At 37.4% G+C, this 71,128-nt stretch overlaps 3 protein-coding genes across 4 annotated transcripts; 2 read left to right on the plus strand and 1 right to left on the minus strand.

Annotated features, from left to right (window-relative positions):
- The first annotated feature begins 30,377 nt into the window (after positions 1-30,377).
- On the plus strand, positions 30,378-40,428 carry LOC111920950 (probable serine/threonine protein kinase IREH1). The gene is made up of 18 exons (XM_023916514.3): positions 30,378-31,281; positions 31,820-31,887; positions 31,987-32,169; positions 32,250-33,620; positions 33,699-33,871; positions 33,975-34,224; positions 34,327-34,419; positions 34,516-34,656; positions 34,804-34,896; positions 35,001-35,238; positions 35,340-35,425; positions 35,505-35,593; positions 35,668-35,719; positions 35,783-35,839; positions 35,930-36,100; positions 36,197-36,274; positions 39,584-39,816; positions 40,081-40,428. Exons 1-17 carry the CDS (start codon positions 30,519-30,521, stop codon positions 39,671-39,673), a joined length of 3,996 nt encoding a protein of 1,331 aa, XP_023772282.2. The 5' UTR covers positions 30,378-30,518; the 3' UTR covers positions 39,674-39,816; positions 40,081-40,428.
- A 1,354-nt stretch (positions 40,429-41,782) lies between these two features.
- LOC111920951 (histone-lysine N-methyltransferase ASHH1) lies at positions 41,783-47,380 on the minus strand. Of its 2 annotated transcripts, XR_002860024.2 has the most exons (12): positions 47,201-47,380; positions 47,019-47,099; positions 44,730-44,788; positions 43,808-43,967; positions 43,611-43,697; positions 43,408-43,492; positions 43,216-43,309; positions 42,925-43,123; positions 42,817-42,851; positions 42,323-42,686; positions 41,917-42,257; positions 41,783-41,842 (listed from the first exon to the last, which is right to left on the minus strand). XR_002860024.2 is itself a non-coding variant. In XM_023916515.2 (11 exons), exons 2-11 carry the CDS (start codon positions 47,043-47,045, stop codon positions 42,009-42,011), a joined length of 1,359 nt encoding a protein of 452 aa, XP_023772283.1. In that variant the 5' UTR covers positions 47,046-47,099; positions 47,201-47,380; the 3' UTR covers positions 41,783-42,008. The 2 variants fall into 2 exon arrangements, 1 of the variants encoding a protein (XP_023772283.1); XM_023916515.2 differs by having other exon boundaries at positions 41,783-42,257.
- Positions 47,381-53,475: 6,095 nt separating this feature from the next.
- Positions 53,476-56,645, plus strand: LOC111920952 (uncharacterized). Its single transcript, XM_023916516.3, has 5 exons — positions 53,476-53,734; positions 54,485-54,635; positions 55,340-55,667; positions 55,769-55,941; positions 56,308-56,645. The coding sequence occupies exons 1-5, from the start codon at positions 53,677-53,679 to the stop codon at positions 56,423-56,425; spliced, it is 828 nt and encodes a 275-aa protein (XP_023772284.1). The 5' UTR covers positions 53,476-53,676; the 3' UTR covers positions 56,426-56,645.
- The last annotated feature ends 14,483 nt before the right edge of the window (positions 56,646-71,128 follow it).

Genomic DNA, 71,128 nt, shown 5'->3' on the forward strand with positions numbered 1-71,128 from the left:
AAAAACCCATGGATTTAGGGTTTCTTCTAGACTGGCGGACTCGTCGAGTCCCGAATATGGACTCGTCGAGTCGCCTACTTACACGTGCTCGAAATCCCATCCCTACTCGACGATTCGGGCTATAGACTCGTCGATTCTCTCTTGAAAACTCGAAAATATAAACATTTATACAACATACCGAAATTGGGGCGTTACAACTCTCCCCCACTTATCTCAGACTTCGTCCTCGAAGTCTATTGCTACTGCATCTGGAAACAACTCTGGGTAGTGCTCCCTCATCTCCTCCTCTGCCTCCCACGTCCACTTAGACCCCTTCCAGTGCTGCCACTGCCCCTTTACCAACTGAACCACCTTGTTCCTCAAGGTCTTCGTCTTTCGATCCAAGATTGCAACCGGTCTCTCAATATAATTCAGGCTGCTATGAACCTGAATATCCTCCAAGGGCACAACTGCTGGCTCGTCCACCAAACACTTCCTCAACTGGGAAACATGGAAAGTGTTGTGGATCTGGCCAAGCTCTGCTGGAAGATCCAACCGATAAGCAACACGACCCACCCGCGCCAAAACCCTAAAGGACCTATGAACCTGGGGCCCAGCTTGCCCCTCTTTCGGAATCTGATGACACCCATCCAGGGTGATACTTTCAGGAGGACCATGTCGCCCACCTGAAACTCCAAGTCTGAACGCTTCCTGTCGGCGTAACTCTTTTGCCGAATCTGCGCAGTCTGCAATCTACTACGAACCTGTTGGATTAACTCTGTCATCTTGAGCACCACTTCAATGCTCCCAATGACATGCTGACCGACCTCGCCCCAACAAATCGGGGTCCTACACTTCCTCCCATAGAGCATCTCGAAAGGAGGATGGTCAATACTCGCATGGTAATTGTTGTTATACGAAAATTCCGCTAATGGAAGATACGTATCCCAACTGCCACATAAGTCTAGGACACATACCCAGAGCATGTCCTCGAGATTCTGAATCGTCCTCTCACTCTGCCCGTCCGTCTGAGGGTGGAAAGCGGTGCTGAAATCGAGACGAGTACCCATCTCGTCGTGAAACCGCTTCCAGAATCTTGAAGTTAAACGAACGTCTCGGTCTGACACCACCAAAACAGGCACTCCATGCCGTGCCACAACCTCTCGCACATAAATGTCGGCTAGCTTCTCCGCCGATATGCTGTAACGCCCGTAGATTCAGGCTAGTCAGTTTAGAGATAATAGGGGTCGAAAATGACTTTTCGACAAAAGATTATTTAGAATAAATAATATTAACCAAGTTGTATAATATGTCTCAAGGGTTCCGTGTATATAAGGAACGCCGAAATCCGAGTTATAACGAAGAAGTTATGGCCCATCGAAGTTTTTCGGCAAAAACCGGCACGGCACCGGGAGACGTAAATAGTGAATTTAAGATAGAGGACTTTTTAGCCTTAGTGGTCTAAACAAAAGTTGTAGTATACATTAAACCGAAAACATACAAAACAAGAACGCCCAAATCTGACTTCGTATGAGGAAGTTATGATTTTTCTAAGATTTGACATAACAGTGCACAACCCGAAACTCGAATTTTAGTTCGAGCAGTTTTTGGCTTACGCAACCTTAATGAGAGTTGAATATCTCATTAATAAGAACTCAATGGTAAAAAGATATACGAAAACGGATTCCGTATGAAGGATTACAAATTCTTCGCGGTCATTTAGCAGTCTAATCTCCTCATACTGTTAAATTTAAGATCGGTCAAGAATTAGCCGACAGAGTCTAAATGAAAGTTGTAGATCGTGTTTTTACCTACGCGTGGATATAAAGAACGTCGAAAACAGAGTTCGTATGCGAAAGTTATAAATTTTTGAAAATCGGCTGATTTCCACCCTATGTGCGATGCCACGTGTCCACGACGTGAATATTAAAAATTCACGACGTGAACCTTCCTCCAGCCCCTATAAATAAGTGGTGAGGCCTCCATTCACTCCTCACACCTCCCATAACTTCCCTCTCTCTCTATAACCTTTCTCTAGCCCTCGAAAAGCCTAGGGAACCTCCCTAGCACGAGGCGGAAACCCCGGAGCGCCCGACGGCTTAGAGAAGAAGAGCCTTTCGGCTCAGGAATGTTGCTCCAGCAGAGCCCGGTTTTGAGAAAAACCCGTTGTAAGTGAGCTACGCCTAACCTATCTTTAGTATAACTTATGTTTTAATATAGTAATGTTATTAGGACCTTAAAATAATTATTTGGGCTATTATTATGAGTTATATAAGAGTGTTGCTTAATGCTTATATAATAGTAATAATAGCTAGACTATTAATTAGTCGATGTTAACATTAGACTAAACCCTAGTGGTATTGATACTAGGTTTTGTCAAGGGAAAATTATTTTGAGATAACAAAGCGTTGTTCAAGTGCAGAGTCACCACCTTTCAGGTGAGTGCATAGTTACTTTCATCTTACACATAGATATGAAGTATTTTATATAAATTAAGTGCTATGTGTGCATATTATCTGAATACTTGCTGTCTATGTTGGATGAACCATTTTATACATGTTTTAAATGATTTAAACTGTATATTTATTTTATATCTACGATAATGTTGGGGTAAAACGTTGGTAGATGTAATATGAGTTGGATGATGAGTTGAGAGGTGTTATAGAACACGGGGTGAGGGTGAGGGGTGGACGATGTGAGAAGCTTTTTCCCAAACGATGGCCCCGTCATTCAGCATAGTATGGATGACAACCACAGACTATTCTAGACAGTCAAGTGGAACACTAGCAGGCCCGCAACCTATAAGTGTTGTGAACGATATGTTCACCCGGTGTACTCTAAACCTTGGTGATCATGCAGACTTGATCCCTAAACCCTGGTGATCATGCAGACTTGATGCCTAAACCCTGGTGATCATGCAGACTTGATAACTAAACCTTGGTGATCATGCAGACTTGATGCCTAAACCTTGGTGATTATGCACACTTGATGCCTAAACCCCAACGAATATGCAAACTTAGTGCCCGTTGTGTAAACCGTGGCAACGATGGACTTTGTGTCGATTCCTTAGGATGATCCTTAGGAATAAGTGAACGAGAAATAGCTGATTCTTAGGGTAGATCCTTAAGAATAAAGAAGATAATGGGGATGGGTAATTCGGTTGATTGCTTAATTATTTAAACATAATAATTATATTATTGTGGGTTGAAAACTCTATGTACTCACCAAGTTTCCCAACCTGACCCACTCAGTTAATTTATTTATATCACAGGTGTTGTTATGAAGTCACATTACACTAAGATATTAAGGAGATATAAATCACTAGTGATAATGAATGTAAGTTCTGTTTATGCTTATGTTTTTGTATTGACGATGACATCCCAAATGTTTTTAAATGAACAAAAATACTTTTCTTCGAAAATGCTTTGATAACGTATTTATCATGTTTTACTGGGAACAAATTTCGCAACATTTTTATTAAAAGAGGTACTCTGATTTTTATAAAGCATAAACAAAATCGGTCTTTTATGGCCGTGAAAATGGGGATGTCACAGTTGGTATCAGAGCATTAGTTTAAGCGAACTAGGAATATGGATTTATTTCTAGAGTTAAACTTAGAATGTCAAGCAATGATTGTGAGGAGTGTGTCTAAAAGATTTAGGTAATACACCTGAATAGACACAAACACTAGTTTATTATAGGAATGATGCCTAAATTGCTTTTACTTGCTAAATGATTTGCTATCGTTTGATCGAATCTGTGGTCTGTTGTCGACCGGATTTGGAAACCTTATGTGTTTGGTATTCTAAGCGTTTAACTACGATATTAGAACTAGCATATAAACGTTTCGGAGTGATGAGGATGATTTAAGACGTCAATCTTAAATTAAGATCTAGATTCACCTTATTCAGTGTATAGATCAAAATGGCAAGAACCCGCAGTGGAGCTAGGAATGCAAATGGGAATAGGAATCAACCCCCGGTGATTCAGCAAATACCTGTTGTAGTAGAAGATGTACCCGAGCCAATCACCATGGCTGGAGTACAAGGCACGATTCGGATTATGTTAGCTTAACAAAGGGAAGAAATGAGGCGGATGTTGAATAAGTACGAACCTACTATTCCCATTGAGCAGCCCGAGCTGATTCCCGAGCAATCGGAGGAAGGGAACTACAGCCGCCAAGTGAGTCAAGTGGGGACTCAAGGTGAACGAAGGTATGACCCGGAGAGGAGAAACGACAAGGATTGGCGAATGTACAAGAATTTCTTAGGTGCGAAACCACCGAGTCTCTCAGGAAGCCCGAAGCCGGTTGAGATTATGGATTGGATCTCCGAGATGGAGATGGTGTTTGAGAGCTGCACCTATAGCGAGAAACAGAAGACTGTCTTCGCAGTAAGACAACTGAAAACTGGAGTCTTAAGCTTGTAACAACGCAATTTTTCAAATAAATTTTTCATTTTATAAATAAAGTGTTCCCATTCAAAACAAGGCATAAATAATTTAAGTGTCATATCAAATACAAATTGTCTAAACCCCAAGATCATAAAAACATTCTCCAGTGTGTACCGATCACGCCGGCGCCTTCCCACGGTCCTCGCTAGTACCTGAAACATATACATAACAACTGTAAGCATAAATGCTTAGTGAGTTCCCCAATATACAACTTACGCACATACGCCTTTCCAGGCCCTGACCTTCCGGTCCATGTGTCTCAGGGGACTTCCGTCCCTGCTGGGTAAACCTTCCGGTCCTACCCACGCCGACCTTCCGGTCCATCACACAACATATTGCCTTCCGGCCCATAATATAATCGCCTTCCGGCCCATAACATACGTAGCACATATAACAAACAGCTTACCACATATAGCATACATATCACATATCATATCTGACCTTCCGGTCACACAGTCAAACCCTTCCAGGTACAGTATAGTGAGAAGACTCACCTCGTGAATGCTGAAAGCTAGCAAATCCTGAAATCACTCGTGCACAATCCGACGAGCTACAACCTCCCTATAACATCACAAATCTCTCATTAACACTTATATCTTCTAAGTGTGACTATCCCTAAGAAGTCAGACTTAGGTCAACTCTGGTCAACGGTCAACGGTCAACGGTCAACTCGTCCGGACTCGGCGAGTACCATGTCGACTCGGCGAGTCTAGACGTCCTCCAACTCTCTGAGATTCCCTATCTACTCGTCGAGTATCCTCCTTGACTCGACGAGTTACTCCTGGAAGAATCGCGGGGCCACCCCGACTCAACTCGCCGAGTCTGAAGAACAACTCGACGAGTCCCAGTTAATCTTCAAGCTACTCGCCGAGTCTGTTCATCGAACTCGGCGAGTCCATGCCATGCAACCGCTCAAACTGCATCCTAAGGTCAGAACTGCTTCGACCATTCCTAGGTCTGGCCTTCCTAGGCTGATCCATCACGTAAAGTCCTCATTTCAGTGCTCATGATACACCATATGATTCATAATTTGCATTTTGACCTAAGGCATAAGGATTCCAATCCAAAACCTTCATCAATTCCCGAAATGCACAGACATGGGACATTTTGGACCTCCAAAGGTCCCAATACAGGGTTACAATCGACATGGGGGCTAGGGTAACATTCAATCTATTCACAAAAGGGTTCCATAAACCCTAATTCCATAATCACATCAACATAGCAGAGTATACTCGAATTCTTACCTGGATGATGTATCCTCTGTGTCCCCAATCCTCAGAATGTGACTCCCTTGCTGCTCCTTTAGCCAATCCCTTCTCTTCTTTGTACAACCACTCTTCTATAATCAACAATGGCCTATAATCCTTGCTCCAGATGCACACAATCGATTTAGGGTTCTTCTCAGAAGGCTAAAATGAACAATGACGGCCAATAAGTCTCCTTTATACGTCCCAAACCTGAACGGTTAGGGTTTTCGCTAAACAGCGTAGACTCGCCGAGTCCATATCTGGACTCGTCGAGTCCAGTCGCGAACCCGCGACCAAGTCTGCGATCCTACTCGGCGAGTCTAGGCTCCAACTCGCCGAGTCCCCTCTTAAATCAACCCAAAAACATAATTTAACAATACCTGAGATTTCAGGCTGTTACAAAGCTGGTGGAAGCTACTGGCAGATACGATGCCACGAGGAGAAGCCCTAAGGATGTCATGGGAAGAGTTCTTGGAACAGTTGAAAATGCAGTACTGCTTAGAGATAGATCTGATAGACCTAAACAACGAGTTTCAAAACCTGAAGAAAGGGAAGATGAGTGTTGATGAGTATGCCACCGCATTCACCGAGAATATTAAGCTATTTCCCTACTTGGTTCCTACTGAACTCTCAAAGATTGATAGGTTTGCTAACGGACTGCCCACAGACTTCAGCCCAATGGTCAAAATGGCAACTACCTTGAAAACAACTGTTAGAGCAACTAAGAATGTAGAGACCCATATAAGAGAAAGGGGTCTAGAAAAAGACAAGGCAGGAGAAAAAAGGAAGCATGAAGGATCTTCAAAATCCAACAAAAAAAGGAAATTATCAAAGACTGAAGAAGGAGGATAAGGTGAAGCCAAGTGGTGCGAGAAGTATAAAAAGAGGCACTTCGGGAAATGTAGCGAGGAGGTGACTTGCTACAAATGTGGAAAGACAGGGCATTACGCCAGCAAGTGTGCGTCCAACAAGAAGGTGTGTTATGGATGTAACAAAGAAGGGCATATTTCTAGGGACTGCCCAAAGAAAAATGAGGCATCAAGGCCAAATACGCCACCAAGGCCAAGGGAATTCCACATGATCCTAGACGAAGCAGAAAACCATGCGAGGAATCAAGGATGAGGACTTCATATCCGAAGATCAAGTTACGTAGTAGCCATAGTATCGTATGATGTAGCCTATTAGAGGCATAGTCTATGGTGAACTTGAACACCTATGTAATAGTTTCAAGGAATAATGAAGCCTTCATTTTGTTATCTAATGTGTTAAAGTGTTATGTGATTTTCCTGTATGGTGACATGGAAAACTGCGAGACAATACTTGGGACGAGTATGAGTAGGTGTGAAAGGTAGTAGATGCATATACTACCGGAAGCACAGGACCCACGCTTGGATCAGGGAAAGTCAAAAGGTTACCAAGAAGCTAGTAATTGATTACATTTTATTCAAGTATGTCGTTACCATCGTTTCGGTAATGACTAAGAAGATTGTTGATATTCCGACTCTAGTGGTAACATCAAATTGAGTCCGACTATGCTAAGTATGCTATGTGGAAGTTCGATGTAGCATCTGACTTAAGACAGAAGATTAGAATAAAAAGCGATCAGTAGAGGTATCACGAAAAGTTGCTTGTAGCTAGAAATGCTACCTTTTAAAATGTGATTATATCACATTAGAACATGAAGGAAGGTATAGTCTGTTTTGGAATTTAACTCTAAGATACCTGAGTCTAAACGTGCATCACATGATGGTAGGTCATAATTTAGAGTCTAACCTGAGATAGAGAGTGGGTGCACGATCGAGTACTACTTACAGTCAATAAGTCTAAGAGATAGACTTGAAAGAATATAGAAGATATAATTACTACCTAGGATGGAGAGATGACGTATGGAGTCATTATACGAGCCCTATTTCGTTGATGATTCCGAGACGTAATCATCCTAAGGGGGATATAATTATAACGCCCATAGTATACATTAAACCTAGAATATACAAAAAAAGAACGCCCAAAAGTTGTAGTATACATTAAACCAAGAATATACAAAAAAAAGAACGCCCAAATCTGACTTCGTATGAGGAAGTTATGATTTTTCTAAGATTTGACATAGCAGTGCACGACCCGAAACTCGAATTTTAGTTCGAGCGGTTTTTGGATTAAGCAACCTTAATGAGAGTTGAATATCTCATTAATAAGAACTCAAAGGTAAAAAGATAGACGAAAACGGATTCCGTATGAAGGAGTTACGAATTCTTCGCGGTCATTTAGCACTCTAATCTCCTCATACTATTAAATTTAAGATCAGTCAAGAATTAGCCGACGGAGTCTAAATGAAAGTTGTAGATCTTGTTTTTGCCTACGCGTGGATATAAAGAACGTCGAAAACGGAGTTCGTATGCGAAAGTTATGAAATTTTGAAAATCGGTTGATTTCCACCCTATGTGCGATGCCACGTGTCAACGACGTGAATATTAAAAATTCACGACGTGAACCTTCCTCCAGCCCCTATAAATAAGTGGTGAGGCCTCTATTCATTCCTCACACCTCCCATAACTTCCCCCTCTCTCTATAAACTCTCTCTAGCCCCCGAAACCCCCCGAAAAGCCTAGGGAACCTCCCTAGCATGAGGCAGAAGCCCCGGAGCGTCCGACGGCTCCGAGAAGAAGAGCCTTTCGGCTCGGGAACACTGCTCCAGTAGAGCCCGATTTTGAGAAAAACCCGTTGTAAGTGAGCTACGCCTAACCTATCTTTAGTATAACTTATGTTTTAATATAGTAATGTTATTAGGACCTTAAAATAATTATTTGGGCTATTATTATGAGTTATATAAGAGTGTTACTTAACGCTTATATAATAGTAATAATAGCTAGACTATTAATTAGTCACGGTTAACGTTAGACTAAACCCTAGTGGTATTGATACTAGGTTTTGTCAAGGGAAAATTATTTTGAGATAACGAAGCGTTGTTCAAGTGCAGAGTCACCACCTTTCAGGTGAGTGCATAGTTACTTTCATCTTACACATAGATATGAAATATTTTATATAAATTAAGTGCTATGTGTGCGTATTATCTGAATACTTGTTGTCTATGTTGGATGAACCATTTTATACATGTTTTAAATGATTTAAACTGTATATTTATTTTATATCTACGATAATGTTGGGGTAAAACATGGGTAGATGTAATATGAGTTGGATGATGAGTTGAGAGGTGTTATAGAACACGGGGTGAGGGTGAGGGGTGGACGATGTGAGAAGCTTTTTCCCAAACGATGTCCCCGTCATTCAGCAGAGTATGGATGACAACCACAGACTATTCTAGACAGTCAAGTGGAACACTAGCAGGCCCGCAACCTATAAGTGTTGTGAACGATGTGTTCACCCGGTGTACTCTAAACCTTGGTGATCATGTAGACTTGATGCCTAAACCCCGGTGATCATGCATACTTGATGCCTAAACCTTGGTGATCATGCAGACTTGATGCCTAAAACTTTGTGATCATGCAAAATTGATGCCTAAACCCTGGCGACTATGCAAACTTAGTGCCCGTTGTATAAACCGTGGCAACGATGGACTTTGTGCTGATTCCTTAGGATGATCCTTAGGAATAAGTGAACGAGAAATAGTTGATTCATAGGGTAGATCCTTCAGAATAAAGAAGATAATGGGGATGGGTAATTGGGTTGATTGTTTAATTGTTTAAACATAATAATTATATTATTGTGGGTTGAAAACCCTATGTACTCACCAGGTTTCCCAACCTGACTCACTCAGTTTATTTATATCACAGGTGTTGTTATGAAGTCACATTACACTGAGAGATTAAGGAGATATAAATCACTAGTGATAATGAATGTAAGTTCTTTTTACGCTTATGTTTTTGTATTGACGATGACATCCCAAATGTTTTAAAATGAATAAAAATACTTTTCTTTGGAAATGCTTTGGTAACGTATTTATCATGTTTTACTGGGAACAAATTCCGAAACATTTTTATTAAAAGAGGTACTCTGATTTTTATAAAGCATAAACAAAATCGGTATTTTCTGGCCGTGAAAATGGGGATGTCACAGATGCTCTCCTAGATCGGTATAAAATGAGCACTCTTCGTCAACCGATCCACAATAACCCAAATCAAATCCACTCCACGTGCCGTCCTGGGAAGCTTAGTGATGAAATCCATGGTGATATCTTCCTATTTCCACACTGGAATGTCCAACGGCTGCATCTTGTCGTGGGGCCTCTGGTGCTCTGCCTTGACCTTCCTGCACGTCAGGCACTTCTCCACATACCGGGCGAGATCTCGCTTCATGCAGGGCCACCAATAATAGGGTCGAAGATCTCTATACATCTTCGTCTCCCCCGGATGGATGGAAAATCGAGACTTATGAGCCTCGTCCATCAATACCTGCCGCACACCGCCCCAGTATGGTACCCAAACTCTCCCATTAAGGGTCAACAAACCTCGACCGTCATAGTCAAAGGAAGCTACTCGGCCCACGATCCTCTCACACTTCTGCCTCTCCTCCTTGAGGCCTTCGACCTGTGCCTCTTTGATCTGCTCCAACAATGGAGTAATCATTGTCATCCTCAGACATATATCCCTGATCGGGGCTGCTGCCGCCATGCGGCTCAGGGCGTCGGCCACCACGTTGGCCTTCCCTGGATGATAAAGGATCTCACAATCATAATCCTTCACCACATCTAACCACCGACGCTGTCTCATATTAAGATTCGGCTGATCCATGAGGTATCTCAAGCTCTTGTGATCCGTGTAGATGGTACAACGGACCCCATAAAGGTAATGTCTCAAAATCTTGAGGGCAAACACCACTGCCACCAGCTCAAAATCATGCGTAGGATAGTTAGCCTCACGAGGCTTCAACTGTCTTGAGGCGTAAGCTATCACACGACCTTGCTGCATCAACATTGCTCCCATACCTATGATCGAAGAATCACAGTAGACTACGAAATCCTCTACTCCCTCTGGTAGGGTAAGGATTGGTGCCTCGCACAATCTCTGTCTGAGGGTCTCGAATGCTGCCTACTGCTCAGGCCCCCAACGAAACACCACCGACTTCTTAGTCAGTCGGGTGAGCGGTACAACTATCTTGGAGAAATCTTGGATGAATCTCCGGTAATACCTTGCCAAACCTAGGAAGCTCTGAATCTCAAATGGAGACTTCGGGACTTCCCACTACATCACGGCCTCTATCCTAGCTGGATCTACCAGAATACCCTTCTAGTTGACAAGGTGCCCAAGGAACTGCACCTCACGCAACCAGAACTCGCACTTAGAGAACATGGCAAAAAGTCTCTCCCTCCTCAAAATCTCTATCACCTCTCTCAGGTGCTCCTCGTGTTGCTCCTGAGTCTTGGAATAAACCAAGATGTCATCAATAAATACTATCACCTACCGATCCAACAACGGCCTACAAACATGGTTCATGAGATCCATGAACGCAACTGGAGCGTTGGTGAGCCCAAACGGCATCACCACGAACTCATAACGACCATACCAGGTCCTGAAAGCAGTCTTCTGCACATCCTCATCTCTGACTCGCATCTGATGATACCCGGAGCGCAAATCGATCTTGGAAAACCAAGACGCTCCCTGAAGTTGATCAAGCAAATCATCTATCCTCGGGAGTGGGTAACGGTTCTTTACCGTTACCTTATTCAACTCCCGGTAATCTATACACATATGGTGCGACCCGTCCTTCTTTTTCACGAACAAAATCGGTGCTCCCCTGGCAAACTGCTCGGCCTGATAAAACCCTTGTCCAACAGCTCTTGCAGCTTCATAGACAACTCCTGCATCTCTGCGGGAGCTAACCGATACGGTGCCTTGGCTATTGGAGTCGCACCAGGGATCAGGTCAATCCTGAACTCGACCTATCTCTCAGGAGGTATTCCAGGCAAATCCTCTGGAAATACATCCGGGTAGTATCGCACTACTGGAACATCATCAACCGTCGCTTTGCCCTTCTCCCGAGCATCTAAAACATAGGCGATATAACCGGTGCAACCCTGCTGGAAATAGCGCCTCGATCTCGCCGTTGAACACAAAACTGGTCCGTGCTGTGGCTTCTCGCCCTGAATCACTAACTCTCCCCCACTGGGATTGCGGACCCTCACTAACTGTAGCTCACAATCTATCACCTCCCCATTGGGGCTCAGCCAATCCATGCCTATTATGACCTTATTCCCTCGCAGGGGAATAGGGACTAAGTCTACTGGAAACTGCTCATCGAACAACTAAAGGGAACATCCTCTCTGTACCCTCGCAACCCTAACGGTCTTGTCAGCTGCTATCTCAACCTCAAGTGGACAATCTAGCTCCCCTGGAGCTCTGGTAAACCTCTTTCTAAGTGCAAGAGAGACGAATGATCGGGTAGCCCCCGAATCAAACAATATTGTGGTTGATATGCCGTTCACTGAGAACGACCCTAAACAAAACATATAACCATAAGAAACAATCAATAATAAATGTAGAGATAAAGGAACAACAAAATACATACCCGTCACCACATCAGCAGTCGCTCACGCCTCCTCTGCTGTCAGCTGAAAAGCCCTACTCTTCGCCACTGGCGTCTCAGCTTGGCCCTGGCGGCCGTCTGTGATCCTCAAGGTAGCAGGGGCAGGCGCTGACACCTTCCCTACTGCAGCTAAACTCGGAAACTGAGACTTCTTATGTCCCCTCTGATTGCAATGGAAGCAAATCAAATCAGTCGCCGCGGTGGCGGTAGTAGTAGCTGTACAATCTCTGCTCATATGCCCAGTTCAACCGCACTTATAGCAACCGGCACTCCCTGTCATGCACACCCCATCGTGCAATCTCCTACACTTGCCACATCGACCATGGCTCTGCTAACTCCTGGATCTGTGATCTGAAACTTTGGGCTTTTTTCCCGAACTCCCTGTACCTGAAGCCGCATCCGGCTTCCTCTTCCTCTCCATCTCAAGGTCAATCTCTCTCTCTCTCTCTCTCTCGCCCTAGCAATCATATCATCCAGCGTTTTACAGCTGGACCGGCTCACAAATTGGCGGATATCACTCTGCAACATCTCGTGATAACGAGCCTTCTTCATTTCCTCATCAGCTGCGTAATGAGGAACGAAAAGTGCCCTCTCCCTGAATTTGGCGGTAATCTCCACCACTGTCTCGGTAGTCTGGGTGAGATCCTGAAACTCCCTAGCTAACTGTTGCACCTCAATAACCGGTGCGAACTCAGCTTTGAACCTGGCAGTAAAGTCAGCCCAGGTCATAGCATCCAAGGCTGCGTCATCTCCAATGACATGTCCACCCTCCTCCCACCAATCTCGGGCCCTATCCTTCAGGAGACAGGATGCTAATCTGACCTTGTCCCCCTCGGGACACCTGCTAGTGCGGAATGCATTAGCCACATCCGCCAACCATCTGATAGTCGCTTTGGGGTACCGCGCCCCGTGATAATCTAGAGCTCCACATGCCCGGAACACCCTGAAAGTAAGTGTGTGCGATCCCATCATGGCCGCCACCTCAGCACGAAATGTGACCAGCTTCTCCTCCATCAACTCTAGTATACCCTCCTTGATCGAACCAAAAATCACTGGTGTTTGCTCAAGAATGATACGGGTCACCTCTGAAGTGAAAAACTCCCTAGTCTGCTCATCCAACTGCACGGCCCCCGAGCCTGATCCTGATCCCTCCCCGAAACTTGAACTGTCGACTGCTGGTCTAGGGCGTAAAACCACCATTCTAGAAATACATAATGATAAATGTCAGAAACACTAATATATCTCGAGGGATCACTACTACTACAGGCTTTCCGGTCTCGTCTCAGCTTTCCTCGATTCAAGTACAGATCATCTGCTTCCAGTAGTATGGGCCCCTACTACCTTCCACATCTATCTGTACCTTCCTCAAGGACCGCCTCAATTCCACCAATCCACTACTACTACTGATCTCTACTACTCTCATCCTAGGCTTGCCCTAGGGAAACCTCTGACTCAACCAAAATCAGTCATCAACCACTGAAGGCCTCCTTGTAATTCCAATTAGTTATCACCTGAATACTATCACATATGATGAGGCTCGGATAATCCTTAGAGTAAAAGACTCGTCCCTACAACGATTAGACTCAAACGAGAGTTGCGCAGTAGGGCCAAATCCAACACTCTGAGATAATTCAACCCTGATCACATGTGATGTGACATATTCACCTAATGGCTAACTCCGATTACTCGGAGTCCCACAAAGAACATAGCAAGTAGCATTCGGACACAGGAAACTACTTAAGCAATTCTATCCTCATAACGAGAAACTACACTAGCATACAATGCTAAGCTCATACTACCAGGCATAACCTAAACAGGCTATCCTACTGCTGTCTACTCAATACTAGCATGCAATTCTCATAAAGCTGGAACACATATAGCAGGCACATAAGGAATCCTCCTAGATCCTCAGTCCTATGCTAACATGTTGTTCTACTGAAATTGAAACAGATAATCATAGTATAACTTGTATGGGTAATTTGGGAGTACTTACTTGAGCTCGGCTGATCGCATGCACCACACCCTTTTCTTGTTTTCCAAATTCTTTTATTTCTAAGTTCTTTTTTCAAAAATCCCTTTTTGAAAAATGTTTTTCTTTTGAAATTATTTTACCGTGTCCTTAGTTTGAGTTCAGACACACCCGAAAGTGTATCCGAATCCCTCAAACCAAGGCTCTGATACCAACTTGTAACGACCCAAAATATGACCCAAAAATTTTTGTTTAATAATTACTAAAATCTTTATATCCATATCATAAAATGAAAACCCATACATCAATATATCAAACCATAACAAAGTATCACGAGAAAACTGTATCAAGACTGTATCAAATCATATCTACGAAAAACTAATCAACTCCCAGGACAAACTGAAGTTGTAGTGTGTGCGATGCCATCATCCCAAGCTTTTTCCTTTAGTTGCGGAAGTACCTGAAACCAAAACTGAAACTGTAAGCACGAAGCTTAGTGAGCTCCCCCAAACTACCACATACCAAACAATAACATATAAAACACATATTGGGCCTTGCCCACTGCATCGGACCGGAGTCTGGAACTGACCAGGGCCTTGCCCTCTGCATCGGACCGAAGTCCGGAAACTGCATCGGACCGAAGTCCGGAACTGACTGGGACCTTGTCCCCTGCATCGACCGAAGTCCGGAACTGTCTGGGACCTTGTCCCCTGCATCGGACCAAAGTCCAGAATTGACTGAACATAGCATAGCATAAACACATATCAACTAGCATAAACACATATACTGCATACTGCATCGGACTTAAGTCCGGAAAACATAACACATAGACATGCTTGAATCACAAAGACATCAAGCACCCTGAACTACTGCATCGGACCGAAGTTCGGAACTGACTGCTAACTAAACGGGTCGACATTGTCGCTGATGTATGTAAAACGCACTAGTTTTAATCCTATTACCGTTGGGTTTTGAGCATTCTAACACTCCTAAGTGTACATGCAACCCTAAATACCTTGGATGTATGTTTTCTCTATTATACATGCAAATAAGAACTTCCAAGGTATTATCCTAATCTAGCATACAAAAACAATGAGTGTAACAAGATAGAATACATACCTCTTAGATGTAGAAAGTCTTCATGAAGCTTGAGTGCCTAGTGCCCCAAGTGTGACACCTCAAATGGTTCACACAACACCAAATACACTTGGAATAACTTGAGAGAAATCTACACTTCATGAAATCGGCTAGCCCTCTCTAGATATGATACTAGTCGCCGATTTTGTCAAGAATAAAATCTTTATATAGTGTTATAATAAGGGTAAACCCTAATTGTCATGACTTTCCATTTCCTTGGATCCATGGGTTCACATACACCATGGAGCATCCACGGACCATCCTATGGGTTTTAGCCCAACTTGATTATCCATGGAGCATTAGCCCACTATACAAGTATGGATGATTTACACAATCAACCCATATATTTAATTAGTCTTCTTTTGATCACTTAATTAATCCTATATTAATTCTTGATCAATACTAATTAAATAATCTTATTATTCTTATTATTAATATACTAGAACTTATAATATATTAATAACCATAAGTGTCTTATTTCTCTCATTATAGTCTATCCAAGTGCATGATGCCATGCAACCCAAATGGACCATGCCGGGTCGGATCAAGTCTTACCAATTATAGTTATGGACTTAGACATTACTCCAACAGTCTTCCACTTGGATAAGTCTAAAACTATTATTGCGTATGACTTCAAGAACCAACTGGCAATCGTAGCTCTCAAAAGCTTCTGTCGAACTCTGACCTTGTCGATGACCTCTGACCTTTGTCAATGACTTGTCCATTAGATAAGGGATCATATATTCCTCCATTCTAGATATCATATGGACTGAGACATGGATTATAATCATTCTCTATGTCCATTTGTTGTTTCCCGATTTCCGATTTATGACGACTGACTAATTGAACAAATCAAATCAGTCCTGGCCCGGCCGAGCACTTCCATTTGTCATCATCAAATCATCGAGGGGCCCACAGATATCGCTTTTATCCCGAAGGTAAAAGGAATGGATAAACTTCGACTCATATGGTTTTTTCTACTACTTATTGAATCATACACAAAGGCACGTTTTATAGCACCAAGTTACCAAATGCGTTTTCGTGCAATCAATGTACTATCAACTCATAGTAACAACTCATATCTCTAGTTTTGAAGAATATAAGATATTATCGTCTCATGATCACTCGTGATAAAATCCATGAAGTGATTCCAATGAATCCAATATGGTATCAAAACCTATGAACATAAATAAAACACCTTTTATTTATCACCATATGATTACACATTATTCATTGTATATTGTTTCAGCTATCAACTTTATTCTTGAATTTAAAACAATAGTTGTCCTATGCTCCAAGCATGTACACTATGTTTTCTAAACACTAGTCATGCCACACACCAAGTATGCATACTATGTTTGTCTATGATCTTTACTTTGTGAACTAGATCCATTGAACATAACTTCAATGATTCTCTTTTCACAGTCCCAAATCCTTACTGCAATTGCAAGAATTCCAAATTCATGCCATTTACTGAAATATTGTTAGATTCTAAACTTATATGCATTGATCCTCTTGTAATGATTATGCACAAAGTCATAAAGACTTGACAACAAACATTACAGAGCATCCCAAAGGAGATCAACTCCTTGGAAACATTCTTCTTGCATTAAGTTTCCTTAATCTTACACAGATTGAATAATTTCTAACCTTGAAACATTTCCATATTCCATTTTGACTATCACTTCTGAACAAGAGTTGCCTCCTTACAGATTATGTCAATATGGTCCTTCCAGAATTATCACTATACTTCCAATTGTCCTTGAGCAACCAATCTTTGGTAAACCATAGATTGTCCTCAACAATTGTTTAATCCTTTTAGTCATATCCAGTTCTAAACCGTTTCCCTTCTTAATGCCCCATGCATTTGGAAAATTTAGAAAGGATGAATATAGCACATGTAATCGATCCTATATTCGAAGCATATGGGACACGATTCATGATGTCTCACATAAAGACTAAACCAGTCTTTTGCTATAACATTTCCATTTTAATTTGCCAAGTTCTCATAATTCAGATTATGAAAAGGGATGCCGTAATCATAATAGAATTTTAGAACGCAAATAATGGACTCATATACAAAATTTCCTTATGTTGAGCCATTCCAACATGAAATTCATATATATTTCCTTGACTAAATGATTAAAACCTCACGATCTAAGCTTATAGATTTGAGATGAAGTATAATTTCTTCTCCCTTAATTATAGCAAAACAACTCTTTCCCAATTGAAACTTTTGTTTTCTATAATTAACATTGCTAACTTGCAATACTTATCATAATTATCATGCTCCCACTATCATGATGATTATTAGCATAACACTTATGCTCCCACTAGCTTTGACATGTACTTAGAAATCAACTGACTTTCTTACCAAAGTTCAGATTTCTGATACTAGATTGTTTTGATAAAACTTTATCAAAATCATACACCTTCCCTTAGATAGCACACTTGTATGTCTAAACAATTATGAAGAGGGATGTCGTAATCATAATGGTTAGACCTTTTTGCCACTTCTCACAAGTCCAGGTTAGTGTGCCGGTAAACCACACACGCTCCACTAACAACTTTGAGAATGCAAATATCACAATTGTTATCTAGCTAAAATCTACTTAGTGAAAGTGTTTCCTTACCATCATTTTCATGAATCGGAGAAAAACCTTATGACACTTAGATTTAATGGTGTATGTGTTCTTATCCATGTGAATTGTCAAAACCATAGTCACAAGGCAAGGATAATGACAAATCCAAACTCATATGGACTGAACTCAATCTTAATTTCTTGCCACCTGGCAGCTCAAGTGTCTGCCATTGCTTCCAAGTTGTTGTGCAACTAATTGAGAACTCTAAGAACTCATATGCAAAACCAACTTTAACTGGAATGGGCACAGAATATGTCAACACGATAGGTTATAAACCTCAAGTCATGTGCTAGTGAAGAACTTCAGGTTTTATTCTTGATTAGTTCTTGAGACTTTCAAGACCTTTAACACTCACACTGTCCTCTTGACATATAAGACTCCCTTGTCAAACATCCAAGAGATAGTGCGGATTCTAATCAAGACAAACACTTCACACAATTGGCCTTAGTTGGTCTTTGTTTTATCCAAAACATCACAACTTACCAATTTCAAATGTACAAGAGTAGAAAACTTTTACTCTTACATTTCACAAGTGTTTTAAACCTTCTTTAAGACATGTTACTCAAGTTACAATCTTGGAGTATGACTCTAAGACTTGTATTGGAACGAAGTATGACTCATCTTCTTGATTTAACCATTTCAACAATTCAAGTTCCTCTTCTTAGTCATAAGAATACACTAAGATTTCCTTAGAGAACTAACTTTGATATGGTTTCATAATCATTAAGATGATCACAAAAATGATACTAAAGTACTCTCCCATCTTTTCAGATTTGAGAAACTTTTATCCTTCTGCCTAATTTGATTCTTCTTATTCGCTCTGCCTTACATTGGAACCTTTTTCCAATGTCTCAAAGTTACACTTAAGCTTGTAAGTATAATCATATTTACTGAGCTTTTGTAAACTATGACGAATAGTTTTATCAATCTTTTGTGGTGGACTTAATCAGTGCACAAGAATGTGTACTCGATCCCTTAGTCCGTTACTTGACTCACACATCCATGTGAACAAGTAATTAGTCTTAATTTTCCAATACTTGAAAGTTCTCATTCATCATGCTATACAACTTGCATGATTCCAAGTTCCGGTCCAATTAAAACTTGGGTGATGAGAATCTTTCCTTATTTGGTAAATTTAGACATTACCACAAATGAAAGAATCAATTTCATACTTCCACTCTTGCTATTAATGGAATCTTATAAGCAACAAAAATTTCCACAGATACCATTGTAAGGATATTTTAAAATAAATAAAATCAAAATTTTCCTTTTATTTTAAACTTTGCGGAAAAACTTATCCTTACAATCCATATGAAAACTTGTTGTTATCTATTCCTAAGCAATATCTCATAACTCCTAAGAAGTATCTCAAGAATCCAATCTTCAAACTATGCGATAGAAATCCATCTACGCGATCAGATTCAACATATTCTTTCTTTAAGTTCCTTTACTTTTCTTTGATTCTTAATACATCACCATGTGACCCAGTCACTTCATGTATCAGGAATCTCAGAATAGAACTTAACAGAGTTAGATAGTGGACTTTACCTGAAGTAGAGTCAAACTTATTGACTTTACCATCCTTAGGTAAATTTGGCAGCTTCGCAACTAATGCCCCTTTCTTTGGCAATACAAACATATGGACCCTTTGATAATGGTACACGGGACTATCACAGACTTAGCTTTTCTCTTTACCATTTGGTCAACCGATTTGACAATGGCCGATCCCTTTCCATTATGAAGAGAATGCTTTCCTGGATTTCCTGTGTCACTATTGTCAATGTCCATCAAGTTTTAAGGAAGTTGATCTTAACAAATAGATAAGATCATTAAGGGTCTTGTCATAGTCTGTTTCATAGGTGTCCCAAAGGAACTCACTATGTGACTTAGAAAGTGATTGAACCACCAACTTTCTCAAGACTTTGACACCCAACTCTCCCGGCTTGTCAATATGTGACCTTGCCTTGCCAATTGGGCTTGAGTGACCTTAAACTTTTCAAGAACTTGTGGGTTGGGGAGAATAATTGGAGGAGGTGAATGAAGTATGATTTCCAAGGGACATCATCTTCATTTAGGAAAGCTTGTTTCAAGAGATTTGGGAAGATCATAAATGTCTAAACCAGACATCTTTTGGGAGATATTCAAGATAGTTGATCTTAAGTCCTTAATATGACACCCAATATGAAATATTAAGGCTAGAACCCAACAAACTATTTTATAACTTAGAAGAGGTATGCCGTAATCCAAGCTATAAAATATTTGAAGGTAGGTGAATGACGATTCACCAATTTCCACCAAGATAAACGAAATGTATTATTAGGTTTTAATTGGTTTTTGAAACTCCTAGATCTTTTGAGATTCATTGAACTGTTCAATGGCATGTTTCAATCTCGAGTGTGCCCTTCAGGTTTTGTGACTGGGATGTCGAGGATCATAAAACAAGGTGTGAAGTACCCATGCAAATTACTTGGTACCCTTAAGTGTTTACCCCTCAATCGATGTGCCGGTTAACCACACACGCTCCATCGATACTATGATAAACATTAAGTTACCCTTTGCCTACCTTGTTAAATACGAGTTAGTGTGCCGGTTAACCAAACACGCTCCACTAACCGACTTAAACAAAGTGCAAAGTGTAATTTCATGGATTAGCACCTTATTCACATTTTCCTAAGTAACTAAGATTGAGTATTATTAAGAGTTTAGTTACTTAGTATTTATCATTAATACTTTTAATGAAAGGAGAATTCTAGTCCTGTCAAACCCGTTCGGCTAACGACCCTCCACCAGTCAAGCAAGCGGTGGGTGAGAGTGGACACCCATTAAGTTGCCATTTTATAGGCAACAACCATATACCCACCTTATAGACCGGCTTCGTGAATGAGGCGTACTAGCGGTAAGACTGACTTTACTCTTATACATATATATTTTATTAACTTATAATATTATAAAGTATAAGGGTTGAATTTTAACTTTTAAAATTCTAAGGGCTAACTTGGAATTAAAGTATTCATAAGTGAAAACTTTTCAAATTCCAAAACTTGAGGGCAAGTTTTGAAACTATTCAAAACTAATTAATTACATAACTTATGTGTTTAAAGTAGTTTTAATCCAAAAACTCTTTAAGTTCCATAACTTGAGGATAAGTTATGGAAGACTTTAAACTAATAAAAGAATTAACTTTTCTTTATTTTATAACTTACGAAATTAATTAAGGTTACACTTTTTTTAAATTTATTATCTAATGAAGAGACTCTTGGTCCTCCATAACTTGAGGACAAATTATGGAGTCATAACACCATTTAATTAGAACTAGACTCTTCATTTTGTAACCTTTGCCAACTTTTATGAGTTTTATGAAACTTAAATGTGACTTTTCATATAACTTGAGGACAAGTTACAAAAACACATTTTAGAATCAACTCTTAGATTAATTTGGATTGAAAACAACTATTTCACTCAACTTTTCTATTAATCTAAGCAACTCATAAGAACAAGATAATTCAAATCAAACTTTTTCATGTAATTAGTCTAAACCTTAAACTAATACAAAACATGAATCTATTGACAATTATCTTTGAAATTGGATTAGCATGAACATTACCACATCAAAAACAAGTTTATAAGTTCAAAACATCTTAGGGTAATGTTCATAGTCCAATTCCAGCCAAAAAAGTCGAATTTATGCTGTCTAGGGGTCCAACTCGTCGAGTGCACGAACCAACTTGGCGAGTTGGATGCTTTTTGCCTTGGACTCGGCGAGTCCATTCAAGTCTGCTGGGCAGACAACATCAAAACTTGATTTTCCAGCTTCTTTTGCAAGTATAACAAGAAAACAAGCCTAGGCTCTGATACCACTGTTGGGTTTTGAGCATTCTAACACTCCTAAGTGTACATGCAGCCCTAAATACCTTGGATGTATGTTTTCTCTATTATACATGCAAATAAGAACTTCCAAGGTATTATCCTAATCTAGCATACAAAAACAATGAGTGTAACAAGATAGAATACATACCTCTTAGATGTAGAAAGTCTTCATGAAGCTTGAGTGCCTAGTTCCCCAAGTGTGACACCTCAAATGGTTCACACAACACCAAATACACTTGGAATAACTTGAGAGAAATCTACACTTCATGAAATCGGCTAGCCCTCTCTAGATATGATACTAGTCGCCGATTTTGTCAAGAATAAGATCTTTATATAGTGTTATAATTAGGGTAAACCCTAATTGTCATGACTTTCCATTTCCTTGGATCCATGGGTTCACATACACCATGGAGCATCCACGGACTATCCTATGGGTTTTAGCCCAACTTGATTATCCATGGAGCATTAGCCCACTATACAAGTATGGATGATTTACACAATCAACCCATATATTTAATTAGTCTTCTTTTGATCACTTAATTAATCCTATATTAATTCTTGATCAATACTAATTAAATAATCTTATTATTCTTATTATTAATATACTAGAACTTATAATATATTAATAACCATAAGTGTCTTATTTCTCTCATTATAGTCTATCCAAGTGCATGATGACATGCAACCCAAATGGACCATGTCGGGTCGGGTCAAGTCTTACCAATTATAGTTATGGACTTAGACATTAATCCAACAATTACTTCAAACACAAATTAAACACACGAAAGGCAGTGAACCTATCGATTAATAGTATAGTTTAAGCAAGTAGGGTATCGAACACAGGGAACGGTAACAATCAAATTAAGTACTAGTATTACCTAATTAAAAACAATTAATAAAAGAGGGAGTTTCTCTAGTTTTGCAAGACTAGAAACTTAATCAATCAATTAACTTTCAAACAAAGACAATTAACAACTAAGAAGAACAAGAAAGGACAACTAGATTCAATGATAAAAGAGACTTCTGCTTAGATTCGATTCACTTATTCCTATGGTTGATTTCGTGGCAGGTGCAATGAATTAATATGTCAATGGTTACCGATTCCTAATGTGATTGGGTTCATGTTCATTATTACCAATCCTTTAGTAGACAAGTTAATTCAAACAGTGATCAAGTGATTAAATTAACAAGTTTCCTAGTGTTCAGTTCGTATCAAGTAAGACTTATAATAATAATTAATCAAATTGGTTTAATTCAATCAATTCATGTATGGTTGTTCATCACACATGCTCACACATTGATTTACATATTTTATAGTTAACCCTAGTTTCATATTCATTATTCCTAGGCATACAATCTTATATTCATAAAACTATATGAATCAAGTAATCAAGAAGATATTCATGCAACTCAATCACTTATTTGTTAACTAAAAACATTTATCATCAATACATAAGGATCTTTAATAAGTTTAACAAGATGAATAACCAAATTAATATTAATTCAACCACTCAATCAAACCATATTCATAAGATTATCTCATCCAAACAAAAGTACAAAGCTTTTAGCTCATATCTAAAGCTAGTAATAACCTAAAATCAAAATCTAATGATTCAAACATGGTTCAAAACAAAGATTAAGAAGAGAAGAATGATTGTTTGCCTTTGATTCTCTTTGAAATTGTCTCTTTTGTTGAAATCTCGAAAATAGCAGCTCCAAGAACCCTTCTGGTCTTCAAAAGTCGCAGCTAGCCTCCACAAAAAGTTAGGGTTCGAATGAGAAGAGTTTCTATATATAAATTCTGAAAATAGCGTCAACTCGACGAGCTTTTAAGAATAACTCGTCGAGTTTTTTCGATAATCCGTGTATACAACGTGTACGGCAAGGCATCTTCGAATCTAGAACATTCTAACCAACTCGTCGATTTTGTGATAAAAACTCATCGAGTTTCTTTTGGAATCAACATTTTCTCAAAACACGAAAGTCATCCGAAATTGTGTCTAGTTTTCATAACATTTTGAATCTCGTCAATCGAAGTTACGGTTCATGAGATATGGCCAAAACACTGATGAGGGGTCAAGCTGTCCAGCAACATCCTTCTTTCTTCAAAATCCAAGATCCAAGCTTCCAATCACTCAATCCTCTTCCTTTCTCACCCGAGCATGTCTTTTATTTCTTAAATTGAAATATTAAGCTAATTAAGTACCTTTTGTTCATTAAATGAGATAAAATCAACATAAAGTATTAAGATAATGCATAGATTTTATAACTAGATATGCCCATATCAGTCGCCGTACACCCGTTCCTACTGGAAGGACACTCACCTCGTAGTCTGGCTGCTGAATGAACTGCTCTGGAAACTGTCTGTTGCTGCTCCGGTATCTCCCTGGCTACAATTTCCACAAGTACACTCAATCAAATACTGATAACTATACTGAGGGTAAAATGACTATTTCACCCCTGGTCAAAGTCAACCTCTTGGTCAAAGTCAACATACAGTTGACCTGACTCGTCGAGTTGGGCCGCTAACTCGCCGAGTCCCTACTCTCATTTCTCATTTATGCTCGCTACTACTCGTCGAGTTTGGCATAGTCTCGACGAGTTCCTCCTCGATACTAACACTTAGTCAATCTGCATCCGACTCGCCGAGTTGTATGAACAACTCGTCGAGTTCTACTTTAACATATGAACACTCTGACTGTGACTCGCCGAGTTGTATGAACAAATCGCCGAGTCTGTTCTTGAGATATGAAGATTGCCATGGCCTCGCCGAGTCAGGGCACTGACTCGCTGAGTCCCTCCATGAATGAGTCTGATCTCCGACTCACTGAGTCCACCTATCACTCACTGGTTCCACTCGGCATAACTCATGAAGGGGAAAAACGGGGACTCGCGACTCGACTCGCCGAGTCGGTTGCATGCAATTACTATTCAGACTGGTGGACTCGCCGAGTCCCGAATATGGACTCGTCGAGTCGCCTACTTACACGTGCTCGAAATCTCGTCCCTACTTGACGGGTCGGGCTACAAAATCGTCGAGTCTCTCTTGAAAACTCGAAAAGATAAACATTTATACAACATACCCGAATTGGGGCATTACAAATATCACCCTCCCACACAAGTTCACGAGTGAGAATGAGTCGGAGGAACTTGAGCCGGAAGCATTGTTATTGTTCATGTTCGACATCTGAAAAGGAAAAGAACAAAGTTTGATTAGAAATGAATCCCTAATTAGACACCCAAATGAGAAATTAGGGCTAGGATCCAACAACATTATTTACATATTAGAAGAGGGATGCTATAATCCAATATGAAAATAATTTGAAGGTAAGTGAATGACGATTCACTAATTCTCCACCATGAAAAACGAAAAAGAAGATTAAGTTTTAAATGTATTGAAAACTCCTATATCTTTTTGAGATTCATTGAACTTTTCAATGACATGTTTAAATCTCGATATGCCCCTAAAGTTTGTGACTGGGATGCCGAGGATCAAAAAGTGGGTGTGAATAACCATGAAAATGTACATGGTGCCCTCATTGTTATAGTCACTTATTCGATGTGCCGGTTAACCACAGACGCTCCATCGAACTATGACAAACAATGAGTCACCCTTTTCCACCTTTTCTTAGAACCCAAGTAGTGTACCGGTTAACCATACACGCTCCATTAACGACTTAGCAGGGGTACAAAGTGTAATTTAATTCATGGAATTGCATCAATTCAATTTTTCCTAAAGTAACTAAGATTGAGAATTTTGTAAAAACATTTAGTTACTTTTATAATTCATTATACTTATTAATGAGAAAGGGTTTCCCTATCATACCCGTTCGGTTAACGACCCTCCACCAATCAAGGAAGCGGTGAGTGAGAGTGGACACCCATTAAATGACCATTTTATAGGCCATAACCTTATACCCCCCTTATAGACTGGTTTCGTGAATGAGGCCTACTAACGGTAAGACTAGCATTTTAAGTTATATATATATATATATATATATATATATATATATATATATATATATATATATATATATATCTTATAATATTATAAAGTATAAGGTCGAATTTTAAACTTGTAAAATTTTAGGGTTTGAAATTTAAATAGTTCAAATTAAACATTTTAATTATAAAATTTAAATTTCAAAACTTGAGGAAAAGTTTTGAACTTCTCAAAACACAAAGGATCAAATAGCAAATAATTTTAAATTAAACAATTAATTTAATGATTATCTAAATTTGACCTAATCAAGATTATTTACAAGATAATTCACCAAATAAATTTAAATAATAAAATATTATCAAATAAGGAATTTATTATTCAAATAATTGGTAGTTATCTCTTGTTTTGTTGAGGATATTGACAAAAAGGTAATAAAATTTGGATTTTATTAAACTAAAACGATTTAGGTAATGATCCTTAAGCAAAACAACAAGAAATCCCGAAAATCTTTCTGTCTGACAGCTAAACTCGTCGAGTCCACATTGGAACTCGTCGAGTTCATCAGACAGTGAGCCAAAAAAAATTGATTTTAAAGCATGATGAACATTCAAGGCATCAAATACAATAGAAACCAAACAACGCTCTGATACCACTCATGGGTATGAGCCAAAAGAACATCCTATGTGCTCATGCAAACCCTAATGCTTGGATCTAGGTTTCTCTAATTGTACATGAATTCATCCAAGACTTTCAAAAACTAGATCTAGTAAGTATAATTCGAAATTAATGAGACAAATCAGATCTAGATCATTACCTCTTGTTGCTTGCTTGAATCGTCTTGTCTTTGAAGCTTAGAGTCACAAGTGTCACTCCTCTAATGGCTTACAAATACCAATAGCAAAAGAATGATCTTGGAGAGAGGTTAAAGGCTCTTGAATTCGACTCTTGCACTCTTGGGAATAGGGTAGCCGAATTCTGAAACCTAAGGGTCCTATTTATACTGGAGCTGCTAGGGTTTAAGTCAAAAACCATAATGGACAACTTAGGCCTTAAGCTATCCAAGGAAGCTTCTGGAATAGGGCCTTAGGGCCGAAATTAGGGATGGACACATCCTAATTTCGTCCATGTCTAGTCCAAGAAGCTCTTCAACCCAACACTCAACTATCACACATTTGACAGTTTAAGTCCCTATTATTAAATTAATCTCTTTTAGCCACAAAATTAATTGTTAATTAATCCTTGTCTAATATTAATTTAACTATATGATTTATCCATTAATATATTATTCATATAACATATTAATAAATCATAATAACCTCTTTATTCATAAATCATCCTATCATGTTGCTTTGGTGAAGGCAACCCAAAAGGACCATGCATAACCGGGTCAAGTACTTACCAAATATAGTTACGGGCTTAGACACTAATCCAACAACTACATACTTTATTGATGATAGAAAGTTACATTATTCATGTTTCCTAGTGATTATTACATAGTATCCGAATTATCGCACACGTCTTAACATATATGTGTTCCATATGAACAGAAAGGATAACAGTAAAACTTCCCCTGTTCAAGTAACATCCCAGCTTATCAAGTTCCTGAAAACACATGCGTTTTGAAAATACATCAACATAAAGTTGGTGAGTCCACATGTTTTGACTCTTAGTAAAATATTACTTTTTCCAAGTTTCAAAAGTATAAATCATAGTTTAAGAGCGTCCTTCTGACTCATACTTGTCTTCAACATATAGTATATATCCTAGGTATAATGGTTTACTTACTAAATAAGTGATATACCTATAATCTCCATATACCTAAATCAAGGAAGGTTACTACGTATAAATCTTATTTCAATTCTATACAAGTATGTATGCTAGTTATAATTGTTTACTTAATGAATAAGTAGAAAACCTCCCAATTCCTTGTACTTAGAGTATAAGTGTTTGGGAAACTTATACTTAACATTAATACTTGTATATCGACAAAGTATAATGTTTCTAAAATTATGCTACCATGAGTCCATAACCGCTGCTATATGACATACAAGACCTCTGATTAAAAGATCCCACTAATGGTTCCACAAAGGATTCTACCATTGATGCCATAAAAGATTTTGCCCGTGGTACCACGGAGGATTCCACCAATATAAATACTTTGCGCACTTCATCGACGCCGGATCACAATAAAACAAATAAAAGGATAGTTCGTCACCCGATGGGTTTCATAAACCGTGGGTTGTAGTTAGCAACCACGAGTGGGGGTGTCAACCCGTATAGATCTATACACAACTTCATCGCTCACACAGGATTAACGGTTACAGGTTTAGAGGATTTCCCCTAAGACTTCCATTATTAGTTGATGAATATAATAACTCATGTAGACTTTATCGAGTTCCTATAGTTCTAATAGTGAAAGCATATTCGTGTCTAAAACCCTAAGTTACTAGACTATGCTTTAAACATTACTCCTAATTTTCATAATACTTAGGCAATACAACAACTATAACTTGAAGTAAAAACCCGGTTTTATCTTACATAAAACCAATAATAGCAACACACTTAACAAGTCAAAGATGATTTCAAATTATCAAATATACAGATCAATATCAAGTTTTAACCAATGTAGAACTTATAATAATAACATACCAGTAGTTGTATAGTTTCCAAAATATTAGATATATCATAAATATATATGATTTAAAACTACTATATCCCGCTTAATAGAATTTTATGTTGATCCGAACATACGATCATATAAACATAATATTAACTTATATATAATATTTAACATGCATTTTCCCCCAAAAACATTAAAAATTGGGGCCGTAAAACTCGCCCTAGTAGCGTGATTTGATAGAATCTAACTAGAAACGGTCAACAGTTCGTGATCGTCGGGCTCGGGACAAGGAATGCCTTCAACAAACGAGAAAGAGAAAGAAAATCTGGTGTAAAGAGAGTTAGGGTCGGAGTTGCTATTTATAGGCTGTCCAAGGCCCTCTCACATCGTGAGAATGATAAGTTCACGTCGTGAGCTATGGTTGCATCACCTCGTAGACTTGCTATTTGCATTTCTAGCTTCGGAAGGTGTCCGGTTGACATCTCACGTCGTGAGAATAACATGCTCACGTTGTGAGCCTTAAACTTATCACTCCATAGACTTGACATTTGTATTCTAGCCTTGAGAAGTGTCTTGAAGCACTCTCACGTCGTGAGAATACATGCTCACGTCGTGAGCTATGACAAATTAGGGTTTCTACCACGTGTCATGCTCTCACACTGCTAAATCTTTAGAATATCATATCTTTTGCATAGGAGTTCCGTTTTTGACGTTCTTTATATCCACGCGTAGGTATTTCTGAGTACTAAAACTTTCTTTTGGATTCCAATAGCTAATTCTCAATATAATTTAATTTCTTCTTATTATAGAGATTTATAGTGTAGAGTTTATCATAACTTCTTCATGCGAAGTTAGATTGAGATTTGTTAAAATCTTTTGGAATTCTATGGATGTGTACTTTGGTTTATACCATAAGGTATGTATGAAAGTTTATACCTGTATTAGAATTTGCCATGAACTACATATAAATTTTATTACTTTACTTGTTTGACATGATCATATGTGAGTGTTGTTGACCTATTTTGATTGGTGTTACATTAGTTGAACTCAACATCAAAATCTCGGCTCAGGCTCTTTTAATAAATGAGCCTTAAGTTGAGCTTGAGCTCGGTGTTCATGCTCATTTAACTTGAACTCGAGTTGAGTTTTTAACGAGTCGATCTTGAATAACTCACAAGTAGCTCTGCTCACCTACCCGTAATTATAGATGTTGTAAGATAGTAAAATGATATGCATGTTTGATTCTAAATAAAGATTAGACTAGCTTGGCTTAAAGTAAAACAACTTTTACATAATTTGGCATTTTAAGTTTTTAACTACTAATATTTTCTATTTTCGGGATAATAACTCACGAGTAGCTTTGCTCATCTACACGTAATTATAGATCTACCCTAATAAATGAAAATGACTTTGTCACATGTCATTCTCTCATAAAATTAACCACATGTAAATTTGTCATAATTTTGAGATATATATTTATTTTCCACTTGTCATTGCTTCAATTGCATTTTCAATCTATCATTAATTTAGTTTTCATAAATTAAACCTACCATAATGACTATTAATTTTAAATTTTAAATTTTAAATTCAATTTCAAATAAATTTACAGTTTAAACCTTTATGTTTAACATTTTGTTATAATTAACTCGTTTAGTACACTAAACACATAATTTTAATTAATTTATTTTTTGCATGTTTTTTTCACATAATTTTCACTTATTTTAATTTCAAATTCAAATAAAATTTCTATTTAATAGTTCGTATTTAACATTTTGTTTTAATCAACCCGTATAATATACAGGTCTCACAACTAGTGTGTAAGATAGTAAAATGATATGCATGTTTGATTCTAAAATAAAGATTAGAATAGATTGGCTTAAAGTAAAACAACTTTTACATAATTTGACATTTTAATTTTTAACCACTATTATTTTCTATTCTCGGGCGGGGCCGTTTTGTGATTTAACTCCAGAACTCAAATAATACCAAAATCCAAGCTTTTTCCCCGTGGTACGATGAACACATAGCAGTGAGTGAAAGCAGAAGCAGCCATCAATCAGATATACCCATACATATATGTTAGATTGCTGAACCCCCCTAATAGCAATAGTACTAGTATGATATAATGGTGTTTAAAGGTAGATTTTTCTCTTCAAAGAAATCATCCGGCACTTCAAGCCCCGAGGGATCCAACAGTCCTCGATCTATTGGTTCTAACTCAAATTCTCCCATCAGATCCGAAAAGAAGAAACCCAAGTCGGCAACTAAAGAAGATCATCATCGGCCGATCGGTGGCAGTTCTTCGTTCCGTCAAACTCAAGTCAAAGATGGCTCAACTTCAACTTCAAACCTAAAGCACCAGAATCAGACCAGGAAAGACGTAACAGTAGTCACTGAATCAAAGATTCATGCTCAGACTCAGATTCCGCTCAGCACAAGACCTAGCTCTGGAGCAGCATCAACATCATCCAAGTCGACGCGGGAATCTGCGGCGGAAGTTCCGCCGACGGTTTCCCCAATATTGGCGTCTTCACTTGGTCTGAATCGGATCAAGACCAGATCGGGGCCGCTGCCGCGAGAGAGCTTTCTGGGGTTCAATAGAGATAGTAATAATAACAATGCTAATAGCAAAATGTCTTCGCTTGGGGCCAGTAATCTTTCTAAAGCAAAAAACAGCGCAGGTGGTGATGAGGGCAGCTTCAAAAAGATGGGGATTGCTGCTGATAAGAAAAAGATACCTTCTTCTTTCGAAAATGTTGATCGGGGCTCATGGGCCGACAATGTCAGCGCTTCAGACGCCACCACTAAAAGCTTGCTTTCAAGAGATCAGACCCCCAATGTTTTAGGCCGTTCGCCACTACGAAATGTAGAATCTTCATCTGAAGCTGGTACGATTTCGATAACTTCTCATGATGTGTTTCCCTTTTATGTTTAGGTTTTAGATAATAGACACATCAAATGGTTAGCTTAGTGACTCTGCCTATGTTCCCCCTCCGACCAAAAAATTGAATTTTGGCTTTAATCATCCGAACCTAAAACTTTCCAAATTATAAGAGCGCATACATTCCATAATCTAATACTCCACATTTATATGGCTAACTCGGTCATGGAACTATTCTAAACTAAGAAACAAATTGTTTCAAGGAATGCCTCAACTTCAGACAGTTAGCTGTAATTACTTTAAGTTAGTTATCATGTTATGTGGATATGTATTATTTGTTAGGGCAAAACTTGTAATTTCTAGTACATCTGATGGCCTGTGGACATTCTAGCTGTTAGAGGTACTTGCTTTAAGGCATATGATAATTTTATATGTTTGTACTTTATTGAGCATTTGTTGAAATGCTGATACGTCGTCTAGCTTTTTAATACTTACTAGAAGACGATCAATCAATAAATTATTGTTTGAATCAATTATGATGATAGGCCGTCTGAAGACAAGGGGATACTCTGGAGGGTTGAGGAGCTCAGAGATTTGTACACCAGAGATGAAGGTAATTGTGTTGCTTACATTAGCATATATGTCTGTTAGTTAGTTGTTTATGGTAGCTGTGTAACTGAAACATTATATATATATTTTTGTGTGTTTGTAGACATCATATGATTGTGAGAACCCTAAGGAATCTGAATCACCCCGGTTTCAAGCCATACTCCGGGTTACAAGTGCTCCTAGAAAGAGATATCCGGCTGACATCAAAAGTTTTTCCCATGAATTGAACTCAAAAGGCGTACGACCTTTCCCACTTTGGAAGCCTCGAGGTTTAAATAACGTAGAGGTAGGCATTTATTTATTTATTATCTTGTATTAAAATAAATAGTCGATTGATTCAAATTAAATTTATGTGAGCCGGAGCAGGAGGTTTTGTCAATGATACGGGGTAAGTTTGACAAAGCAAAGGAAGAAGTAGATGCTGATCTTCATATATTTGCTGGAGATTTACTTGGCATTCTAGAAAAGAATGCAGAGAGTCAACCGCAGTGGCAGGAAACTCTAGAGGACTTACTGGTGTTGGCTCAGAGGTGTGCCATGACATCTCCTGGAGAGTTTTGGTTGCAGTGTGAGGGGATTGTTCAAGAACTGGACGACAGGCGTCAGGAGCTCCCCATGGGTATCTTGAAACAGCTTCACACCCGAATGCTCTTCATACTCACAAGATGTACGAGGCTCCTGCAGTTCCATAAAGAAAGCGGATTGGCTGAAGATGAACTTGTTCTTCAACTCCGTCAATCCCTTCATTCAGCAGATAAACGTATTCCTCCGAGACCCTCAAAACCATCATCATCATCATCAAGAAAATCTTTCAGTCAGGAACAACACGGGATGCTGGAACCCAAGAAAGAAAAACCCATACAACATCCTGCAAATGTTGCATCTCCGCCTACTGTAGAAATACCTAAAAGCTTGGACTCAGGTAGAGACCGAATGGCTTCTTGGAAGAAATTCCCATCTCCTGGACCTGGACCTGGACCTGGACCAAAAAGCCCCCAAGAAGAACTTGTGGTCAAGGAACAGACTGATACAAAGTTGGATGCTATTATTGAGAGTGAAAAAGATGTGGATCTGACTACTACTACTACTGCTACTACTATGAAGCTATCGCCTGTTAAAGATTCACATGCACAATCACAATCACAATCAAGTACTCCTTTTAAGCATCAGCATCGAGTTTCGTGGGGGTGGGGGGATCAACCGAATATCTCTGATGAAACTTCCATCATTTGTCGGATTTGTGAAGAGGAGGTTCCGACTTTACACGTGGAAGAACATTCTAGAATTTGTGCGATTGCTGATCGTTGCGATCAGACAGGTATACGTGTAGATGAACGGCTTGTAAGGGTTGCTGAAACCCTAGAGAAGTTAATGGAGTTCATTTCACAAAAGGATAATAATAATAGAAGTCCAGATGCTGCTAAAGCAAGTTCAAGTGTAACTGAAGACTGTGATTTCATGTCCCCTAAGCTTAGTGATTGGTCACGTAGAGGTTCAGAAGACATGCTTGATTGCTTTCCTGATCAAGGTGATAATTCTGTATCAATGGATGATCTTAAAGCTCACCCCTCCATGTCATGTAGGACCCGCTTTGGTCCTAAATCTGATCAAGGAATGACCACATCATCTGCTGGCAGCATGACTCCTAGGTCGCCATTGATGACACCAAAAACCAGCCAGATAGACTTGTTATTGGCAGGGAAGGGTGCCTATTCTGAACATGACGACCTTCCACAGGTAGGTATTAGGTAATAGGTTCTTATTTCTTATTTCTTATGAGATGAGATATAGGTATTGATATTGAAATCTTTGTAGATGAATGAGCTTGCTGATATCGCTCGATGTGCTGGCAATACGCCATTGGATGATGACAGATCTTTGTCGTATCTTCTGACGTGTCTTGATGACTTAAGAGTCGTGATCGACCGGAGAAAGTTTGATGCCCTGACTGTTGAGACATTTGGAGCACGCATAGAGAAGCTTATTCGGTGATAGCATTTTTATAATAAACATGTTTTTATGAGTATGAGGGGTGTGTGTGTGTGTGTGTTTGTTAAATCATAAATGCTAATTGTTAATTGTTACAAGCAGGGAGAAGTATTTGCAGCTGTGTGAGATGGTTGATGATGAAAAAGTTGATATCTCAAGCACGGTTATCGATGAAGATGCTCCGTTGGAGGATGATGTGGTACGGAGCTTGAGAACCAGCCCCATACATTCCGGAAATAAGGACCGCACTTCCATTGATGACTTTGAGATTATAAAACCGATTAGCCGTGGAGCATTTGGGCGCGTCTTTTTAGCCAAAAAGAGAACCACAGGAGATCTTTTTGCTATAAAGGTACCTCACTCTTTCTCTTTCATTTTCATTCTTTCGTTTGTTTATTATATATGATGATGATATATTTATATTTACTTTTTTATTATTTTTTTTTTTTTGCAGGTTCTTAAGAAAGCTGACATGATCCGGAAAAATGCGGTCGAGAGTATATTGGCAGAGCGTGATATTTTGATATCCGTCCGCAATCCTTTTGTGGTAATAATAGTAATATATGATGATGATGTTTAGTAATATTGTCTTCCTTTAGGCTTTAGAAAATATAATCAAATATAAAAACTTAAATTGTGACAGGTCCGTTTCTTTTATTCTTTTACTTGTCGCGAAAATTTGTACCTTGTCATGGAATACTTGAATGGCGGTGATTTATATTCGTTATTGAGAAACTTAGGCTGCTTGGATGAAGATGTTGCTCGTATATACATTGCAGAAGTGGTATGTTTTGGTTTGTGCATATTTTATTTTCATTTCAAGACATCGTACCTTGAAAAATCTACCCAATGCCAATTATATGATATAAACTAGACTGAAATCTTATTTCAAAATAACTAAAAGAAAATAAAATTATATTGTGCACTGCAGGTGCTTGCTTTGGAATATCTGCATTCTCTGCGTGTGGTTCACCGTGATCTAAAACCGGATAATTTATTGATTGCACATGATGGTCATATTAAGGTAGTTTATCTATCTATCTATTATAACTTGGTTTTGGTTATAAACATACAAATAACTATTCAGTAAGCATATGGTTGGATAATTGTTTTGTGTTTTGTGAGCAGTTAACAGATTTTGGGCTGTCAAAGGTTGGTCTAATTAACAGTACAGATGATTTATCTGGTCCAGCAGTGAGTGGCACATCACTATTGGGTGATAATGAGTCTCAGTCATCTCTAACATCTCCATCTCCATCTCTATCTCTATCTGCCACTGAGACTCAACAAGAAAGACGCAAAAACCGCTCTGCTGTTGGAACTCCAGACTATTTGGCACCCGAGATTCTTCTGGGAACTGGACATGGTTTCTTTTTCTTCACAACTAACTAACTTGATATAATAATAATGACACCAATTGCTTATAAAATCTCATGCATGGAAATGTTTTATTCAAATATCTTTCAGGTACATCAGCGGATTGGTGGTCTGTTGGTGTAATACTATTTGAGCTGATTGTTGGCATTCCTCCTTTCAATGCAGAGCATCCTCAGGTGGGATTGGGGTTGGGGTTCTACTTTCACTTTTTTGTTCGTTGCTGTAATCTTACCTTTTCTTCACTGTTTTTTTCAGATGATATTTGACAACATTCTCAACCGTAACATACCCTGGCCTGCAGTGCCTGATGAAATGAGCCCTGATGCCCAGGATCTCATTGATCAGTAAGAGAAACTTTTTAATTATCATCTTTAAAATTTAAATACATTTTTCTGAATTCAATCATTGTGCACTGCAGATTACTGACAGAAGATCCTAACCAGAGACTTGGAGCCAGGGGAGCAACCGAGGTCTGCTTTCTTGATTAACATTAATCATTGTGAACAGGAAGCTGAATAATTTGATGAATGCAGGTGAAACAGCATCCATATTTTAGGGATATCAACTGGGATACCCTTGCCAGGCAAAAGGTGCATGAAACACATTAACTGTTAAACTTTGTTTGATCTGATCATTTAAAAGAAAGTAGTAGAAATAATTATGTTTTGTAATTGTGTCAGGCTGCATTTGTGCCTTCATCAGAGAGTGCACTGGACACAAGTTATTTCACAAGTAGGTACACATGGAATAACTCAGAGCAGGTATATGCAGCAAGTGAAACAGAGGATTCTAGTGACGATGGAAGCATGAGTGGTAGTAGTAGCTGCCTAAGCAATCGTAATGATGAAGTGGTTAGTAGTAGATTTTATTTATAAAAATGATTGAAACTTTCAACTTTTTTTTTTTTTTTTTTTTATGATTTTCTTTCTGTTTTGTTTTGGTCGCAGGCTGATGATTTTGGGGGTCTTGCTGAACTTGAATCCGGAACTTCTGTCAACTATTCTTTTAGTAATTTCTCCTTCAAGGTATGCCTCGCCTTTACATCTTATTTATTATATGAATTCTAGTCAAATTAAACACTTTAGCCGAAAAAGGAAATGGGTCCAACAGTTTTTTGTTTATGTATTTTAGTTTTTACCCATAATAGCAGTCTACTTACCTTCCTTTACCAATAATAAACTGCAACAATTCTTTTATATTGATTGTATAATATGATGTACAGAGAGATCTTTATATATATATATATATATATATATATATATATATATATATATATATATATATATATATATATATATAGAGAGAGAGAGAGAGAGAGAGAGAGAGAGATAAAGGTTACTCATAGCTACCCTCTAGATTAAGATTACTAGACATAACTAAACTAGTCTAATACACGCTAGCTTGGACCGTAGGAAGAGAAACTAGGAGTTGGTAATTGTTTTGTGAAGATATTCGTAATCTGATCATTTGTGGGTATGAATTATACACCAAGACTTCCCCTTCCCCAGACAACATTTTCTCTAATAAAGTGAAAATCAACTTTCACATGCTTTTTTACAAGCATGAAAGATATAGGATTAACAGAGAGGTAAGTTTCACACCATAAATTGGGAGTTGAGGGTGTGCGGACACCAAGTTCATTTGGTATAGGCACTCTAAATTGTACTTTAACTATGTGACGATCGTTTGGGTAACGGGGGTCAGCGTTCGAGAAGAGATTATCAGTGGAAGTATTTTGCTTACGAGCACTACTGGTGAAGGCTTGGCTTCAAGTATTGGGCTTGAGCAGCACAGATAACGTAGAATCCACTTAACCGTAGACCAATGGTTCTTTATTTAGGCATGCATAAATTGACACACACTTTGTTTGTTGACCATAAATGTTTTATGCGAGAGAGTCATGTAACCAACAATGTGTTGATATTTTATTGGATCGGAAAACGTAACGCAAGGGACATAAGTTTGGACTCGTAAAGGCTAGTCCATTGTAAAAGTTCCTTTGAGGAAGTATGACATTTGAGTCATGGGGAACAATTTTAAGACTCTAGAAGTAGTTAAGTGGCCTCATGTCTTCAGTGGAAAAGGCCTCGGTGAGTTGATGGATATTGTGATCAATGACCGCCATCTTATTGCCAATGACTAATGTCATTGACATAGACCAACATATACAGAGCAATTCCCTTATGTGGGTAAATAAAGACCGAGGGATCGGTCCCGTGAAACCAAATGTTTGTGGAGTGATATAAGAGTATGAGAAAGTCTTTGAAAACCATGTTTGCGTTGTTTAAGTCCATAGATAGACTTGTGAAGCAGACAAACGTGGTTCGGGTGTTATGGATCAATGAAACCATGAGGTTGCTCCATACAGACGGTTTGTTTGCGAGTAGTGAGGTGTGTTTTGATGGCGTTTCTATGGCAACGCTCAACAAATCCGTTTTGCTGACTAATGTGAAGACAAGATCTTTGGTGAACAACTCCAAGAGACGAGGTGACAAAGTTTGAAAGTGTTGTAGTCATTTGATTTTCAAGCTAGTAGAAATATCCACATCTATTGAGAATGATAATCAACACATAACATAAAGTGACATGGCCATCTGAATATAATAAATCTAAAATTTTATTGCTTCGAAAAGAAGAAACGGGTAGAAAAAGTTTGCACAATTGTCCCATTAGACAAGAGGTGCAAAAAATGGATAATGGTTATTTGTAACAGGAAGGGAAAATCTAGATAACAAAGAATGTAAAAGACGCTCATGTGGATGACTAAGATGCTTGTGCCAGACAATAGAGGATGCACGAGCAGCATTGGGGTTATATGTAGGGTAGTGTGTGTAGATTCATCATTCAAAAAAAAAAAGCTGAATGAAATTAAAAAATATACATGATTTTCAAGACAAGTTTTTTGAAGAGAAAGAAGATTTTTGGTGTATTTGGATGTATGGGATATTAGAGAGATGAAAGGTGTTGTGTGGTTGGGGAGGATAGGAGAGATGAAAGTGATCCATGCTTTCATGGTTGGTTGGTTGCTCAACAAACATTGGCATTGAGACTAGTATGAATGGTAGAGGAGTCAAACGGTTGCAAGTGCCATAATAATAATAATAATAATAATGTGTTTTGTTTTCATTGGAGACCTTACTAAATGGGTTGTTGATACTTGATAGCCATAGGAAGCTTTAGAGGCGGTTAGGCACCAATTGAAAGCCAGTCAACAGGACGGAGACGGACCAAGATTAAGATTGTTGCTCGTGGCGTGAAAATCCTGGACGGTAGATGTAATCATGATCGCTCACGGAATGCAACACGCAACGAATTGATGGTAGACGTGAGACTGTTGGCTGTTGCATTCTTCCTCACGACCAGAGATGGTATTGGTAAGCATAACTAGATCTTTGTGTAGAAACAAGTGCACCCGCATGCCCCTTTCATCTCATCTCTATTTTGAGAAGGTGTGTATTCTCAGGTGCATAGGCTCATTATAAGTCAAGCAAGAGTTTCTGAGTGGTGACATCATTGACATGATGGAAGGAGGCTTTAATGATACTTGAAGTAATCAACATCATTGGATATAACTAAGATTGCCTCTTGGATTGGATTTGGGATGGATAATTGTGAAACTATCTGTAGGTGTGAGGCATTTAGATGGACAGGGAATTGTTCCATCAACACAACACAGTCGAATAACTTGTGTGCAGTAGCCATACTTGGTAACTGCAAAGGCAAACTTCTGGGAGTTATGATGGCGAAACAGTAAATACTAGATTTTTAGGCTAGTAGGTAAACCTTAGACTATGAGACCATAATAAACCACGCTGTCTTGTATATTGATTGCATAATATGATATGTATACAGAGATCTCTATACCTAGACATAAATTTACATATATGTCTCTAGATTAAGATAATTATAAACATAACTGAACTAGTTACTAGCAACAACATTTTTGTATATTTTTTTACCCCTGATTTCAATATATAACCTAAAAGTTGTGAAATGTAAACTTACTTGCATTTCCTTACACATAATAGCAACATGCTTATGATTCCTTACTGATAGTAGCAATGTACGTATATCTTTTTATGAATAGTAGCAACATGTAACAACAAAGTACATTGCCCATCAACATGTTGGTAGCAAATGTAAAATACGTTACTATTATGGGGGTAAAAACTGTAAATACATTGTAATTACTTACTTATTAGTGTATGTATGTTGCTGTGATAAGTAATATATATATATATATATATATATATATATATATATATATATATATTATTTTCATTGTATGTTGATGTTAATATAAACATGAAGATGGTTTGCTGTGTTTGGTTCAGAATCTTTCGCAACTGGCATCGATCAACTATGATTTACTGAGTAAAGGGTTGAAAGAGGATCCACATCCACATACAAATCCTAATTTATAAGCATGATCTCCTCCAGCTCCAGTTCAAAGGCACACACCGAAAGAAAAAGAAAAAAAAATGTTTGTTGTTGTTGTCAGATAGATTGATAGATCACAGATGGCAGATGAATATGAAAGTGGAGTCATCAGCTGCACATGTTTACTGTATGTATATCCTGTCTTGTCTGTAAATTTTTAATCTCTCTCTCTCTCATATATATATATATATATATATATATATATATATCTTTTGCATTTTGTTTTAACGGGACGGGACTCAACAAGCTATCTAGGGTTATTTTCGCTGACGTGGATGTAGAGGACATTCACGTCTTTTGCACAAATGCAATACAACCTGTTTTGTTCTGTCCTATTTAAAAAACAGGGCCCATGTGATGTGACGTGATGTTGCCTTCTTTTTTGTTGCAGATGTACTACAAGTCAAGTAGCTGTTATTGGAAATCACATGACATGATGATGATGATGATGATGATGATGGGTGGAATAGATAAAATGTTGGTCATGGATCCACTTTTTAGTTCCTGCACTTGATTTTGATGATGACGACTGTCAGACTCACTCACAAAGTAAGTGAAGTTGTCAAAATTGGCATCCCATCCTATTGGATTGGATTGGCATGGAATCGAATCCAGTATCATCATCATGATTTGTTAGTGAACTTTCCCTTTGTTTTTCCCAGCCAGCTACCCAAAATTGTTGTAAATGTTATTATGTATGTATGTATGTTCATAATTTAATTAATGTTTTTTTAAGACTTGTTGCAAGAGTTCAATTTGCCATATTTTGATATTGTCATTGGGTTGCTTCTGTTAGTTAACATTACATGACTACATGAGACTGAGGAATTGGAGTAGAGTTTCAAATGAAATCTGGACTTGCTATCTCATTCCCAACTGGTTGCAGTTGAGCTAGCTAGCTACACACGACTCTATTAGATATGGGACTTGGGAAAAAATGTATTAATAATAAAACTCTTTAAGTTGCATGCAATAATATTCCTTTGAGGTTAAATAATTTCTACTACACACAAATAATAAAGCTCTTTAAAATATTGCAATAATTTGTAATTGTTGCTCAAGTAAGTTGTCATGTTTTTTCCTTTCTGCCACCATTGCATTGTATCACTCTATTGATTCAAGGTAGCTGAGACAGGAAACTTCCTCTTTAACAGCTGTAAACTTATCTTCAAAATCCATGGTCAATTTGAAAAGAATAATAAAATAAAATTAAAATAATAATAATAAATAAATAAATAAACGTTTGCAGAAAAATGGTCAAAATCAGCATAGCAAGAAATTGGAAAGGATTCTAAACTTTTCTTCAAGGTGTTAGTCTTGGAAATCCCAATTTGAGTCGATAGAAAGCAATCATAAAGAATCTCATTGTCTACTAATGAGATAGATAAAATTGAAGCCAAAGACATCTTGGAGAAAATTAAAACACCACCATTATTTGACCGATTTATAAATTAAATTATTGCTATAAATGAAAAGTTATATCTAAGAACACCTCATTAATTATTGTTCTACATAGGATGCTACATAGAAACCTAAAGAAAATTGGTCATAAGGACTGAATATGTATAAAAAACAAAGATTTATTTTGCAATATATATATATATATATATATATATATATATATATATATATATATATATATATATATATATATATATATATATATATTAAAAACTAAATGTATAAAAATTAAAAATTTAACCAAGATTAACCAGTCATAAGAATTGAATATATACACAAGTTAAAATACTTACTTTACAAAAAAAATAATAAATTAATGACTAAACGTATACAAAATAAAAACTATATTACCCTATAGGTCATTTTCCAATAAAATAATCAACGCTACTTTAATATCCATCTAACAATTTAATTTTACCGTGAAATGTTATTTCCCCCAAAAAAATGAAGAATATAAATTAATTCTTTCAAGTGACAATAACAAGCCTCAAGACAAGAGATTAAATTAAGCATCACACAACACACAGGGCTGCCATGAAGTTATATCATCGAAGAGAAGAGAGCATGATCTAACAAAACTTGGAATGACATGTCACTTTAAATAAAATATATCATCGAAGTGTGAGAGTTCCTGAAGTTGAACAACACCTTTTTTTTCTGATTTGAGTTTTATAACAACGAATTCATGAAATCTGAAATTGAACCAACAACCCACCTTAGCTTGCTGACTATGCAAAAAATTTGTATGAAAAAAGTAGGGTCCTACCATTCACAAACTTTTTGAAGAATAAAATTACATCATGAAATTCCAGACCCAAACATGCATATGCAATATGTTGTTGTGGATGATGAGGGAGGTTAAGTTTGAGGATCAGAAGGAGGAGGAGGAGGAGGAGGAGGAGGAGGAGGAGGAGGGCAGACGACATTTTTGACGACTGTGAAGTACAAGTTGAAATCTGCATTTAATTTAGAGCAGGAAGCCTCTATCCACTTTTCTGCTACATTTGTGGGCAAACTGTCCAGGCTCTCCCTTTCCCTTTCTTCAATTGCAGGCCGTATTTCATCGTACACAGAATCAAGCATCACACTCGCTTCACTTCTTATCTCCTGCATGCAATAAATATATATTATGTTTTTTTTTTAATGAAATTAAATAAGTGATCCATTGCTACCTCGCATTTTATGAGTTGGTCTTGTACTTTTTTTGAAGCAAAGAGCTGTGCAACACGTTTCCCATTCACCGGTTTCCTGCCCGAAGCCTTTTGCTTTCGGTTCGGGCTGCGTTTACCTGCCCGCTTTGCAGGCCCGTTGTTAAAATCCCCAGAAACCACCATACCACCACCACCACGCTTAATGTTACCACCTGAAAAATTGGTCTTGTGTTTATATCCAAAACCATTGTTGTTGTTGTTGTTAACCTCGCTTCTTCTCACTGTTACTACTGAAAGGGGTTCTTCTGTAGTAATCTTGTTCACCTTTTCTGAAGGTGCTTCATCTTCAGCAGAATCATACAGAGGGAATTCATCAACTGTATATCTGAACTCATGGAAAACAATACCAAATCCCAAATCTTTTATCATCTTCATCTAAATACAACAAAATATATATATATATATATATATATATATATATATATATATATATATATATACACACACTAACCAACCTGTCATCACCATCTTCCCAGACATGATTATGCTCCTGAAGTGTTAAGAAAACAATACAACGGATTAAAATATATGAGCAACCGAAAAACTTAGCAAAACATATTTACCTGGAAACCCTGAGACTTTGCACCAAGAAAAATAGAACAGTTAGGGGCCCCACACAGACAACGCACGTTAACGCCACCATACCATTCAAAATTATAGTCATATGCAAGTTCAGTTCCAACACAAATGTCCTGTTTTGCAAAAATCCCAACCCGAGTTTCCCCTGAAACCGTCCACTTTCTAGTCTCACAATTCGGTTGGCTGCAGAAAGAATAAAGTTACTTAATGTCTTAATCCACAAATGGGAATGGGAATGGGAATAATGTAACAAGCCTTCCTTAATCCTTCCTTACCAGGAATGGTTTATAAATCTACCAAGGCTTCCTTTCCTTGTGGCATCAATAAAGTAACTGCCATTAAGAGAAATTATATATGCATCCCTTAATCCTGCATTAAAAATTAAAAATGCAATGCCAATAAATAACTATACATGTTTTTTGGTCATTAGTTACACTCATAAACCAAACCAAACCAAACATTCTAACCTTGAGCTTCATAAGTTTGAGATCTGGCCTTTGCTTCTTCTGAAGATATTACTTCTCCACAATATTCAATAATGAACTGTCCAGCCTACTCAATAAATACGTCATACCAAAAGGCATCATGTAAAGTGTAAACAAACAGCTAAGATAGATTATATATAGATAGAAGCAGTGCATATAATGTATATGATAAAATAATATTAAACCTTGATATTTTCATCAGCTAAAAGACCCCATCCACGGCCCTCCGTCTTGAATAACTTTGTCTTTGCATATTCACATTTTTGAAACCTCTGTAAATGGGGTGACACACATTAACAAAATGTAGTCCTTTTATGCAAAAGACCATGAATAAATTTCTAAGCTACAAAAAGAAAGAAAATAATAAAAAATTATAATGTACCTGGTTGTTGCAATAGGTGCCACAAGGGCAATATCCAGGGGTGCATTCTGTGTTGGTTAATACATTCAAACACCTCTCTCCACATGCAAGCTCAGTCTTACCAGGATCCAATTTGCATTCACACACAGCAATATCCTCATCTTTTTTCTTTATCTGCTGCCTACAAAAAGTACAAACACATACATACATTACAACTTCAAAGCTAGTCCAAAGTCCAAAGTCCAAACCAAACACACAGGTACAGCTCAAGTCTAGAAAAAGAAGCTGAAACTGCATCTCTATTTACAACTTAAAACAACTTCTCACACCACAACTTTCAACTAAAGAGTACAAGGGCATAACACCAGAACAAAAGGAGACACATAGATATAACTTTCAACTCAGAAAGCCATATCCACCATCATTGCACTGCTCACATTAACTTGCTGACATGTTCAAGAGAGTGAAAAGGGTGGTTTTTGTGGGAAAAGGGTATAAGAGTGAGGATGACACTGACCGGAGTAAGATGATTATAGGGATTTAGGGAGTTGGCATTGGTGTAATGAGGAAGATTACATTTTGGGGTCAATATCATCTTTCCTACTAAACTCTGAACTCTCTTTTGTTCCAAAAATCATAAGACAAAACCAACAATATATGGAATGCATAACCAAGCACAACAGAATGAAGTTGAGGAAGACAAAGTGAGGCTAATTTCCCAGAGATGCACAAAAAGAGAAAAACAAGACAACTTAGGAGCAAGGACACAAGCCAAGCAAAAAAAAAAAAGGTTAGGCTAACTTAATGGATTCTCTTAAATGAATGAGAGCATTATATGCAGAAATGACCAAAAAGCATATTCATCAAGTATTATAAAAAATTCAGTGGACAGACTAATTAATTTAACATTAATCATAATGAATAGGAGCAAGAAATAACATACTTCCGGCCTGAGCGTTCATTTCGAGTAATATGTGTGAATGGAGCCACTCCTTCCGGTAACTGAGCATTAAACAAAATGTTCATAGTGTTAGAAATATGATAAATTTGTATCATACAAGTGTCAAATGCATGGAAAACTCCTCAGAGAACCATTAATACAGATGCATTTAATGTTAAGCCTTGAGGAGCATAGTTATATTACTGTTAATGTTATTACAAACGTGTCAATATAACATAGATATGGGTAATCATATTTCAATAGCAATACATTGAAAAGTGCAATTTTAGATAGACTCTGGATGGAGGTTAGCTTAGACCAGTACTAAGGCAAATAAAGTAAACAGAACAGAATGAAATTATAGCATCAACCAAGCCCACTCTCTAACTCTCACATGCATTTTGTAGGTCAACTGACCAATAGACCTGGATGGATATAAGCAAATCTAGACAGTATGATCTAAAGTAAGGTCCATTATCAAATTAGTGTTGCTCTCACTGCAAACTCAGAGGAACTTTTGCTTTCAAAACCCTGGTAAATGTATAGTTAATTAAAGATCTTGTGTCATATTAACATGTAAGTTTCAGTGTAACCGATAAGAATATTGGGACAAAAATTATGCATCGAGTTTACGGATTTTTACTTCTATTGACAGCAACAGCATTAGCATCCAATCAAAAATGAAATGAAACCCCAAGATCTTCACTTTTAGAATAAATCGTCCGCATCAATTGATCAAGATCACTTACCATTGATCAAAAACCAATTCTTTCTAATCTTTCTTTCCTCATACAAGGAAAGTAAAATGCAGGTGAAATAAACACATATAAGGGAACAAAGATAGCTTTTCTATTAGGGATCAACAAAATTTTCGCTAACCGAAGGAGATACTCGTGTCAAGTAAATTTTGCACATGGATTGATCCGTATAAATATCAAAGAAACATATCAAAAGAAAAAACCCTACTAAAAGCAAAAGATTAGGGAAGATACATAAGTAGGGATCTTAAATCGACAACACATGTGCTATGGAGCCAACAAACCTTCTTACTGTGAACAAGGTTGCGGTTTGCTCTTTTTCCCAAATATGAACATTGGGAATGTCTATCTGTTTGTTCATCCTTCTCCATCAATCAACACACAGATGATTAGGGTTTTGTGTCGATGAGTGAAATACTCCAAATGATTCTCTTCCCGACAATAAATAATCCCAATATACTCTTTCTTTAAATCTCTATCAAGAATTAATATGGAGAGTGAGCCTAGTAGGGGAGATTTGGGAGTGGAATGACACTATTTGGGCCTATGAACTTTGACCCAAATAGGAAAAAGGCCTATAAAGTTCATATTCTTGAGAGAGGGCCCATAAACCTCATGATAAATTGTATTTAGGCCTAAGCCCCTCAACTTCCCCTGTTTTCCAACTAAAAGTGCAAAATGCTCGTTTAGCCCTCGTTGAAGTCACATGATTTCAACTTGAATTTTGTAAATAAAGAACATAAATGCCATTCCTTTCACCAACTTCATCTCGAAGAACAAAAGAGCCAAATAGAAAATAAAAGATCACGTATATCTTCCGTACATATAAGTCCTATTGTATCTATCCACCTCCAATTTCATCAAAATCTTTTTCTAGAAATGTGAGGACTTCTTTGAATCTCCAAAACACCCTTGTGATTTTGGAGTTGTTTATCTAATTCTAAAGAATGTTCCAAATTGACATATGGTGAAACTCAGTAGTTCTTAACTTAACAAAACCAAAGGAAAAAAATTGTATGCGTCCACATAAAACCAACAGCATAGTATTAGGAATCATTAAAAGTTTGGACAATAAAATAACAGTTAAATAGTTCAAATGTTCCAAAGTATGGTTCTACAAGTTCAATGTTCTAGTGTAAAGCACATAATACCAATCAGTTAATTGTTTTTTAACCTAATAACATGTAAGAGCCAGTTAAAGCTTGCATCTTGATTTGCATGGTAAAAGAATACCAATTTGCTTGTTGCTACTTGATATGAAATTAATCCATTCTCTAAACCTAATTCACTAGTCCCGGAAACTGATATCCATCTAAAAGTTGGCACCTTCGATTCTCTTTTTTCCATGAAAACAGCCACGTTTAGGGTAAAAAGAACACTATGTGTGAGTTGTCAATCTTAAAGTGGAATATAAGACGAAAGTTGTTTACTTCCGAAACATTAACAGAAAGATAATTAAGAAGCCCAAAATCCAAAAGCCACTAAATTTGACCAATAACTAACAAATCAACGAAGGCCGGTTTCGAATACCTACATGGATTCTGTTGAATTCGAGCTCCATTTCCGCCACATAGAAAAAATCGGACACTTGCTCTAGGGTTTGATATTGCGACTTCTAAAACAACAAAAAAGGAGATTAAGATACATAAAATTCGAAAAATCTAGCACATGTTGATCTGTTTCTTGAGATAACTTATGAAAAAATGCGAGTTTTACCTCATGCTTCTTCTCTAACACGAGGATGTGATGGGTGATGAGGATTTTGCTGATTTTCGTCAGTGGCTACGCATTTATCTGAGAGAAGGAAAATGTTGTTTGCTGTTGCAAAATCTTTGGCGCTGCGATTCAAGTGTGTGCTTCCGTCCTTTGGCTTTCCGATTAGCCCCTGAAGTTTGTCTTCCATTACAAAAATAGGGTTAATCAGGACATATATGATAAAAGGGTTAAGTTAAACGTAGTTTTAATTAATTGATAATCAAAGTTTTAAGGGGGTTATTATTAAGTTTAAATCATTATAATTAAGTTATTAAACTTTTATTTTTGTGTCTTTTTTTTTTTTTACTTCAGGTTTACTCAATTCTATAAATAATTTTTAATTTAACTGATGATTTGAAATATAAAACCTTTACACTTAGTCTAAATTTAAATCGTGAAAATAATTACAATAATTTTTAAAAGAAAAAAAATACAATTTTTTATATTTATTTACAAAATAGTTAAAAACTTGTTTTACAGAAAAAAATAATCATACTTTCGTACAACTTTTTTACTAAATTTATAGCGAACTGCCAGCAACTTATTTTCCGATAATCGTTTCGACACTATTTTTAGACTTTTCTCCTTAGTCTTATAATTTTCGCGTGTAATCATCACTGTGAGTTTATAGCCAATGTTTTTTACATTTTATAAAAGTGTTTACAAATTTATGCTTGCAAACGTACGAACTTATGCTTACGAACATATGAATTTATGCTTACGAACTTATGCTTGTGAACTTATGAACTTATGCTTACAAACTTATGAACTTGTGCTTAGGAACTTATGCTTGTGAACTTATGAACTTATGTTTGCGAACTTATGAACTTGTGATCTTATGGACTTATACATATAAACTTATGGACCTTATAATTCAATGGTTACATGAGACACATTCATTACCTAAATGTGATGATGTTGAAAGACACATACAATACTTATAAGTCCTTTAAGTTATAACGTTAATTTTAGTGATCAAGATAACTATATATAGATCTATACGAGTTGACAGCCTCGCCTATAGCTACTAGCTACAAACTTGACAAACAAGTCATAATGGGTGATAATTGTCTTTGCTTATAATGATGTCAATGAAGCATCGAACAAGGCACGCCACTTAGTTAGAACAAACTTGGTTATATGTACTTTTTGTAACATTGAAGTGTGATTAATTCATTAATAATATATATATATATATATATATATATATATATATATATATATATGTTGAAAAACTATTTATGGTTGAAACTACTACGATTCAAATAGTTAAAACATATTAACTTACCAACTTTATGTTGACTCTCTTCAAATAACATGTATTCTAAGGGAAATAAGAGTATGAAGCTTACGCTTATGGAATAAGTCTTGGAGTCATAGTATTCTTTAGATATAACCTACTGTTAGAGGCATGCTTATGTAATATTAAATGTTGTAACTCTAGATAAGCACCTATGTAATTCCTTTTAAGTAATAAGATTTCCCCTTCTATGTTATTTGTTGTGATTGTTCTATGTATTCAGTGATTGTGATCCATGACATCATCTCACTGCAGGGCGATTTCGTTGTTGGTTGTGGGTGTGACATAAGATCTTAATGTTTCATGTGCTTAATAGGTAAACCCATGGAAGTATTAAAAGCTTCAATTAAGCCATAAAGTCTTCAAACTTCCCAAAACGCCAGTTACGACTTACTAAACTTACTTCCTACTAAAAAACTTCCAGTCATCTCAATGAAACCTTAATTTTCCAAAGTTACTTAGTCAAAAACATTAATCCAATTTCAATGAGTCATTTGAGTTACACTTCACTTCATAAAATCCTATTTCAAAGTAGGTCATCAGCTATAGAAACCCTAGGTTAAAAGTTGAAGGTCACCAATGATTTAATTGATCAGTCTCAATGTGGTTTATGGAACTCTAAGCTTGAGAATAGCTTTGAAACATTGAAGCAAACTTATAATATGAGTCAGTTTACTTATTCAAACCACAACTAAGATGTAACACCCCGTTCCTAAGAGTACCTAATTGTGAGTCCCCGAGATTTAAGAGAAATGATATTTTGGTCATCTTGTAGGAAAAGTAGAAAAGGAGGGGCAAGTATGAAATTTGGGGACTCGCCGAGTACGCCCAGCGTAAGCTGGGATTACGCCCAGCGTAATTGGGTAAGTGACGCGGGTGCAAGGTTGAGTACGCCCAGCGTACTAGAGGTACGCCCAGCGTACTCTCAGAGTTCTAAAACCCTAAATTTAGGGTCAACCACTATATAAGGAACATGTTGGTGCATACCCTAGCCTCCATAAGCTCTCTTTTAACCTCAGAAACCCTAGAAACCCGTATTCCCTCCATTGTTGGGTGTGTTTGGCCTTGGAAAGCTCATTTTGGCAAAAGAAAAGCTAGAAGAAGAAAGGAGAAGTTGTCAAAGAAGGAAAGGAATGATTGGAGCTTGTAAATCTGAAGAGATATCATCCTTTGGAGCTTATTTGAGGTATAAAGCTTCTTGCTTGCCATTTATTTTGCATAGATCTATGTGTTGTGAAGCTTTGACACCATTCTTGTCCCAAAAGTCCTCATCTTGTTGCATGTTTCGAGTTAGTCAAGATTATCTGTCCTTTCAGACCTTTGGAGAGGTCTTGAGTGAGAAAAATGAGGTCCCAAGGGTTGTAGTTGTTCCATGTGTGAGATATATAGGTCTTAATGGATTAAGACCTTAGATTAAGAGCTTTTGGACGTCCCAAGTGATAAAGTTTGAGACTTTATGAGTCTTAGGCGTATTTAGCCTAGGGATCTGAAGTTTGGGCTTAAGAGCTTAAGCCATTAAGAGGTTATAAGGACTTAATGAGTAGCGAAGTTACGCCCCGCATAGCGGGTCAGGGCCCCGATCCTCAGCTGCGATTTAGTGTGTACGCCCCGCGTACCAAGGAGGGTACGCCCAGCGTACTCCCCCTGATTGGACCTTAATATCGGGCCTTAGAGTTTGGGCCGTTTGTGGGTAGTTGGTTTATGGGCCAAATCTGGAAATTATGGATAGAGTGTTTTGGGCCCAATTATTGTTATGGACCTTGGATCTAGGCCCATTTGGTGAGGTGGGCCCAATTTAGTAAATTGGGCCAATAATGAGCTTTGTTTTGGACTTCTGGACTTTCGGCCATTAGTGGGCTTGGGAGCTTACCTAGTGTTGGGCCGGATTGAGTTAGGGGTAAAATGGTCAATTTACCCTTAGAAGAGTATTGTGCTTGGCCTAATGTTTATTTGTGCTATGTTGGCTAGTTCGTGATTTTTGGTGAGTCGGTGGTTCGAGAATCTACTTCTTCAGTTCAGAGTTTCGGCAGTGCGAGGTGAGTTATCCTCACTATATCGACAGGGTCTAAGGCACCAAGGCCGACCCTTTATCGGATTGAGATCCGGGTATTTGTTGTTATGTTATTGCTTTGATATGTTTGCATCCTGGTAGCTAGGATGGTATATGTTAGAGACCTGGTTAAGGTCGGTTCCCTGATATGTAGGGTGATGCTATGCTAGTGACCGGTTAGGTCGGTATCCTGGTTAGGATGATGATATGTTATGTGATCTGTTTGATCAGCTTGTTGACTGTGAATTCTTATATGATTATATGTTTATGTGCACACTGGAGTTGGGTTGAGGCAGGTCCTGCTTTGTGCTGTAGGCCAAGATACCCAGGGCGGACCGGTTGTCCCGAAGGCCCAGTGAGCGGTCCAAATAGGTTGTAGGCCCCAAGAGGGCGGACCAGACGTGCCGAGGCTCAGAGAGTGGACCAGGCCGACTGAAGGCCCGGTGCGGGCGGACCAGTCATACTGTAGACTCAGAGAGTGGACCAGGTGGATTGAAGGCCTGGTGCAGGCAGACCAATCGCACTGCAGACTCGATGTATATGGCTAGACTCGGAGGGTGGACCAGGTGGACTATTGTCCGGTGCGGCGGACCAGTCTCACAGTAGACCCGAAGTGCATGGCTGTTCTGTGTTCTGTTATGTTATGTATGCTATGTATGATATGGGCCGGAAGGCACTATGTTATGGGCCGGAAGGCATTATGATTTGGATCGGAAGGTCGTAGCCTGGAAAGGCGTATGTGTGGTTGGTATTTTGGGGATATCTCACTAAGCTTTTGGGCTTCCAGTTGTGGTTTAATGTTTTTCAGGTTCTTCAGGAGACTGTGGCAATGCGAAGGCGTGATCGTACCGCTCCTCATGTTATGTTGTGATGTGATTATGGGAATACTCTAAATAAATTGTATTGAAAACCTTTTTGTAATAATTTAATGAAATCGGGTTGTTTTTGAAAAATTTAAATTGGTTGGAATTTTTCGGTCGTTACATAAGACCCACTACTAGAGAGGCATCAGGCTCATTAATCATCCCCAAACTCCATAACAATCTAATGGATGTAGATTCATGGATTAGATGCTAAAAATGATTGAACAAACACATAAGATTCGTAATTATACTAACATTATTATTTTTGAATTGAGTTCCTAAACCCTAGATCGACATAGGGCAAAGGAAGGAAAAAAAATCACAACCTCTTAAGCTCCAATTCCACTTCTAACACCAAATCTTAGCTTTCTCTTCAAATGATTCACTATGAATCTTCAAACTTCATGGAAATGTTGCTCTATCGTTTTCTCTTAAATTTAGATCGATCTTAACTCAACTAGGGAGAAAACTCAACCGGTTCATGTCTAATACTTAATTTCTACATTTGGTCCTTCATGTTTCTACATTTTACATTTAACACCAATATAACTAGTTATTTAAGATATTACACTTATGGTCCCTTCCTACTATGTAACATAATATTGTGGTCATCTTTAACTATTTGGGTCAACTATCTAGGTCAAATATATATTTTACCAATTTGTCAAGTTTAGCTTATTTTCACAAATTTTAACTTAATCATATTTTATTACTTTAATATTTTATTTTATGTTTCCATTCGTTGTTATTTATTGATTTTACTACTCTCTTAGATTATTGCCTATTTTATTTATTTTATCTTTATATCTTTTACGCATATATTATTTATTTATTTATTATTTTGCCAAAATTTAACTTTCTATTAAAAATAGTTAAAATACCAGACTTTACATATGAATGCTATATATATATATATATATATATATATATATATATATATATATATATATATATATATATATATATATATATATATATTTGACATTTGAAAACCATAATTTGATCATTTCATATACATTATTACATTTAAATTATATAAAATACACGAATACTTCGCATTTGCAGATTGTTTGTTTTTTGTCCGCAGATCTTCATGGCGTCTTCTGTCTGCGCGGTGCAGACCACGCGCAAACATTAGCCTTTGCAGACTGCTTGTTTTTTTTTTGAAGACTTTAGACCTAAAAATGTCTGCACGCCCTCTTCTTGGCGCAGATGTGGACTAGAGTCTTCTAACATCTTCAGACATCTTTTAGCCTAAAAAAACACATATACTTTATTTTTTTTTTTTTTTTTTTTGAATTTAATTTATTCCAACTTTATTAGTGATAATTTTTTTTTAAAAAAAAAGTACAATACTTAAAAAATAAAAAAGTTCGACGACACAAACATGATATTTTTGACAAATTTATAAATAAAAGTTTATTACAATAATGGTCGTTGAAGCTGTTTATATAAATATGAAAAAATATATATATTCTTATATTTTTTGTGCTAAATTTTATAAAACATTATTTAATAAAACATCGTTAATTTTTAGAAAAAAATATTTATGACACGGTTTTAATTGATTTAATTGAAAAAATCGAAGTTTACTTCCATTCATTTATATATCAATTTTTTTGATTCCTAATTACAATGTTTAGACATAACTTTGCGACAAAATTTGTTGGTTTTTATCAAATATATATATTAATTTGTACTATTTTTTTTTTCACTTTTTATACAATAATACATAAAAGTTGATTTAAATATATTAAAAAATCACTTTATAGTTTAAAAAAAATCAGTTTATTTATATTTTAGTATAATGTATATGTTAAAAAAACAAAATTTTTATTTTTTTTTTCAGACCGCAGATGTTTGGACCATTGCAGAGGTCTACGGATGTGATCCCAGACTTGCTTGCTTCGTAAAGAAACAAAAAAAAAAAAAGAACACCTAAATTATCAATTATTTTAGTCTAAATTATTGCATATGAGCATTTTGCAACAATTAAATAAATTAAAAGTAAAAGGCTGATGCCTGATGACCTCGATAAATTGTTTGTTGCCAAAACCCCAAAACCTTAAACCTTGCTTGTCCAATGTCCACCTGCATCCGCATCTTGCTATGGGCAATATATGTTAAAACATGAAGTAGATGCAACTCCTGTACATGTTTCGATATCTGCAATGCTGCTGAGTTTCCTATTCTGTTTTCCTAGTGTTTCCTCGCACCTTTCTTGATGCCGATCGTTAAAGGTTTCCGACGATTTCAGTCAAATATTGTTTGTTTCAGACAAGGTTTGTTCATATTTTTATCGTAAACATACCCGGATTTTCTTGATCTGGCACGATTGTCTTATGAACCTATTCGTTGACTGCAACCCGAATATACATTTACATATTTCCATTTGTTTAGCGATTTAACGTAGTACTTGTATGTCTAGATTTGTGTTCATCAATTGCATTTGAATATCTGTAAAATTTATATTTGTAGGATTTGGTTTCTGTTTGCAAGTTTTATACAAGTTAAAATAGCATTTTAATATCACTATTTGTCACACAAGTTTAGGTTTGGAATATATAGGGTTTAATCTGTGTTTGTTAAAAGGTACACAACTTGAATGCTTTTACAGGTTTGTAATGCTATAAGTTTGGCTACCTGCGTCTCATCATTGTTAGGCACACAGTCACAACCTACAAGAGAAGATCTTATAGCTGAATCAATAACATAAGGTGTGGCATTTATTGTGAGATGGTGGTTGTATCAAATTACTGTTTGGTTAGGGTTAGTCTATAGTCTATTATACTCTATAGTAAGTAAAGGGGGCTAGGGTATGTATTTGTTATGGTTTTTTCATTATTGAAGACAATTGTGTGAGTGAGCATCATAAGCATTAGCCATTAGGAGAGTTGAGAGTAGGGCATTGTATCTGCTTGCTACCTGATTTACATCTCTGAGACCCATTAAATAGTGAATTGCTTTTTCTTTGCATTGTGCTTAAATAAAAATAAAAGTGTGATGATTGAATTAATGTGGAGACATGGCAGTTGTGAGTGAGATATCCAGTGTGAGTGTGGTGGTGCCTGGTTCAAACGGTCAACAGTCTGGATGTGGTGCTGCTTCTTTTACTTCTAAGAGTAAAAGTAAAAGGATAAGTATTGCTGATCGGAGGGAGCTGCTGGAATCCTTTGTCAACAAGTATGTGTCTTTTCACTTGCTTGCATTTTTTTTTTGTTACTAATGCTCTTTGCTTTGCTTTGCTTGCATTTTTAGGCAATATTGAATCTCTAGTCAGTAGTCACTACCGGGTAGGGTAATAATGAAAAACCTTGTTGAACAATGTTGAAATTTACATATGGACACCTAAAACCTCTGTTTCACATAATGCTATGAAAGACTATAAAATTTGCATATTCATGACTTTTACTATGTGCCATATAAGCTGCAATGTTAAATATTTTCATACAAAATAAACAGTACCTCCCTTGACCTGTTTATCCTACTAGCACCCTACTTTCATTTCTATTCTACTTTGAAAATTCCACCCAATCATAGCAATGTCATGTCATGTCATCCATAAGCAAAACAATTTTCAAAGTACAATGTCCTAAAAAGAAAAAAGTTCAAATCACAATGCTATATTTTATTTGGGTAGATTTAGTTCAAACTACAATGCCTTGATAAGAAAACAATTCTAACTACAGTGATGTAATAGAAAGAAATAAAAGCAGGTTGCTATAATAAACAAATAAATGAAAGTAAGTTGTTATCTCCTGCATTTAACCCCGAATAAAAACAAGTGTCCAGTTGTTGTCTGAGAATTTACCCACTTTGTGTATGGCTATAGCATGAGATATAAGAATACGTTTTGTCTGGACTGAACTGGGGTTTTGGTTTTGTAGGTATAGAGGTATGAATTCAGGAAAATTCCCGAGCCCAACAAGTGCACAGAAAGAAGTAGGTGGTGGTTACTATTCAATTAGAAAGATGCTTCAGGAAATGGAATACAATTTTAAATTATCTTCTTTGGAGAAACTGCCTGTTACAAAGGAGAACAAAAAGCAGAATAAAAGTGAAGATACTGTAATAGCATCTCCAAGTCAACAGGTCTCAAACAGTCAAATAACCATGGACCACAATCTTTATGAAGACGCCTGGCTAGAATCTGTTGGTAATTTAGACAAGAACTCTAAAGGGCTTCAACCATCAACGAGCAAGAATATTACAAGAGTAAGCTTTTATTCTTTATGTTATATTAATATGAGCTACAGCTACTATGCATTTGCCAGTTGCCATGGATATTTATTAATTGCTTGTCAATGTCAATGTAGGATGATGCTACACAAAGTCAGGAGAGGAGGAGAGCTGAATGTCATGAGCAATTAGAGAATGATGGAAAAGATGAATCTCCTTTGGAAAATGATAAATTTGGATTCGAGGGTATAGACTCAAAAGTTGAACAACAACATGAACATGATGGGAATGTGATAAGAAACATCACCAGGTAATCTTCTTTATTCTAATTCACACAACATAATAGTACCCCAGTCCCATGACATGACATGACATGACATGCTGCTTTGATTATCTCTGAGCTTCATATTGTCTGTCTTCTTACCACCCATTTTATATATTTTGCTGGGAAATTGCACACTATCATTCTTCTTTAAACTCTCAACTTCTGGTATGGGCAAACTGCAGGAAATAGCCACATCTCAGTATCACTATAGACAATGCACTTTATCTTTTCCCAATAGTACCAATGTTCTTACATTTTTCACTCATACTTACAAACTTATGTATTCATGGATAAAATATGTGTCTGTGTGTAATATTTAACTGGATGAATTGTGCAACTTGTTGAATGTAGGGAGACGTCTGAGACTCAAAAAGATGAGGAGTTGAGAGAGAAGGCATCATCATCATCTATATGGGGAAATTTGAAGTCGCTGGCATCTGGCTTTATTAACATCTGGAAGAAACAATAATTGTAGTTGTCTGTCTCTAGTTGAAGATATAAGTTACAAGCTATGAATATGAAAATAGTAGGCTTCATTCTGATGTTGGATCAATTAGATTTGTACATTTCATTGATGAAATCTTTGCGAGGATATGGAATTTTGAGAGGAGCTTTTTAAATCAACGTAAGCTACTAATTTTAGTATACGATTTGTAAAACTTGAATGTCATGTGCTATTTAATACTGTATTTATAAAGCGTGCGACTAGTTTGCAACAGAGATGGCCAGAGTTGATGAAATCATGGTTCAAGTGCGGGAAAGAGGTTTAGAGTTTAGACATCAAAACCTAATCCTAATCCTAATCCTGGCACTGGCACTATTAATGCTCCGATTTTGATTTTTGATGTGGAATCACATTGTTCAAATCTTAGACATTCTATTTACTGTTTGAGGTAAAATCTACAATTATTATTATAACCTATGCACAAAGAAATAAAATAACCTACTTAAAATATTGATAAATGTAAGTTGTTAAAATAACTTAACTCGTTGTCGTTAATTATAAAATAATACTAATATTCTTATATTAAATTAAAAGGTTGATATAATACGTTATCATTATAAAATAATAACTATTTATCTCGAAAAACGTCATGTATATTGACTACTTACACTCTGTGTATGGATTCTACTTACAAATTGTGTATGGAATAAATTATGTATAATTTTTGATTCAATATTATTTTAGTTATTGTTATAGTGGATTAATTTAACTATTTTGCAAGGTTGTTAAGATCGAGATTCTACATAGGATCGTTTTTGAGTTTGAAAAATCGGGATTGAGGTCCTAAGATCCTACAAAATGAAACATTATTTTAATTTATAATTTTTTAAAGCATGAAAAATATTTGAAATATTTATTTTTTCATTCAAAAGTTCTAAAAACCTTAAAATATTAATCAAAAGTCACAACACAAAATGATAACCGGTAAGTTGGTAAAGGGTAAAAGACATAAATGGTAAAAAAAATTTCATTTGCAAAAAGTAAAAATAAATAAATAATAAAAAAAAAATCAAAGGAAGGTAGGATCGGATCGGATCTCGATCCTATAATCTTACGATTCTACCTCAAATACGATCCATTTATGATCCAACTCGTTTTTCATACCTAGGATCGTAAGATCCTACGATCAGGATCGCGATGTTGACAACCATTCTATTTTGGTAGTCATTTTCCAATTTCATTAAGGATGGTAGGAGTAGAAGTCTCCAAACCCACTCATTTCACTATCAGGTCAACGTCTTTCTCTCATATTTCTTTCATCTTTTTTCAACTAAATACTAAATAACATCTTTCCAAACCAATTCAACTCACTCAGTTAAAAACACAAAAAACAACATAAGGTACACGTTTTTAAGCTCATGGATATATATATATATATATATATATATATATATATATATATATATATATATAGAGAGAGAGAGAGAGAGAGAGAGAGAGAGAGAATCGATGGTACCTCCATTGGACGGATAATGATCTAAAAATGTACCTCGGTACCTCCAACCCAAACACAAAAAATACTTACTACCCCGTTTACCCTAATAACTATTGTTTCCATGTAACATAATTTTTATTTTCATGTGTTTTTTTAGTTAAATATATTTTTGATTTAATCGTTATAACTATAATTATATTTAGTTAATTTAAAAGCTACCTATGATGATATTTTTGAATTGTTTATAAAAGTAAAAAACTTGATACTTTTTTGGTCAATTTGACCTCTAGGTTTAGCTTTTACATTTAATATCCATTTCTATTTCTTTTAAAGTCTTTTAGATATTTCTTTTTGGGAAATTGAGTAATTAAACAAGTAGAGTTGTAGTTAACAAAAGTAACTTTTGAAAACTAACAACTTTAGTCTGGAATGGACTCTTCTGAACACAAAAACCCGGTCCAAGCTTAGTATGTAGCCCAAATGAGAACACCTATAAGGTTGAGAACGCAATAACAGTTATGGACCAATCATTTTATAAGGATATATTAGTAACTTTATATTTATATTAAATTGTAACTTACAAATATTAATTAATGATTTCCTAAAATCTAGGGATAATGATTTTAATTACCTAAAAAATTAATAGTTCTTTTTAGTTAATGGAACATATGTAAATATATTTTTTTTATGATTTTTCCCAAAAATAATTTATGATCGTTTCTTTTTCTTTAAAAGAAAACCAATACAACTCAAATCACAAATGAACACATTTTTATCTATACTGATTTTTTTCAAAAACTAATACAACTTAATCCCATTTTAATTTCACAATCACAAATGAATATGCACTGTTATTCACAAATATCACAAATAGATATTATATTTAATCACAAATGAATATAACATTTCAACATCTAAAAGAAAAAGATAAACAGGAATATATGTTCATTCTCATTTATTTAGCCAAGATACAAACACATCTAATCAATATTGAATACATTTCAATTGCAAATGAAATATACTTCTAATAAAAAATGAAATTATAATACATAAGTTAGCTGTTTTTCTATCAGCATAAAAGAATACATATATGAAACATCAAGCTCCTTTTTCTTGAAACATTGCTTCCAATTGTTTTTTTTGTTTCATTATTTCTTCTCAATGGACCTAACATAAAAATCACTAGATTAATTCATCAGTTTGAACCTTTTATCAACGACCTAAGAAATTTTTTTAATAAATATAATCTTACTTGTACTGTTACTCTGTTAGTAGAAATTTGTGAGATTGAAAACCATATATTTGAGTAATCTTGTTGGTTCTTTTGTCTTCTTTAGTATCCAAAACCTACATCAAGTATTATAATCATTAATGATTATAACTCAATGCTTACCTCTTGATCTTTGGATCTCTAGTAATAATTAACGTTAATGATGCCGGTGCTTGCCTTTTGTAGTGCATCCAAATCTTGCTTTCATCGTCTCATGCTACACACTTGATTTATATGCCTATTATATCCAACTGCTATGAGTTAGAGTGAGACTCAACCATCGATTTTAATCCAAAACAGAAAAAAGAAAAAGAAATTTGTTGTTCTTCTATTCTTCTTCTTCGATTTATGTTAAAATCAAACAAAAAAAACGAAGTGCAGCCCAAATGATTTCTGACCTGTTTCCGTTCATTGTCACTCGATCAGACAAGGACCAAAAATTACCCAATTGATTATGCCTCCCGATCCCTGCTCTGTTTGTGAATCATTCTCTTCAGATCAAGAGCAATTCGAAGATCCTGTTCCAAAACATAAAAGAGAAAAAGAAATTCGTTGTTCTTATATTCTTCTTCAATTTTTGTTAAAATCAAACAAAAAAAAAAAAACGGAGAGCAGCCCAACTGATTTCTGACCTGTTTCCATTCACTGTCACTCGATCAGACGAGGATCGAACATTTCCCTAATGGATTATGCCTCTCGATCTCTGCTCCGTTCGTGAATCCTTCTCTTCCGATCAACAACAATTCGAAGATCCTGTTTCCCTCTCCTTTTTTTTGGCTTCATCGATTCCAATCTGCCCCACCCTTCTTTTCCCTTTTGGTGGTGGATCAATGATGTAGGATGGAGGCGTACCTAGGTTTACAGAGATAGATGAAGAGAGAGACGGGAAATGAAAGGAAATAAGTGAGTGATTGAGGAATTATAGGAATTAACTAATGGTGGTAAATGTCCAATTACTATAATACCCTTATCACAGTTTGTAGTTACACTTTAATACCTGTAACTTTTAAAATTTTACATAAATTGTTCGTTTGATAATAGCCTTAGATTTAATTATTTAGATAGTTCAGATTAGTTCTCGAGTTCTCAACATTTTGGGTGTTCTTATTTGATCATGTATATATATATATATATATATATATATATATATATATATATATATATATATATATAGATAGATAGATATATATGGGTCCCACACAGAATAATGCGGAATACGCATTCCGGGTTGTAAATATCCGAGGATCGATCTACCCGCTTTTCAGACCTAATTATTAGCATGGATTCGTCAAACAAAATAAGTTCTACTTTTAAGTTGCTTACATTTATTTTTACAAACAACTTTAAGTATTCCAGAAGAGTCTGAAATATGATGAAAGTCCGGAATACGATGATCTAGTCCGAATTTTTTTTAATGTTTTTCTATCGTTGTACGTGTATGAATCGCATGTAGGTATCCTGGAGTGTGTTTAGGATCGTTTTTTAGACCGAAAATAGTTTTTGTAGGCAATCCAAAATGTTACTGTAAGTCTGGAACACGAAGAATGTAGTCCGGCCCGATAATCTATTATGGAATGATGTATGGAATGACAATCCGAAACAACTACTTATTATATTTTTTTTCCTAATGATGTTTTATAAACCTTATTAGTCCAAAGACGATTTTGCGTGAGCATTGTTAAAAATGGGTTTTACAGACAAAGAAGTTGTATTCCATTTACAAAAGCTTTTATAATTGTGTCTGATAAAGGTAAAATCGAAAAACAAAAAATTATAACAATTTTTTGTTTTTATTTTTACATAAATGTATTAAAATGTTAGAAAATAAAATAAAAAATAAACCAGCAAAAACACCTATAAAATAAGAATGAAATCAGAAAGAGTGTTAAAACTTAAATTGAAAGCAGACAGAACTCCGAAAGATGAGACCGAAGCAAGTGCAGACAAACCTGTTATGATAAACTAATCGCAATTTTTTTGGATATGTTTCAACAATTTGGTTTTATTATTACATATGTTTATGCAAATAGGTTTTTAATGTGTATGATAATATGTTTTATTTTCAGTCTCCAGCATCCAGTGACTCGATCGATGATGATGATGAGTTGAAAATAGCAGATGATAACGTATGTCTTGAAAACAAGCAACAACGTCTTGTTGACATAACTACATCAAAAATGATTTGTGATTATCTACGTGCGAAACAACGAATAGTAATATAGGAAATTTGTAACACCCCGATTCTTAGGTATAAGTTTTAAAGCCTTATATACATGTTTATTGACCTACTCGACGAGTTGGTTGCCCTAACTTGTCTTGTAGAGACGGATTAGCCGCGTGGATTATTGGAGCTACTCGATGAGTCGGAGGACCCTGACTTAAGGAGTAGGAGCTGGAAAATGAAACCCTAATTTACAGGGTTCTACACCCTATTTAAAGGATCATTAGCCTCCACCAGCCTCCCTTACCGTCCCCCTTGAGCTCAGGAAAACCCTAATCGCGATTTTACTCCATTTTGTGTGTTAAGAAGCTTGGAATGTGTGTTTGTGGAGAGGACTTGAAGTCTAAGGAGCTTGGAACAAGGAGAAGCTTTTGGATCCGACTTCTACTTCATCTTGGCATCATCTGGAAGGTAACAAGTCGTTACCTTGACTTCTCTCTAGCTAGATTTCTCCTTGCTTAAGTTTAGGGCTATTTCTAGGTTGTTATGGAAATACTTCGGGTATTGGCCATGATTTGAGGTTGTAACTTCAGATCTGAACTCCTCTAGGTCCCAAATTCATAAATCTATTATCTTTACCTTGTGTTGACCTCTCACCATGCCCTAAACCTCATTCTAGACTTGGTTTTGGTGTTCTATGCCTTTAATACCTTGCATCCACATAAAGTTTGCAACTTTATGTGGACTTTGTGCCTTAGGAAGCTAGATCTACAATTTGGAGCTTTGGGATAGCTTAAAAATTTTTGAATGGACTTGACAAGTTGCATGGTCAACTTGACGAGTACGATGAAGATTGGTCGTTGTTGGTTTCTGCATGAACTCGGCGAGTCAGTGAGATGACTCGACAAGTCAGTGAGGGTTTTCCCGACCTTTGGACACACATGGACTTGACGAGTTGTTTGGAAACTCGACGAGTCAACTAGGGTTTTCACGGTTTCTCGAGTTATGGAAGGACTTGACGATTCGATGAACTACACTCGACGAGTTGGGTCAACATGGATTGTTGACCTTGACCGTTGACTTTGACCAAGGGTTGACCGTTTTAACTGCTGGGGGTATTTTAGTAAATTAGGAATTTATGGAAGTGGTCCTATGATGAATATAGGTGGTGGAGTTCATGGCTGTGATTTGAGAGCTTGATCTTAGCACTACAATTCGACATTTGTGAGGTGAGTTCTCCTCACTATATCAACAGGGTCTAAGGCACCAATGTCGACCCTTTTCGGATTTGTATCCGGGTTTATTGCACGATATGCTTTATGATTTGTATCATGGTTATAGGATGGTTGCTATGTTAGTGATCTGTTAGATCAACATCCTGGTTATAAGATTATGCTATGTTAGTGATCTGTTAGATTGGTATCCTGGTTAAGTGGTTATAGGATGGTTGCTATGTTAGTGATCGGTTAGATCGGTATCCTGGTTATAGGATGGTTACCATGTTAGTGATTTGTTAGATCTGTGTGACTATCTATACATGATAGCTAGCATATGATATTTATGTGCACATGTTTGTTTGATTAGAGGTTGGGTTGAGGCGACATGCTTTGTGCTTAGGCCAACATACCCAGGGCAGACCGGATAGACTGCAGACCCAGATAGACTGAAGGCCTGCGAGGTGGTCCAGTCAAGTTGATGGTTCATTATGCATGTTGTTTGTTTATATGATATGATTATGATTGTATGGTGTTGGTATTTTAGGGGAACTCACTAATCTTTAGGCTTATAATTGTTGATTTTGTTTCAGGTACTTTTGATGATTACGGGAAGGCGAAGGCATGATCGTACACCTCCTTATGTTTTATGATTTGATTCTGGGATACTCTGACACTATACCATTTTGAAAACAACTTTTGTAATAATTATTGGTTTTGAAATGTTTTAAAAAGATTAAATTTGACATGATTTTTATAGATGTTACAAAATCTCATTACCATCGTCAGTGGATGAGGAGCGGAGAAAAGTAGCATTGTATAACATGCAAATGCTCCTCATTACCATGTATGAAGAGATACGATAATTTGTGAACACAACGGGCATCATCGAAGAAACACGTAAGACAAGTCTAACAATAGAAGATTGAGTTGAAATGACTGATAATGGGTTCGACCTAATTGATACCTCCATGGAATTTTTTGAAAATCATATAGACACAAGTAGTTTGCACCACACTACTAGAAAACAACCCTTTAATGACAGGCGCACAATAACACACACTATTTTACGATACACATTTTTTGTGTGTCCTAAAATAATGTCAGTTTTCCGAAATTTGAAGGATAGAGGACACACATTTGTGCGTGCCCTAAAATTAGTGTGAGAAAAGAAAAAAAACATGGAGGGCGCTTATTATAAAATGTGTGTCGTGTAGACATGTCGTTTTCTATTTATTTTTACAAAACGCGTGCCCATGTATTCTTGAGCACAAAATCATGATTCTAGGGCTTTTTTTTCATACATCTATGGTTCGAGCTCAATTTCCCCATTGCTCTCTCTCAAAACATCAAACAAGGTTCGAGATAGTGGCTTGAGGGAAGGAAGAAGGTGGCGACAGTGAATGAAGTCGGCCCTTTTTCTCCAGATCTCACAAAATCCTTCCAAAAATCGGACAAGGATATCCACTAAATCTATCGCAGGTACCCTTTGCTTCCTTGTCTCTTCTGCTCAGCCTTCTTTGTACGTGCGTCAACCCTTGGAGTCTCTCGAGTTACTGTAATACTCGTGTCAGGTATGAGCTAATATATTAATTATTATATTTGATTCTTAGATGGCCATGGTGTGGTGGATATTCACCACGACGTGGAAAAGGTTTTTGTGACCACGAGATTTAATGACCCGCGACGGTGTGGCTATAAGTGCCACAATGTGGCAGGTGATTTTAATGAAACCCTAGATTTCCGGCTTAGACCCCTATTTAAAGGAATGATGAGGCTAGTGTTTTCTTATCCTTAGCCTCCATTAACCTACTAAAGCTCTAAAGAAAACCTTAACCTCTTTCTTCCATTATTGAAGCCCTTTGGTGTTCATGGAAGTTTGGAAGTGTGAAGGAAGAAAAGGGAGTTAAGATCCGACAAAAAGTCTTTATTCTTCACCCTAGCACTCTTCTGGACCTTGGTAAGTGTCCAAGACTTGTTTTTTATCATGCTAGGTTGCTATTATTGAGGTTTAGCCCATAATCTTCCTGTTCTTGATAGTTGCAATAGTGAGGCTTCATAAATGTTGCAACTTTATGAATCTTTTGGAACATTTAGTATGATTGTGGGTTTGAATCTGAAGTGTGGTAGAGTTTTTGAGCCATGCATGAGATTTTTTTTATCAAACACCCATATTTTGGACTCATTATGGCTTAAAGGCATGCATTGGACATGCATGTCTATAAAACATCAACTTTTTTGATATATCCGGCACTAGAAACTCTTCTGGAGTGGTTGGGTTAATTATTTTTTCGGAATAAGCGCTTAATGATTAAGACATTGCTGTATTTAGCCTTATTTGGACATAGGGTTTGGGATTTTGACATTTTGGGTGGTCTTACTGGATAAAGTTGGAAAATTTATCCTTCTAGACCAATATTCAAATCATATATGAGCTTTCGATCTCTTGGAATCAAAGAAAACAACTTAACCCATTAAGCTGTTTGAAACCTAGTGCCTACAGTGTGGCCTTAGTTTGCCACGGTGTGGAGACTGAGAAAAACCCAACTATCCCAATGAATGAAGGCCACGACATAACGGTTGATTAAACACAAGATTGACCGTTGACTTTTTGACTTTTGGTCCAACTCCTAGTTTTGGAAGGAGAGATGAGGATTTATCTTGTGTAATGGTATATGTGGTGCGTAGCTTTGGAATTTTGGCAGTAAGAGCAGTAAAACCTGAGTATCGACTGACAGGTGAGTCTCTTTACTATACTCAAGGGTCGAAGGTGTAACGCCCGGGTTTCAGGGCTAAGCATTTTTGTCAATGTAATAGTCTAGGTCAACTCTTGTAACTCTTTTTGAAGTAATAAAGATGAAATATTTGAGTATTATGTGAATTATATGTGTTTATTATTTAATTTTAAATGTATAATTAATAAAGAATAAAAATGAGCGTCAAAATTAAAGTGTGAGATAATCCCGATATCTCTACATAAAGTTGTAGAATATGTCTCAAGGTTTCCGTGCATATAAGAAACGCCGAAATCCGAGTTATAACGAAAAAGTTATGACCCGTCGAAGTTTCACGACAGAACCGGCACGATACCGGGAAGCGTGAATAGTGAATTTACGATAGAGCGAGATTTATCCTTAGCGATCTAAACGAAAGTCGTAGAATATGTTAAAATAAGAACATCGATAAAAAGAACGCCCAAATCTGACTTCGTATGAAGAAGTTATGATTTTTCGAAGTTTTGGAATAGTAGTGTACAGCCCGAAATTCGAATATTAGATCGAGCGGTTTTTAGCCGACACGACCTGAACGAGAATCGAAGATCTCGTTAAGGTAGCGTAACGAGAAAAAGATGGGTGAAAACGGATGTCGGATGAAGAAGTTATGAGGATTTAACGGACCAATCGTGTTCCGGCCCGTTAATAATATAAATTTAAAATCGAGCCAAAATTAGCCGACGGAGTCTAAACGAAAGTTGTAGAGTACGTCCCCACCTTTGCGTGGATATAAAGAACGTCGAAAACGGAGGTCGTACGCGAAAGTTACGAATTTTTAAAGTTGAAGTATGAAAATGCGAAGTCTGTTGCGAGGCTGATGACGTGGCTGCATCTGGGCCGCCCATCGCTGATGAAGGAACGTGCTTCGGATGATGACACCTGCCCTCGCTATACGCTCCGCGTCCGAAGCCAGTACGCCTCGCGTACCCTCGCCCTTATCTCTTCCGGAGTGCAAGCCAGCTGGACCGAGGTGGCGCCCTTATCCGATGGTTACGCCCCGCGTAGGTCCGAGGTACGCCCAACGTACCGAGGGCTCGCAGGACTATAAAAGGAGGCCGAGACTTCATCATTTTTCACACCTTTTTCACTTCTCTCTCTAACTTCTTTCTCTCTCTACAACCCCAAAACACCTCTAAACCCTAGTTAAGCCCCTTAGCACCCTAGGGAAGCCCCGAGGCTCCCGGAGTCCCGAGAAAAAGGAGTTTTTCGGTTTCGAAACGTTGCTCCAATCAAGTCCCGGTTCTCGATAAAATTCGCTGTAAGTGTGCTACGCTTACGCAATTTTTAATATAGCTTTCAAATAATTATAGGAATGTTATTAGGTCCTTAAAATAATTATTTGGGCTATTATTATGAGTTATATCGAGTATTATTAACGCTTAATAATACTCGGACTAATTAATTTGTCGCGGTTATCGTTAAACTAAACCCTAGTGGTATCGATACTAGGTTTTATCGAAGGAATATCGTTTTGAGAGTATCGAAGCGCTGTCCGAGTGCTGAGTCACCACCTAATCAGGTGAGTGCATAGTTACTTTCAGCTTACACATAGATATGAAGTATTTTATATAAATTACGTGCTATGTGTGCATATTATCTGAATACTTGCTATCTATGCTGGATGAACATTGTTATACATGTTTTCAATGATTTAAACTGTATATGTATTTTATATCTACGAAAATGTTGGGGTAAAACATGGGTAGATGTAATAGCTGATGTGTGATAAAATGATGAGAGGCCTCGATGTTGATGTTGTTGATTCTGTCATCTAGCAGAGTATGGATGACGACCACGGACTCTTCTAGACAGTCCAGTGGAACACTAGCAGGCTCGCAACCTGTAGGTGTTTGTGAACGATATGTTCACCGGTGTACTCCATCCCCCACATGGTTGCCTTTAGGACATTTATTGCTGAGGAATCCCCTTAGCAGTAGTGTCCGTCCCGATGATGATCCTTAGGCTAGGTCCCTTATGATAGGTGTTTAGGGACGTAAAGTGAGGATAACGGGAACGGGTAATCGGGTTATTGTTGATCGATGAAATTAATAAACTTATTTATTGTGGGTTGAAAACCCTATGTGCTCACCAGGCTCCCAAGCCTGACCCACTCAGTTTTATGTATTACAGGTAGTGGCGCATGAGCATAGGTGTGATGTTTTGGACGAGGGATTACGGATATAGGCCTGTAGATATGAAATAATGTAGTAAGGCTTATATTGTACTGTTTATGCTTTTGATCTGTACGAACATGACATCCCGAGTCTTTTAATGAAATACATTTCTATGGAAATGCTTTTGATAAATCTTTATCATATTTTTGTTTTGGGACAAATTCCGCAACACTTTCATTTAAAATCTAACTCTGATTTTTAAACAAAGCATAAACAAACCGGTCTTTTCTGGCCGTGATTTTGGGGATGTCACAGTTGGTATCAGAGCATTAGTTTAAGCGAACTAGGAATTTGTAGGATTTCTAGACTTAAACTTAGAATGCTAAGCGATGATTGTGAGGTGTGAGCACTAGCTTATTTTAGGAATTGTGCCTAAAATGCTTTTATGTGCTAAATGCTTTGTGCATGATATGCTGTTATTTGTTCGGATCTATGGTCTGTTGCCGACCAGATCTGCAAACCTTATGTGTTTAGGATTCTAAACGTACGACTACGATATTAGAACTAGCATGTAAACGTTTCGGAGTGATAAGGACGATTTAAACGTCTATCCTAAATAAAGATCTAAATTCACCTTATTCGGTGTATAGATCAAGATGGCAAGGACTCGTAGTGGAAACGTGAACGCGAATGGAGATAGGAACCAACCCCCAGTGGTTCAACAAATACCTGTTGTAGAAGAAGTTGCACCTGAGCCAGTCACGATAGCCGGAGTGCAAGCGATGATCCAGGCTATGTTGGATCGTCAAATGGAGGAAACTAGACGTTTGCTCCAGCAAAATCGAGAGGAAGGCACTATTCAGATCGAACAGCCCGAGTTGAACGAAGGGCAGACTGAGGAAGGAGACTACAGTGGAACTGTTGGTCAAGTCAACCAACCAATAGTTCAAGAAAATAACCAAGATGACGGATTCGAGAGAAATGGATGCAAGTACAAGGATTTTCAGACTTGCAAGCCATCGACTTTCACAGGAAAGGAAGATCCAATCGGAGTCATGGATTGGATCTCGGAGATGGAGTTAGCTTTCATGACATGCGGTTGCAAAGGGAAGCTACAGACCACGTTTGCAGTGCGTCAGTTTCGAGGAGGCGTTGTACGTTGGTGGAATACTTTGGGGAAGACTTTAAGCCCCAACAAACCCCTGGAACTGACATGGGCAGAATTTCTGGTACAATTCAAACGAAAGTACTGCTCAGCTCAAAACCTGCTCGAGCTAGAGAACCAGTTTCTAACCCTAAAGAAGGGGAGCATGTCAATCGATGAATACACGAACAACTTCACAGAAAAGATGGAATTTGCCTTGCGTCTTGTTCCGGATGAGCTGACGAAAATTGATAAGTACGCAAAAGGATTACCATGGGAGTACGCGGTGCCAGTGCGTCAGGCACCTACTTTGGAGGCAACTATCTGGGCTGCCAAGTCTGTGGAGGATATGATTAAGGGAAGAGCTGCCAGCAAAGTCGAGGTTGGCGAGAAAAGGAAATTTGACGGATCCTCAAGGTCCGGTAAGAAGGGTAGATTCTCGAAGTTTGGTTCGAGAGGAGGAGAATCAGAAGCGAAGTGGTGTGACAAGTGCAAGAAAAAGCACTCTGGGAAGTGTGACGGAGGGGTCACTTGTTACAAATGCGGAAAGCCTGGGCACTATGCCAATGAATGCACGTTCTCTAAGAAGGTCTGTTATGAGTGCAACGAGGAGGGGCACATTTCAAGGGATTGCCTGAAGAAGAAGGAGACGGGAAGACCCAACATACCACCGAAGCCGAAGGCAAGAGCCTTCCAGATGACGCTCGAGGCTGCAAAGGAGGCAACAGGCGTCGCTTCAGGTACCTTTCTTGTAAATGGTTTGCCTGCAAATATACTATTTGATTCCGGATCCAACTACTCCTTTGTGTTGCATAAATTTGGTGGGAAATTAGCATTGCCTGTAGAAAAACTAGATAATGCCCTGATTGTAGAAGTTGCCAGTGGCAAATTCGTACCTGTTAGTAATCGTATTAGGAACATTGTCACTGACCTAAACGGAAACGAATTCCACGAAGAGCTATTACCCATAGAGTTAAACGGTTTTGACATCGTTTTGGGTATGGATTGGCTTAGCGCCAACGATGATGAGATTCAATGCCGAAAGAAGATAGTAAAGGTAAACCCACCCAGAAAAGAATCATTTATGGTGTATGGGGACAAACGCAGAGTGAATTCTGGAATCATCTCCCTGATGAAAGCCAGGAAATGTTTGTCCAAAGGATGTGCATCATACTTGGCATTCGTAATCGATGCCAAGAAGGAGAAGAAAGAGGTGCAGAATATACCGGTTGTGTGTGATTATCCGGAAGTCTTTCCCGAAGATCTTCCCGGATTACCACCTGATAGGCAAGTGGAGTTTCGTATAGACTTGTTACCAGGAACAACACCGATAGCAAAGGCACCTTACCGATTAGCACCGACGGAGATGAAGGAGCTCATGACGCAACTTCAGGAGCTGTTGGACAACGATTTTATTCGACCTAGTTCATCACCCTGAGGAGCTCCGGTGTTATTCGTGAAGAAGAAGGACGGAAGTATGAGAATGTGTATAGACTACCGAGAGCTGAATAAGGCAACGGTGAAGAACAAGTATCCATTGCCGGGGATTGATGACCTATTCGATCAGCTGCAAGGTTCGAGCTACTTCTCAAAGATCGATCTTAGGTCAGGATATCATCAGCTAAAGGTGAGAAAGCAGGATATTGAGAAGACTACATTCAGAACGAGATATGGACACTACGAGTTCTTGGTTATGTCATTCGGGCTAACCAATGCTCCCGCAGCATTCATGGATTTGATGAATAGGGTTTGTAAACCATTCCTCGATAAATCCGTGATAGTGTTCATCGACGACATTCTCATCTACTCGAAAAGCCAAGAGGAGCATGGCAAGCATCTACGGGAAGTATTAGAAGTGTTGAAGAAGGAGAAGCTTTTTGCAAAGTTCTCCAAATGCGACTTTTGGATACGGGAAGTCCAATTCTTGGGTCATGTTGTTAACCAGGAGGGAATAATGGTTGACCCCGCAAAGATCGAGGCTGTAATGAAGTGGGAACGTCCAAAGAGTCCCACGGAGATTCGAAGCTTTCTAGGATTAGCCGGATATTATCGACGATTTATCCAAGGCTTTTCTTCGATAGCTGCTCCATTAACAGCTTTGACTCATAAAGGAGCTACGTATACGTGGAGTGAGAAACACGATGAGGCATTCGAGAAGCTAAAGAAGAAGTTATGTGAAGCACCGATACTTTCTCTACCCGATGGAGTCGAATATTTCGCGGTTTATAGTGACGCTTCTGGAGTCGGGTTGGGTTGTGTTCTGACCCAAAGAGAAAAGGTGATAACATACGCATCTCGAAAATTGAAAGAGCACGAAAAGAACTACCCCACTCATGATCTGGAGTTGGCAGCGGTAGTTTTTGCCTTAAAGATATGGAGGCATTACCTCTACGGCACGAAGTGCAAGCTCTTCACTGATCATAAGAGTCTCCAGTATCTCTTTAATCAGAAGGAGTTGAACATGAGGCAACGACGCTGGCTAGAACTTCTCAAGGACTACGACTGTGAGATACTTTACCACCCAGGTAAAGCAAATATTGTTGCTGATGCTCTCA

The sequence above is a fragment of the Lactuca sativa genome, chromosome 8 (genome assembly GCF_002870075.4).
Source record: "Lactuca sativa cultivar Salinas chromosome 8, Lsat_Salinas_v11, whole genome shotgun sequence".
Classification (NCBI taxonomy): Eukaryota; Viridiplantae; Streptophyta; class Magnoliopsida; order Asterales; family Asteraceae; genus Lactuca; species Lactuca sativa.

Bases quoted from the DNA above. Each gene is read 5' to 3' on its own strand.
- LOC111920950 (XM_023916514.3), top strand. From the start codon at position 30,519: ATGGTGTTTAAAGGTAGATTTTTCTCTTCAAAGAAATCATCCGGCACT. The intron at 33,621-33,698 runs GTAGGTATTAGG...AAATCTTTGTAG, and splicing joins AACATGACGACCTTCCACAG to ATGAATGAGCTTGCTGATAT. The intron at 36,101-36,196 runs GTTAGTAGTAGA...TTTTGGTCGCAG, and splicing joins GCAATCGTAATGATGAAGTG to GCTGATGATTTTGGGGGTCT.
- LOC111920952 (XM_023916516.3), top strand. From the start codon at position 53,677: ATGCCGATCGTTAAAGGTTTCCGACGATTTCAGTCAAATATTGTTTGT. The intron at 53,735-54,484 runs GTTTGTTCATAT...GAGACATGGCAG, and splicing joins TATTGTTTGTTTCAGACAAG to TTGTGAGTGAGATATCCAGT. The intron at 55,942-56,307 runs GTAATCTTCTTT...TGTTGAATGTAG, and splicing joins GTGATAAGAAACATCACCAG to GGAGACGTCTGAGACTCAAA.
- LOC111920951 (XM_023916515.2), bottom strand. From the start codon at position 47,045: ATGGAGCTCGAATTCAACAGAATCCAT. The intron at 43,310-43,407 runs GTTAGAATGTTT...TTTTTAATGCAG, and splicing joins TCAAACTTATGAAGCTCAAG to GATTAAGGGATGCATATATA. The intron at 42,687-42,816 runs GTTGGTTAGTGT...CCATGAGTTCAG, and splicing joins TGGGAAGATGGTGATGACAG to ATATACAGTTGATGAATTCC.